General features: G+C 36.2%; 3 protein-coding genes across 4 annotated transcripts; 2 read left to right on the top strand and 1 right to left on the bottom strand.

Annotated features, from left to right (window-relative positions):
- Positions 1-27,271: 27,271 nt before the first annotated feature.
- On the bottom strand, positions 27,272-28,078 carry LOC140157800 (probable G-protein coupled receptor No18). Its single transcript, XM_072181046.1, has one exon. The coding sequence runs from the start codon at positions 28,076-28,078 to the stop codon at positions 27,272-27,274; it is 807 nt and encodes a 268-aa protein (XP_072037147.1).
- Positions 28,079-38,336: 10,258 nt separating this feature from the next.
- LOC140156343 (galactose-specific lectin nattectin-like) lies at positions 38,337-59,874 on the top strand. Of its 2 annotated transcripts, none has more exons than XM_072179314.1 (7): positions 38,337-38,460; positions 40,436-40,605; positions 43,524-43,723; positions 44,454-44,592; positions 45,417-45,626; positions 57,783-57,872; positions 59,623-59,874. In XM_072179314.1, the coding sequence occupies exons 1-4, from the start codon at positions 38,388-38,390 to the stop codon at positions 44,572-44,574; spliced, it is 564 nt and encodes a 187-aa protein (XP_072035415.1). In that variant the 5' UTR covers positions 38,337-38,387; the 3' UTR covers positions 44,575-44,592; positions 45,417-45,626; positions 57,783-57,872; positions 59,623-59,874. The 2 variants fall into 2 exon arrangements, with proteins under 2 accessions (XP_072035415.1, XP_072035414.1); XM_072179313.1 differs by having other exon boundaries at positions 40,436-40,611.
- A 554-nt stretch (positions 59,875-60,428) lies between these two features.
- On the top strand, positions 60,429-67,783 carry LOC140156341 (uncharacterized). The gene is made up of 5 exons (XM_072179312.1): positions 60,429-60,707; positions 64,737-64,934; positions 65,539-65,631; positions 66,805-66,886; positions 67,271-67,783. The coding sequence occupies exons 1-5, from the start codon at positions 60,503-60,505 to the stop codon at positions 67,467-67,469; spliced, it is 777 nt and encodes a 258-aa protein (XP_072035413.1). The 5' UTR covers positions 60,429-60,502; the 3' UTR covers positions 67,470-67,783.
- The last annotated feature ends 483 nt before the right edge of the window (positions 67,784-68,266 follow it).

The following is a 68,266-nucleotide window of genomic DNA, read 5'->3' as shown; positions in this document are numbered from 1 at the left end:
AATTAGAAGTAGCTTTTTCAAAATTTACACTTACATGTTTTCAACACTTTATTGCATATTACATTTGTAATTTCAAAATTCAAGATTCTTCAAATTCGACACTTTTCCATGTTTTCAACACTTTTACTATTCCATACAGTTAGAATATATTCCATCGCATATCATATATGCATATCGCATATTACATTTGCAACTTCACAATCGACACTTTTCCCAATTTCCAACACTTTTACTATATCCACACATTAGAATAAGATTCTTCAAATTCGACACTTTTTCATGTTTTCAACACTTTTACTATTCCATACAGTTAGAATATATTCCATCGCATATCATATGCACATATGCATATCGCATATTACATTTGCAACTTCACAATCGACACTTTTCCCGATTTTCAACATTTTTACTATATCCACACATTAGAATAAGAATCTTCAAATTCGACACTTGTCCATGTTTTCAACACTTTTACTATTCCATACAGTTAGAATATATTCCATCGCATATCATATGCACATATGCATATTACATTTGCAACTTCACAATCGACACTTTTCCCGAGTTCCACCAGTTTTACCATATCCACACATTAGAATAAGAATCTTCAAATTCGACACTTTTCCATGTTTTCAACACTTTTACTATTCCATACAGTTAGAATATATTCCATCGCATATCATATGCACATATGCATATCGCATATTACATTTGCAACTTCACAATCGACACTTTTCCCGATTTTCAACATTTTTACTATATCCACACATTAGAATAAGAATCTTCAAATTCGACACTTGTCCATGTTTTCAACACTTTTACTATTCCATACAGTTAGAATATATTCCATCGCATATCATATGCACATATGCATATTACATTTGCAACTTCACAATCGACACTTTTCCCGATTTTCAACATTTTTACTATATCCACACATTAGAATAAGAATCTTCAAATTCGACACTTTTCCATGTTTTCAACACTTTTACTATTCCATACAGTTAGAATATATTCCATCGCATATCATATGCACATATGCATATTACATTTGCAACTTCACAATCGACACTTTTCCCGATTTCCAACACTTTTACCATATCCACACATTAGAATAAGATTCTTCAAATTCGACACTTTTCCATGTTTTCAACACTTTTACTATTCCATACAGTTAGAATATATTACATCGCATATCATATGCACATATGCATATTACATTTGCAACTTCACAATCGACACTTTTCCCGATTTTCAACACTTTTACTATATCCACACATTAGAATAAGATTCTTCAAATTCGACACTTTTCCATGTTTTCAACACTTTTACTATTCCATACAGTTAGAATATATTACATCGCATATCATATGCACATATGCATATTACATTTGCAACTTCACAATCGACACTTTTCCCGATTTTCAACATTTTTACTATATCCACACATTAGAATAAGAATCTTCAAATTCGACACTTTTCCATGTTTTCAACACTTTTACTATTCCATACAGTTAGAATATATTACATCGCATATCATATGCACATATGCATATTACATTTGCAACTTCACAATCGACACTTTTCCCGATTTTCAACATTTTTACTATATCCACACATTAGAATAAGAATCTTCAAATTCGCCACTTTTCCATGTTTTCAACACTTTTACTATTCCATACAGTTAGAATATATTACATCGCATATCATATGCACATATGCATATTACATTTGCAACTTCACAATCGACACTTTTCCCGATTTTCAACACTTTTACCATATCCACACATTAGAATAAGATTCTTCAAATTCGACACTTTTCCATGTTTTCAACACTTTTACTATTCCATACAGTTAGAATATATTACATCGCATATCATATATGCACATATGCATATCACATTTGCAACTTCACAATCGACACTTTTCCCGATTTTCAACACTTTAACTATATCCACACATTAGAATAAGATTCTTCAAATTCGACACTTTTCCATGTTTTCAACACTTTTACTATTCCATACAGTTAGAATATATTACATCGCATATCATATGCACATATGCATATTACATTTGCAACTTCACAATCGACACTTTTCCCGATTTTCAACACTTTTACCATATCCACACATTAGAATAAGATTCTTCAAATTCGACACTTTTCCATGTTTTCAACACTTTTACTATTCCATACAGTTAGATTATATTACATCGCATATCATATGCACACATGCATATCGCATATTACATTTGTAACTTCAAAATCGACACTTTTCCTGATTTTCAACACTTTTACTATATCCACACATTAGAATAGGATTCTTCAAATTCGACACTTTTTCATGTTTTCAACACTTTTACTATTCCATACAGTTAGAATATATTCCATCGCATATCATATGCACATATGCATATCACATTTGCAACTTCACAATCGACACTTTTCCCGATTTTCAACACTTTTACTATATCCACACATTAGAATAAGATTCTTCAAATTCGACACTTTTCCATGTTTTCAACACTTTTACTATTCCATACAGTTAGAATATATTACATCGCATATCATATGCACATATGCATACCACATTTGTAACTTCAAAATCGACACTTTTCCCGATTTTCAACACTTTTACTATATCCACACATTGGAATAAGATTCTTAAAATTCGACACTCTTCCATGTTTTCAACACTTTTGCTATTCCATACAGTTAGAATATATTACATCGCATATCATATGCACATATGCATATCACATTTGCAACTTCACAATCGACACTTTTCCCGATTTTTCAACACTTTTACTATATCCACACATTAGAACAAGGTTCTTCAAATTCGACACTTTTCCATGTTTTCAACACTTTTACTATTCCATACAGTTAGAATATATTACATCGCATATCACATATGCACATATGCATACCACATTTGCAACTTCACAATCGACACTTTTCCCGATTTTCAACACTTTTACTATATCCACACATTAGAATAAGATTCTTCAAAATCGACACTTTTCCCGATTTTCAACACTTTTACTATATCCACACATTAGAATAAGATTCTTCAAATTCGACACTTTTCCATGTTTTCAACACTTTTACTATTCCATACAGTTAGAATATATTACATCGCATATCATATGCACATATGCATATCACATTTGTAACTTCACAATCGACACTTTTCCCGATTTTCAACACTTTTACTATATCCACACATTAGAATAAGATTCTTCAAATTCGACACTTTTCCATGTTTTCAACACTTTTACTATTCCATACAGTTAGAATATATTACATCGCATATCATATATGCATATCGCATATTACATTTGCAACTTCAAAATCGACACTTTTCCCAATTTCCAACACTTTTACTATATCCACACATTAGAATAGGATTCTTCAAATTCGACACTTTTCCATGTTTTCAACACTTTTCTGTATTCCATACAGTTAGAATATATTACATCGCATATCATATATGCATATCGCATATTACATTTGCAACTTTAAAAATCGACACTTTTCCCAATTTCCAACACTTTTACTATATCCACACATTAGAATAGGATTCTTCAAATTCGACACTTTTCCATGTTTTCAACACTTTTACTATTCCATACAGTTAGAATATATTACATCGCATGTCATATGCACATATGCATATCACATTTGTAACTTCAAAATCGACACTTTTACCGATTTTCAACACTTTTACTATATCCACACATTAGAATAAGATTCTTAAAATTCGACACTTTTCCATGTTTTCAACACTTTTACTATTCCATACAGTTAGAATATATTACATCGCATATCATATGCACATATGCATATCACATTTGCAACTTCACAATCGACACTTTTCCCGATTTTCAACACTTTTACTATATCCACACATTAGAATAAGATTCTTAAAATTCGACACTTTTCCATGTTTTCAACACTTTTACTATTCCATACAGTTAGAATATTACATCGCATATCATATGCACATATGCATATCACATTTGTAACTTCAAAATCGACACTTTTCCCGATTCAAATTCGACACTTTTCCATGTTTTCAACACTTTTACTATTCCATACAGTTAGAATATATTCCATCGCATATCATATGCACACATGCATATCGCATATTACATTTGCAACTTCACAATCGACACTTTTCCTGATTTTCAACACTTTTACTATATCCACACATTAGAATAGGATTCTTCAAATTCGACACTTTTCCATGTTTTCAACACTTTTACTATTCCATACAGTTAGAATATATTACATCTCATATCATATGCACATAATGCATATCGCATATTACATTTGATTAGGCTTTTTTTTTTCGAAAAATAAATCATAGGGCCTAGAGGCCATGATATAGGCCTCTAGGTCTAACCTAAATCCAAATCCGGTATGCGGAAACCTTCACAGTCCGGGCGACGCTTGCACCCGCATCGCATTAAACAGACAAAGTTCGCGTAACTGACGCCTGCTTCAATTCAATTGCCAACCTTTATCGAGGGGCGAGATTGAGGGTTCATAGTCATCTAGGCCTATTACCTATACAATTTTTCACCCCGATGTGGCAGTGATGTCAACGCATTGTGAACAGCTGTTTCGCTCGCGCATCTATGTGGTGTCTTTAAGCGCGTGCGTATGTACATCATGCAGCGCCATCGACCTCCAGCGATTATTATATAATTTGAAATTAAATAATGCAAACTCATACATAAAAATGTGACGTGTGTCTGATAATAATTATACACTTCGACCAAAAATTAAAAAAAAACTTAACCCGCGACATAAATAAACAGCCATCTATCAAGAATGACAAGAGGAACATGAAAAAAAACCCCACCTAATATACAGGGTGTCCCAGAAAAAATTAACGTGCGAATGAATTTGGGCGTAAGTCGAGAAATAAACATCAGAATCCACAAATCTAAACATCAGCGTGTAGCCCATCTTATTCTGCATCTTATACGCTAATTTTCCTGGAATCGGTTGACTGATCAAGAAGAAATGAGCGATTACATAACGCATGCGTCAATTGACTGCATTCCAAGTTTGAAAGAAAGATCGTTCAACACAATGCACACGATACTAGTGGTTAACTGTCAACGGGCTTAATATTTTGTTCTGTGAAATCCTTTTCGTTCTTACTTCAAACAATCTTTTTCTTGCAAAACATTTAATTAGGTTTTGTTCAAATTTGAAAACCTGCACGATATTGAAAATGAAAGCTTGCATGTAAGATGATGCTCGGTATTGTCTTGTAAATATATTTTTTCGTTAATGTTGATACAAATACCGTATGCATAAAGAATTCCAGCTGGCTTTAAAAATTTCTCACACACATTAATGTTTTTGGAATATTTTCAAGAAATTGTAATGCAAAGTTTAAATCTTTTAAAACTTTAATGTTACATGGTATCAAAACTCACACGTAAAGCTGTAAGAACTTGATCATTGTTATTCTTGACTCAAATGTTCTTTGGAAAGTTAAAATATAACATACTTGCACAACAAAGAATTGAGGTTGGGAAGCTTCCAATTGCAGAAAATTTCTCGGACAAACTGTTATTCATCTTCAGTGAAATCATGAATTACATAACACCGTCCGATTATAAAATAGTTAATGTGGACTAAATTTAATGAGATACACAAAGCGGTGAGCGAGTATGAACAAATCGCCTAATGATCAAACTTGGAATGAACTGAATTGATGCACGCATTATGTAATCGTTCATTTCTTCACAACCAGTCAACCGAGTCAAATAAAATGTTCGTATGTGATGCACAACAAAATAAGCTTTGCGCTACATTTTAAAATTTATATTTCTAATGTGTATTTCTCGATTTACGTTCAATTTTATTCGCTCGGTAATTTTTTCTGGGACACCCTGTATGAGAGCATGCACCCCAATAAAGAATTGCTTTAAAATAAAGCAATGAAAAATCATGACATGTGAATTGTATGTTGATACACCTATAAATAATACTCAAGGGTGAAATAAAAAACACATTATCTACCGATATTTCCACAGTTAAACATACTCAGTGATCACTTGTACTAAAACAAAAATTAAGAAATACTTCACAAATGATAAGAGGAACACATAAAAAATAAAAAAGCGAGCATGTCCCAAAAAAGAATTAGTAAAAGATAAAATAATGATAAAACGTACAAGAAGAGGCAAAATATTTGTTGCAAAAACTTAATAATGCTCATTTGCTTTAAGATATTTAATGTTTGCAATGTACTACGATGTAATATATTCTAACTGTATGGAATAGTAAAAGTGTTGAAAACATGGAAAAGTGTCGAATTTGAAGAATCCTATTCTAATGTGTGGATATAGTAAAAGTGTTGAAAATCGGGAAAAGTGTCGATTTTGAAGTTACAAATGTAATATGCGATATGCATGTGTACATATGATATGCGATGTAATATATTCTAACTGTATGGAATAGTAAAAGTGTTGAAAACATGGAAAAGTGTCGAATTTGAAGAATCTTAATCTAATGTGTGGATATAGTAAAAGTGTTGGAAATCGGGAAAAGTGTCGATTTTGAAGTTACAAATGCGATATGCATATGTGCATATGAAATGCGATGGAATATATTCTAACTGTATGGAATAGTAAAAGTGTTGAAAACATGGAAAAGTGTCGAATTTGAAGAATTATAATCTATGAATTATATCCTGCTTCCGTGGAGTCAAGACGTGTCTACACTGCGCTCCCGTATATCAATCGATCAACCGACTGTGTTATAGTTTATGCTGTGTTAATTTATATTATAATATTTATATTATAATTATATTCTACATCTATATTTATATATTCATCTGCATGATCTTTGCTGTTGCTGATTATTAATTCGCTGCCATCATGGTCATCATGCAATATTGTGAGGACTGTAAAATAGCAAAAAAGGACGTCGGACTGAGACAAGGGGACTTAACACTATGCTACAATTGCGCGTGTAAGCGGTTTCCACATTTGATAGCTGCTAAACCAAAAACTTCAACCAAAACCAAGAAACCAAACTGTCCTTCTAAGGACAATCGCAAGGACTATCCATACCTTTCTGTGTCACAGGCAGCAGAAGCTGTATACTCTGCACAACTTAAGAAACTGAAAAGACTGAAAATTGATGATCTCAAATTTCTCAACGGAAATGTAATGCTAAGTGAAATCCGTGAAAGTATGTCGGCCGTCCTTCCCAGCACCGCGGACTCGGTAAAAATTGCCAACCATGCTCTCATACTGTACAACAAGATAACGGCAAAAACAGCGACAATGATACAAGAACTCTCTGAACCCGCCTTCAGTCTTCTATTAACGCCGCCGAGATCAGCCGCCACTACCGGGACGCCAAGTCTAACCACGCCCGCCGTTACGGCCCTGCGTCTTCCAGAACAGCCGGCAAATGCTGAGCTTTACGCCCCGGAACTGACGGCCCGCTTCATCGCCTGTACCAGCACATGTAAGAGCGGTCAAGCAACCAAAGGAAAGCCCGTGGAATGTACTTTATGTCAAACAGTTTTTCACAGAGAATGTGTCGGGATCAGACCCACTGCTAGGTCAACATTTTGGATTTGTGCTTTTTGTAAGGATATACCCAATACTGTGAAAACGCTGGTCTCCGCTTCTGAATCCCAGAGCAAAGAAATTACAGATCTACAGAATGCAAACGCGACCTTGTCAAAACTTGTACAGGAACAACAACTTGAAATCCAAGCGCTTCAAAGCCGTGTGGAAAGTGAAAATAAGGAACATATGCCCAACCATATCGAAGAAGATCAAAGTGATAATGAACTTGATAATGGACTTGTTTCTAGCGCTGATGAATCTAGTGATCGCGTGTCTGACGACTCAGGATTTAATAGGACTACCAACTCCGTGCTCTTGATAGGAGACTCTATCATCAGGGACATCAATGAACGCGGTTTGCAGGATACAAAAGTGAATTGTTTACGGGGCGCTCGAGTTGCTGACATCAAAAAAGAACTAGAGGACACAGACATCGCCCAATATGACTGCATCATCGTACATGCAGGTACAAATGATTGCACCACGGAGCAGAAGTTACGCGAAGGGAGTAAAGAACTTAATGAACTCGTTACTGGACTTAGGGTAAAAGCGCCGGACGCCAAGGTGGTTCTCTCCACCGTTTGCCCACGCTCTGACAACGCCCAACATGACAATCGAGTAAGCAGAATTAACGAACATATACGGAATATCGCAGAAGAGAGCCATTGTACTATCGCGGAAAATAATCATTCGCGCTCCGATTTGGATTCGTCTCTTCGCGACAGACGAGGACTTCATCTCTCCAAATCAGGAACACGTCGTCTGCTTATGAATATCAACAAGGCACACAAATTAGTTAGGTCACGAAAACCAATGGACTCTAATGATCAGGCACCAGAAACTAGAAGACAACGACCGCGAACTACTCCACGGCGTCAAGATGGACCGCGAAATACGCCAGACCACAGACGCGAACGAGATAGTAGGCGTACACGATGCAATTTCTGCGGTCTTAGTAATCATGAAACAAATGACTGTAATCATAGAAGGCCCGTTCTGTGTCACTCATGTCACAAATATGGACATAAATCATACTACTGTCGCGAGAACTACAACCAACGACAATGTCATGAATATGGATCGCACTGGGACTAGGATATAGCAAGCACCGTAGAATGCAAGAACGCTTTCTCTATATTAACTGATGAACTTGAATGTGAAAATGACAAAAATGATGATTTATGTATACATGTATGTATTGATAATATGTTTGGAAGTAATAAGGAGGTAAAACAAGTGAAAAAACGTCGTCATCGAAGGGGAGGTAAGAAAGGTACATGTAGTACTAAAGTTAATAATAACATTGTTAAAATTGGTTTTAATAACGTTAATAGACTTCATCCAAAAATTCACGAGGTCGAAAAATTAGTTAAAGATGAACAAATTGATGTTTTTGGCATTGCGGAATCTTTCATTAGGGAATCTGAGGTTGTAAATGTACAGGGCTTCAGATGGGTGGGTAAGAACAGACACAATAAAGGTGGAGGAGGTATAGGCCTTTTAATTTCTGATTCAGTATGTATTAATGATGATGATGTTTTTAATTCATCTTCTGATGTGTATGAAAGATTATGGGTAAAAGTATGTTTCGATAAAGATAAACCAATGTACATAGCTGTAGCTTATTTTCCTGTTGAGGGTGTTGACGCTGACACGACCGATGAATTATATGGTCAACTACTTTCAGAGGTAATGCGAATTGAAGATCAAGAAGACGATCCATGTATATTAATTATGGGCGACTTGAATGCCAGAATTGGTCCGGAAATTCCTTTTGGTGACCCAGTATTAAATAGTAATGGTAAAAGACTTCTTAATTTTCGTGATGACTCGAATCTAGAAATTTTAAATTGCTCCAAGAAATGCCAAGGTAAAATAACTTGGTTTAGAGGTAATCTTAAGAGTACTATTGATTATATGCTATGTTCTGATAATTTCGAGGAAAGGGTTTGTAAAATGATTGTTGATGAAGACCGTAATTATGGTTTAGGTAGTGATCATAATGTTCTTTTGCTGACATTAAACATTAAAAAGGGTAACAATAAAAGGTCTAACACTCCCTCATTTCAAATATATAGTTTTGGTTTCTCTATTGTTCAGAAACCAAAAATCAAGGGATTAAAATGTGGAGATGAACTGGTATGCAATCATAACACTATTGTGCTGGGAGGACACAAGAGGGTATATATAATCAAAAGTATAATGGCCTATAACCATACGTATATAATAGCCTATTGTGCTAACATTTTCATTATCGATATCTATCAACGCGGGCGACTTTTGCCGTAGGTGGCATACTTCCATGACACCATAAAATTACACCAGAGTATCGAGATAAGTTATGCATAGACATCGTTGAGACACAAATGATGGATATATACGAGACCTATAGGCCTACATATAGAAATCATGTGCATATTGAGGGGTGGGGGGGTGTTTTGTTTATTTGTCTGAAATATAAACGATGCATGATGATTATGAATTAGATTATTCCCCGGAAAGCACAACCCATACCTCTTACCTATGTTCCTCCGCCACCTATATATAACCTCCTCCTCCCCCTCCCCACACTCGATATCGACTCTTCCCTATTATTCCACTCCACTCTTGAGCCCCCCTCTCCCCCTCCATCCCTTCCCACTTCCAATGCTCTCTCCCTCTGTTTCTCTTTCTCCCTTACCCTTACCCTCTCCCCCCTCACACACACACACACACACACACACACATACCCTCTTTCCCTCGCGATCTCTTCTATCTCTCTCTCTCTATTCTCCAATAAATAAATTGAATAAAAGTTAGTTTAAACCAGCTTTCTATGATATTGATCTTCCGTCATGCGACATGCACATAAATAGAGTTATGTATAATAGTGTTGATATCAATGAAGTCATAATCTGTCAAGTGGCTATTGTAATGTCTGTGGAAATATTTCGATGGTCTATATATTTTCACAGTGAAATCAGCTTAGGCTAATTCGTATAGTCTCAAGTCAATCCCTCATTTCAAATATATAGTTTTGGTTTCTCTATTGTTCAGAAACCAAAAATCAAGGGATTAAAATGTGGAGATGAACTGGTATGCAATCATAACACTATTGTGCTGGGAGGACACAAGAGGGTATATATAATCAAAAGTATAATGGCCTATAACCATACGTATATAATAGCCTATTGTGCTAACATTTTCATTATCGATATCTATCAACGCGGACGACTTTTGATGCTCTCTGCCGTATGTGGCACACTTCCATGACACCATAAAATTACACCCTACACCCGAGTTCCGAGATTCGTTTGATAAGTTATGCATAGACATCATGTGCATATATTGAGGGGTGGGGGTGGGGGTGTTTTGTTTATTTGTCTGAAATATAAACGATGCATGATGATGTAGATGATTTGATTATGAATTAGATTATTCCCCGGAAAGCACAACCCATACCTCTTACCTATGTTCCCTCCGCCACCTATATATAACCTCCTCCTCCCCCTCCCCACACTCGATATCGACTCTTCCCTATTATTCCACTCCACTCTTGAGCCCCCTCTCCCCTCCTTCCCTTCCCACTTCCAATGCTCTCTCCCCTCTGTTTCTCTTTCTCCCTTTCCCTTACCCCCGCCCCCTCACACACACATACCCTCTTTCCCTGGCGATCTCTTCTATCTCTCTCTCTCTCTCTATTCTCCAATAAATAAGTTGAATAAAAGTTAGTTTAAACCAGCTTTCTATGATATTGATCTTCCGTCATGCGACATGCACATAAATAGGGGTGTGTATAATAGTGTTTATAACACTGAAGTCATAATCTGTCAAGTGCCTATTGTAATGTCTGTGGAAATATTTCGATGGTCTATATATTTTCACAGTGAAATCAGCTTAGGCTAATTCGTAGTCTCAAGTCAATGCTTTCAAACTAAATCAATGCTTTCAAATGTAGACTGCTTTGTTTGACTTCTCTGCTCGTGAATATTGAACTGCGAAATTTAAACATTTCTTTTGTATACTTAGAGTAGGTAACTTCAAATCAAATAATTTTACGATCCACACCACTTATAAGAAACTGAAACCAAAACCGAAACTGACTGACACAAATGTTCGGTTTTAAACAAAAGGTAGAAACAATGAGTTCGATATCTTATGATTCAAGTGGTTAGGCAGGACAATAGGAAACCACGTGACCAAAACCAAAACCAAAACTAAAACTATATATTTGAAATGAGGCAATGCTTTCAAACTAAATCAATGCTTTCAAATGTAGACTGCTTTGTTCGACTTCTCTGCTCGTGAATATTGCACTGCGAAATTTAAACATTTCTTTTGTATACTTAGAGTAGGTAACTTCAAATCAAATAATTTTACGATCCACACCACTTATAAGAAACTGAAACCAAAACCGAAACTGACTGACACAAATGTTCGGTTTTAAACAAAAGGTAGAAACAATGAGTTCGATATCTTATGATTCAAGTGGTTAGGCAGGACAATAGGAAACCACGTGACCAAAACCAAAACCAAAACTAAAACTATATATTTGAAATGAGGCAATGACAACAAGATTATTTGGAATATCCAAAAAGACACAGACTATACAGCTTATCAAAACAATTTGCGGTTTAATTTCTGTGAATGGGATATTGATTCCTTAGACGATCCTGATGTCATATGGGATTCATGGAAAACCAAAGTTTTGGCGGCTGCGTCTGAGGGATTAGGGACTAAAGAGATTAAAGGGAAATGCAATTCATGGTTTGATAATGACATTGATTCGGCGATAAAAGATCGTAGAAACGCAGCAAGGGAGCACAGGAAGTGGGTAAAAAGTGATCAACATGATCAATGTAACAATAGGGAAGAAGGTAATAATTTATGGAAATCCTATCAAGACAAACGTCTCCATGTTAAAAATCTTGTAAAGAGTAAAATCACTCAAATGCGTGTCAATAGGTCTGTCGATATTGCAAAGAAAGGTGGACCTGCTTGTAAAGACTTTTGGAAGATTCTTAAGGGCTGGGGTATGAACGTTTGGACAGTATTTATTGTGGGACATTAGAGCACATCAGACATATCGAATTGCATTCTGAATACGAAGAATGTCATTCTGATATCAAATAATTTTGATTTTTGATATTCGCAATTTAATACACATTTTATGGCAAATCATTAAAAATTGATATTTTTGATATTTAACAGTACTTGAAGTAAACTTTATATATCTGATGATTTATACTTAAAGTGTATGTAGGTGGGATGAAAAAGCCGACGATCAATTGAAAATTTTGACCTTTCGTATTGAAGATATGGATTTTTTCCCAAAACACCAAAAAAATTAGGTCTTTTGGGAAAAAATCCATATCTTCAATATGAAAGGTCAAAATTTTCAATTGACCGTCGGCTTTTCCTCCCTGCTACATACACTTTAAGAATATGTCATTAGATTTATATAATTTACTTCGAGGACTGTTATATATCAAAATTTGAAAAATATCAAATTTTTATAATTTGTCATAAAATTTGTATTATATTGTGATTTTCAAAAATGAAAATTATTTGATATCAGAAAGACATGCTTCGTATTCAGAATGCAATTGATAGATCTGAGGTGCTCTCATGTCCCACAAAAAATACTGTCGAAACGCAATAAATGCTCATTTTAGATCCCTTAAGAGTAATGATAATAGTAAAAGTAAGTCTGCTGTTCATGTATAAAAGCGCCTCAATCGGGTGAAATAATTTATGATAAATTAAAATGAATCAAACTATTCTCCAATATTGGCGCACTTTAGGCAAGATGTACATGAATATTAATGAAGATGGAAACAACGAGAGTACAAATAGAGTAAATATGGTAAATACAATGGTTAATTCCATTAGATGTAATTCAAATGTTAATGTAAATGATGATACTTGCTTGCACGATGTTGATATTAATATGAATATTGTTTTAGAGGCATTGAGCATTGCAAAGAATAACAAATCTCCAGGTTTAGATGGAATTACAAATGAACTTCTTAAAAATGGTGCAGATTATATGCATAGAAGTATATTAGTAATGTTTAAGAAGTTTATCGATCTTGAAAAAACTCCTAAAGAATGGAATCGCGGGATAATCGTTCCTATTTTCAAGAAGGGTGATCGTAAAGATTTGAATAATTATAGGGGTATTTCACTAACTTCGTGCGTTTCAAAAGTTTTCAATAGAATTATTGCGATGAGCATTTCAAAACTTTTAGAGAATTCAAATACGCTTTCGGAAGTTCAAGGAGGATTCCGCCCTGACCATAGATGTGATGATCACATATTCGCACTTAAAAGCATTGCCGCATTGTCGTTCGGCGGAGGGGAAGAAAACATTCATGGCATTCTTAGATTTCCGTAAAGCATTTGATACGGTGTGGAGGGAGGGTCTTCTTTTGGCAGCCTGGAAGTCGGGGTTAAGGGGACGAATGTGGAGATTAATTGATGCGCTTTATGACAATGTTCAAGCTCAAGTTAAATTTGGTAATATTAAAACTGATTTTTTCGAAGTCTCTGAAGGTGTTAAACAAGGCTGTGTATTGTCACCTGTATTATTCTGTATTTTCATACATGAATTTACTAAATTGCTTAAAAAACATGAAATTGGTGTAAGGATTTATAACGTATGTGTCGGTAGCCTTTTTTGGGCCGACGATGTAGTGTTATTAGCCGACAATGAACACGAGTTGAACAGAATGTTAAGTTTAGCAGCAGCATTTGCTGATGAATGGAAACTAAGCTTTAATTATGACAAATCTAATGTATTAATAATAGGCCAACGTACTAATGCAAATAAGTTGTGGAAATTAGGCGATAAATTCATATCAGAAGTAGACTCTTATAAGTATCTAGGTGTTACCATATCTCGTAATCTCTCAGATCATGGTCACGTTCAAGAGGTAACAAAAAAGGTAATAGAATTATTGCATATATCAAGTCTGTAATAGGTAATTTCGACAATTTTAATCGTGTTTATTATGGTGATATATTATGGAGAACAATAGCGCTCCCATCAATTAATTATGCTAGTGCAGTGTGGATTCCCAGTAGTCAATCCGATATTGATAAGCTTGAAAATCTTCAGCTTCAGATGGCGCGTCACATTCTCAAAGCCCCCGCAATACACCACGTGCAGCGCTCTATGGCGATTTGGGATGGGTCCCTATTTCCACGATTCAGAATTCTTTCAGAGTAAAATATTTTGCTCGTGTTATTGACTTGGAATCCCATCGCTGGCCAAAATTGCTTTTGAACACGATGATGAGCTTAAACATCGAGCCTAACAAGCTGCGTTACAAATTCTTAAATAGTGTCCAAAATATCTTAAACGAATGTGATTTAGATGACGTCATCGCCTGCGCAAAGGTCGGAAAACCTCCTCGTAATCCACATTGGGTGAATTCGATTAAAGATAGTATTTATAACATCTCTAATAACAAATGGGAAGAGGACGCTCAAACTAAATCTTCACTCGTTGATTACTTAGCAATTAAAGACGCTCCATATATGGAGACATATCTTTTAGATGCAACTGACTTTCATGGCGCCTCGTTGAAATTCAAAATTCGCTCTAACACTCTCCCGTTAGACAGTAAAATTTGTAAATGGACACCAGACAATGATGGTATTTGTAAATTATGTAATATTGATCGCGAGGATGTAAAACACTTCCTTTTCACATGTCACTCACTTAACACAATCAGGGCTGATGAATACAGTAAACTCGAGAAAGAGCTAATTAATTTAAATGGTATAGATATTTGGGAATTATTCATCTCTGGTAACTTAGACGTAAAGTATAATATGACCCTTGGAAGTGTAAAATTGTTTGATAATTTAAGTAAGGCAGAAGATTTCTATCACACATTTGATAAATTCTGCAAATCCTTCGTGAAAAGAGCATGGAAGGCAAGATCCGAATTGAGTTTGAACGCTACTGATATTTAATGTATTTATTTTGTGATGAATTCTGCGTTGCTAGCTAAACTGTATAATTGAATATTTTTATATTTTGTTTTATTTTCATGCTTACAACCCATTTCAAGTCAACTTGGGTTGAGACAGGCAATTTCTTTCTTTTGTTATTATATATCTTATAATTTTGCATGTATATTCAGTTGTGTTTAAAATTCGTTTTTATATGTATATTGTTTCTGAACGCACCGCTGGTTAGGCGTGTGCCACTGATATAAAAGTGTATGTTCCAATAAATAAATAAATAAATATTCTAATGTGTGGATATGGTAAAAGTGTTGGAAATTGGGAAAAGTGTCGATTTTGAAGTTGCAAATGTAATATGCGAATTGCATATATGATATGCGATGTAATATATTCTAACTGTATGGAATAGTAAAAGTGTTGAAAACATGAAAAAGTGTCGAATTTGAAGAATCTTATTCTAATGTGTGGATATGGTAAAAGTGTTGGAAATTGGGAAAAGTGTCGATTTTGAAGTTGCAAATGTAATATGCGATATGCATATATGATATGCGATGGACTAACTGTATGGAATAGTAAAAGTGTTGAAAACATGGAAAAGTGTCGAATTTTAAGAATCTTATTCTAATGTGTGGATATAGTAAAAGTGTTGGAAATCGATAAAAGTGTCGATTTTGAAGTTACAAATGTGATATGCGATATGTGCATATGATATGCGATGTAATATATTCTAACTGTATGGAATAGTAAAAGTGTTGAAAACATGGAAAAGTGTCGAATTTGAAGAATCTTATTCTAATGTGTGGATATAGTAAAAGTGTTGGAAATCGGGAAAAGTGTCGATTTTGAAGTTACAAATGTGATATGCGATATGTGCATATGAAATGCGATGGAATATAGTCTAACTGTATGGAATAGTAAAAGTGTTGAAAACATGGAAAAGTGTCGAATTTGAAGAATCTTATTCTAATATGTGGATATAGTAAAAGTGTTGGAAATCGGGAAAAGTGTCGATTTTGAAGTTACAAATGTAATATGCGATATGTGCATATGATATGCGATGGAATGTATTCTAACTGTAGGAAATAGGAAAAGTGTTGAAAACATGGAAAAGTGTCGAATTTGAAGAATCTTATTCTAATGTGTGGATATAGTAAAAGTGTTGAAAATCGGGAAAAGTGTCGATTTTGGAGTTACAAATGTGATATGCATATGTGCATATGATATGCGATGTAATATATTCTAACTGTAGGAAATAGGAAAAGTGTTGAAAACATGGAAAAGTGTCGAATTTGAAGAATCTTATTCTAATGTGTGGATATAGTAAAGTGTTGGAAATCGGGAAAAGTGTCGATTTTGAAGTTGCAAATGTGATATGCATATGTGCATATGATATGCGATGTAATATATTCTAACTGTATGGAATAGTAAAAGTGTTGAAAACATGGAAAAGTGTCGAATTTGAAGAATCTTATTCTAATGTGTGGATATAGTAAAAGTGTTGGAAATCTGGAAAAGTATCGATTTTGAAGTTGCAAATGTGATATGCATATGTGCATATGATATGCGATGTAATATATTCTAACTGTATGGAATAGTAAAAGTGTTAAAAACATGGAAAAGTGTCGAATTTGAAGAATCCTATTCTAATGTGTGGATATAGTAAAAGTGTTGAAAATCGGGAAAAGTGTCGATTTTGAAGTTACAAATGTAATATGCGATATGCATGTGTGCATATGATATGCGATGTAATATATTCTAACTGTATGGAATAGTAAAAGTGTTGAAAACATGGAAAAGTGTCGAATTTGAAGAATCTTAATCTAAAGTGTGGATATAGTAAAAGTGTTGGAAATCGGGAAAAGTGTCGATTTTGAAGTTACAAATGCGATATGCATATATGCATATATGATATGCGATGGAATATATTCTAACTGTAGGGAATAGTAAAAGTGTTGAAAACATGGAAAAGTGTCGAATTTGAAGAATCTCATTCTAATGTGTGGATATGGTAAAAGTGTTGGAAATCGGGAAAAGTGTCGATTTTGAAGTTGCAAATGTAATATGCGATATGCACATATGATATGCGATGGAATATATTCTAACTGTAGGGAATAGTGAAAGTGTTGAAAACATGGGAAAGTGTCGAATTTGAAGAATCTTAGTCTAAGGTGTGGATATGGTAAAAGTGTTGGAAATCTGGAAAAGTGGCGATTTTGAAGTTGCAAATGGGATATGCGATATGCACATATGATATGCGATGGAATATATTCTAACTGTATGGAATAGTGAAAGTGTTGAAAACATGGGAAAGTGTCGAATTTGAATAATCTTAGTCTAAGGTGTGGATATAGTAAAAGTGTTGGAAATCTGGAAAAGTGGCGATTTTGAAGTTGCAAATGGGATAGGCATATGGGCATATGATATGCGATGGAATATATTCTAACTGTATGGAATACTGAAAGTGTTGAAAACATGGGAAAGTGTCGAATTTGAAGAATCTTAGTCTAAGGTGTGGATATAGTAAAAGTGTTGGAAATCGGGAAAAGTGTCGATTTTGGAGTTACAAATGTGATATGCATATGTGCATATGATATGCGATGTAATATATTCTAACTGTAGGAAATAGGAAAAGTGTTGAAAACATGGGAAAGTGTCGAATTTGAAGAATCTTAGTCTAAGGTGTGGATATAGTAAAAGTGTTGGAAATCTGGAAAAGTGGCGATTTTGAAGTTGCAAATGGGATAGGCATATGGGCATATGATATGCGATGGAATATATTCTAACTGTATGGAATAGTGAAAGTGTTGAAAACATGGGAAAGTGTCGAATTTGAAGAATCTTAGTCTAAGGTGTGGATATAGTAAAAGTGTTGGAAATCTGGAAAAGTGTCGATTTTGAAGTTACAAATGTAATGTGAGATTTGCATATGCGCAAGGGATATGCGATGGAATATATTGGAACTGTATGGGATAGTGAAAGGGGTGAAAGCATGGGAAAGGGTCGACTTTGAGGGAGCTTATTCGAATGTGTGGATGTAGGAAAAGAATTTTGTGAGGGCAAATGTGAAGGTTTGGTTGCGAATATTTGTGAGCGAGGGGTGTTTGGAATGGAAGCGCGTGATTTTTGTATATTTCGAATTGTGAAATTTTTTCGTTGTAATTTTGAAATGTTGGTTTTTGTACTAAGTAACTCTAAATTTAAGCGCGTGAGTTTTGTATATTTCGAATTGTGAAATTTATTCGTTGTAATTTTAAAATGTCGGTTTTTGTACTAAGTAAGTCTAAATTTTTGTGTCCTAAATCGTGACATATATGGATAATGGAGCCCTTAATCACATTTATATTCTCATATGTATTGTAGTTCCTGAGTGAAGGCCAAAACATATCAAAACGAGTTTCGGGCGTTTTGCCCCTGCAAGAAATAGCATGCAAATGAGGCGGAAATGATACCTCTTTTTATCAAGCCTTGTGATCTCCTTTATCATGTTTATAGATTTCATACTAGTCCTCTTGTGTGTCAGCTTTTATTTCCCTCCAAATTTGAGTGAAAACACCCTGCTCCCCTTCGACCCGCCTTATTAAGCAGATAAAATACAAGCTAAGATTTATTTAAAACCAATATCCACTGAAACTCTCAGTGAAATGTTATGATCATCCATTAAATATACTTTAATGAGACAATATTTATATGCTACTGGACAACCACAAACTTTAACTAGAGATAATTTGCGCTCACAGAGCGCAGACAATCGCAAGGCATGTAACCCTTTAATGGCCGTTTGACCTGACCTTTGACCTTAATGTTTCCCGGGTCACGAGGTTTGTTGTCATCGAAATTAAGCCCCCATACCCTTACAGACAATGAAATTACGGTATAAGATTTGACCCCAGATAACCTTTGACCTGACCCCTGCAAAGTGTTCCAACATATTCCCCCTGGTCATTAAGTTTGTTGTCACAGAGTTTGAGCCTCGTACCCCTTACAGATGTCCAAAAAATGCATTTTTAAAATTTGACCTTTGACTTGACCCCTGCAAAGTGTTCCAAAATATTCCCCTGGTCATTAAGTTTGTTGTCACAGAGTTTGAGTCCCGTACCCATTACAGATGTAGGCGTATAGAAAATGCATTTCTTAAATTTGACCTCTGCATGACCTTTGACCTGACCCCTATAAAATGTTCCCCTGGTCATGAGATTTGTTGTCACTGAGATTGAGTCCCATACCCCTTACGGATGTTGAGAATTTGTAAAATTCTAAGATTTTACCCCCTTAATGACCTTTGACCCCAATTCTTTGTACAACTTTTAGACACTGGCTAAAGGTGATGCAGGTATGCAAGTGACGACATTGTGTTATTGTGGAAGAAGAAGCATTTTTAGTGAAAATCACATTTGGGCCATAATGACCTTTGGATGACCTTTGACCCCGAGTTGGTCATGTAACATTTGTGCCCCCACCCAATGGTCCTTGTGACCAAAATTATGGTCACATTGGCTTAAAGCATATGGCTACGATGGCTCGTTAAAAGTTTGACAGAAGAAAGAAAGAAAGAAAGAAAGAAAGAAAGAAGAAGAACTGACCAAAAACAGAACACTCGCAAATTGGAAATTTGCGATTGTAAAAACTTCCTGGTGGTATAAAAATCTACTTTCAGCATTTGAAAGTTTAATATAGACCCTGTTTTGTCAATACACATTTGTAATACAGTATACTTTGTCGGTTCATTCCTTTGTCGCGCCATTGCACAATTTACTATGCAAACACAATTTAAAAAGCATAAAAGCACATTTTATTTGAGAAGCTAAATTTATCTCTGGATACCTCTCTGTACATTATTTTGAATCGTAAATCTTTTGTATTTTCTTTATTTTTTGCATTTTAACAATTGCTGCAGAGAACGCCGTCAAGGCCTTCTCTATACCTACGTTTTGCTGATTTTGCCACCCATCAGTATACCAATTTTCTACAAAAAACACCCAAAAAGCACCAAAATTTGCCCTAATTGGGTGCTTTTAGGGGTACTTTTGTCCAAATCAATTGGGCGCATTGGTCTCCACTGAAAACCCATCCATTGATATACCAAAATTGCTGGAAAGATACCCCCAAACCGTAGCACATCCAGTTATATCTTCAATCAGGGAGAACCCCCTCCGGGGACATATCATTTGCAGCTCTACGTCTATGGAATGAACTGCTAAAAATAAAGCTGTGTTTAAAAAGATGTTTAAAAAAAACTCATCTTATGTCAGACACATTCATTCTTTCTGTGTTAACTATCTCTCATAGTCTACGATAAAAGTCTATTTAAGGGTCGCTATAGGTCTCTAAGAATTGAAACATGTTGACTTTAATGTGTTCAACAGCACGAGTGACTGATTCTAGGCCCCCGTGTAGTCAAGACGAAATGCAAATGATTTTGTTACTTCTCATTAAAAACTTAGCTGGTTAGTGGCTTTATGCAATAAAATAAAACATGCTGATTTATTCGTTGAAATAAGGGTACTTTGTATAATACCCCTAACCTTTAACGTTTATAATGATTTCGTCACTCTTTTTTTCCATGTTTGAAAGTGAAATTATTAATACTAAAAACAAATTCTGCCCCTTCTAATAACTCCAAAATCCACCCTTTAAAATACAAAAAAACATACTTGGGGGGGGTCTGGCATTATGCAGAGGTGCTACAGATGTTTTTGTTTTTAACTGAACCATAAAATTTTACAGGTAGTTAACACATTTTGAGCATTTAAAGAACCTTAAATAGCATGGAAATGTTAGCATTGGTCCGTGAAAAAGGGAAATATTTTGTTTAACAGCACGGGGGTCATTAACCCCCTCTGAAATTGAAACTAAATGTAAATATCAAAATATTTTGCTGTTGCTCAATAATGGCTAGCTGGTTATTAACCCTATGTAATAAGAAGATCGTAGCTGATTTAGTTGTTGCGATATTGCTCTTTAAAAGGGTACTTTGTAAAGTGGCCTGCTATCGACCAAATTTAGCTCAACATGCTCAAGGTAACGAAATTTGCTGCAAAAAGAGGGCTTTTTAATGACTTCACTTAGGGGGCACGAAAGGTAAATGGCCAATGGTAGAACAATATCCAAGATGTCAGGTGTACACTCATTTTTTATAAAATAAGCACGGAATGACCCGTTTGCGAATTTGGGCGCCATCTTGGACTCAAGTACACTTTTGGTTCAATGACCATGTAAGGAGCTTTGAATACTATGACCATAACGATACATGGACTCATTGTGTCATTGCATCATATGTGACGTGTCATGTCAAAAGGAGACACTTTTGGGCAGGTTACCAATTTTGAGGTTTTTACATATCTTAAATAAAGAGATATTTTGTTCCACAACGCCGTTTTCCCCAATTAAATCGAACATTCCTAAGCAAAGATATTGAGTTAGTAAGTTATGGTATTATAAAATTGGAAATTGAGATCTCGGCCTTTAAAAATGTTATTGACAATGTTGAGAATAGGAATTACCTTAAAAAATGTCTCCATAAGTACAAGATGCCAGTTATATTCCGGTCTGAAACTCTCAGACAATATTTTTAACATTAATAACATCACAAATTCGCAACAAAACCAAGTTGTGAAAAAATCACCCCTGAGCAGAGTTTTGGCTATTTCTCCATTTACGATCCTGCCCAAAAGTGTCTCCTTTTGTCATGACACGTCACATATTTTTAACATCTAGTCATATTGAGTTGGGTCATATTGGGTCATGGTGAGTCCATTTAGTGAATAACCTATTTGCTGTGTGCGTATTCATGTAGATCGATATCTGTATATAAGTTGAAGGTAAAATGAAATAGTACCATAACATTCTAAGACTTTGGGATTTGGCCGCCATCTTGGATTTAAGAAAAATATTGAGATAGCCCCTGGGCTTATTTTACTTCCTTCAATATGTTACTTTTCAAGGAAATTCAACAAGCACCAGAGAAATTACTCCAGAATTGAGAAGGAGTGTCTGGCATTGCTATTAGCATTGCTATATTTCGATGTGTATTTGGATACCACACTATACTATACCAAGTGCTTGTATTTACATATCACAATCCCCTTATCGTCATCATCAGGATGAATAACAAAAACTAAAGACTGCTGAGGTGGAGTTTGACAAATTGTTACAATGATTAAACATGTTAAAGATTATTCTTGGAATTGATATAAGTCCAAAACATTTTTAAGCAACTTTATTTTTGTTGGGGGATTATTCTGGATTTGTTTTATCATGTTTATTGCATGTAATTCTGTTCTGTCGTTCTCTCTTTCTTTAAAGGTCTATAAAGCAATTGCATGGTAACTCGTGCTACACTTTTGGGTATCCTTTTAGTGCATACTTTATGCACCAGCTTTAAATATCATTTAAGTGGAATCTTATTTTTTTTTAAATTTTAATACCCAACATTCAAGGCTAAATCCTCATTGTATTGCTAATTGAATATATCAACTTTAAGATGGTGAAAAACGGTATAGTGCTACGAGTAGAGGACATGCTAGAATCACTCATTTTTATTTTGATGGCGTGCTAAATCAAAGAACACTACAGCCTAATTGATTATACGCTCGTATGATAAGTAAATATACTATTGGTTTATTTTGATATATCTTAAAAAGATTTGCCCTTCATAGTTTTACATTGCTCGCAAAACCATGGTAACTCGTGCTACAGTTTGTCCGCCCAAAAAGATGGAAAATTCGAAATACTCTAGGAAAACCTAACTATTAAAACCATTCTCGAAGATGAATATTCTCATTAAGGGATGAACTGACAGGTATTAAAAAGGATTATAGCTAAGCAATAGCTTTTAAAATGAGATAATGGTCAGTGATGAACTGACCAGTATTAAAAGGATTATAGCCAAAAGGACTGCCTCTCTGACACAATATTGTTTCCCGTTATCTTTAATTAATATCAATCTGAAAACAGTTTTCATTCTTACAATATCTTGTTAAACATTCTTTGTTATTTTCAGGGATAGGCCTATCCTGAAATTTTCAGGGACCTAAAGGGAACTAAATAGCCGGTTAGAATTTTTTTTTGCAAACAATTTTAATTTTTATCCTTAAAAGCATAAGCAGAGTGTCGCGCAAATCGCGCAAATCGCGCAAATAGTAGAAACAAAACCTCCTAGATGGTATAAATTATTCTGAAATTAAATTGATTTTGTGATAATAATAAACATTGTTCAGATCTTGACACGTAGGGCCTACATTTGAGGCCCTTTAGCTAGAGAACTGTACGTCACAGATAAGACAAACTATACTTATGAATCCTTATGACTAGAAGAATAAGTTTGTGCGGTTTTAAACTAGATTTTGTAAAACCTTCAAATGTGGGCAAAATTACAAAATCTTCCAGCTGACCAAAATGATTTTACCGGTACTTACCATAATGCGCGTCAAGTTTCAAATGCAAAAAATGCCGAATTTGGCAACATTATTTTTCATCTTATTGTGGCTTAAAACAGGACAAATGGAAGATGAACATCACAAATTTGGCCAATTTTGGAAAAATGTGCAAAATGAAGGCCCAATTGAAGCCATTTGGTGGACGGTTTTGACATTTTTATTGTGTAAAAAAGTTGAATAGGTAGAAAATGGATTTACTATAAAGGTAAATCGCGTATGACATCATTATATTGGCATTTAAACACACAATAATACAGTCATGGACAAAAGTTTGGAATATTTTTATTTTTTTGCATAACCCTGTTTTTAAGTGCAGATTTCTTACCATCAATGGCCCTTAAGACATGCAAAATGGATCACGTGTGTCTGCCAAGGTCTTAGGTACCATTCCATATCACACAATACCTAGTATAGGACAAAGGCTTCTTATGCCTGACCAATGAACCATCGGGCATCGTTTTTGCAGTTATTTTAGCGCTATGATTCATAAGGTTACATTGGCTTTTGCATTACGGTGTGAAGAAACCAGCTTTATTTTGTTGCATCTGTCTGTTGTATACGATATTTCTGATCATAGGGTACGAGTTGAACGCAGATTTATGCGCCAAAGTCATCGACTTACGTAATCGCGGCTACAAACAGAAGGATATAGGTGTCGCTTTAGGAATTACATAAGATGCAGTCTCTAAAATTTTGAGGAGACGTCGAGAGACCGGAACTACTACACCTAGACCAAGGTCAGGTCGGCCCCGAAAGATAACAGCCAGGGAAGACCGATCTCTCCTGAGACTTTGCCACAATGGCCGCACGGAGTCTGCAACTCGGCTACGAACAGAATGGCTGAGGTCCATAAAAGCTCCTATTACCAGGAAACTTGTGAACAATAGACTGGTTAGTGCAGGTTTTCGCGCAAAACGACCAATAAGCAAGCCGATACTTCTGCAAAGACATCGGCATGCGCGCTTGTTGTGGTCACAGAGACATAGGGATTTGACAGTAGGCCACTGACGTAATGTGATCTATAGTGAAGAGGCCCGGTTCCTCCTTTACAGACAAGATGACCGATTCAAGGTCCGAAGACAGGTTGGTCAAGACCTGCTTGCGGATTGTATCCTTCCTAGAGTCCATGGAGATGGTGGTGGAATCACAGTATGGGGAACATTTCACAGTATGTCGAAATCACAACTCTACATGCTAGAAGGACACGTGAACCAGAAACAATACCTGTATGTTCTTGATACAGTTATGCTTCCGTTTGCAAGAAGAGACAATTTCGTGATCCAAGATGACAACACCACGGCGCACATAACCCTACGCGTGAGGGAAATTCCTTGAAAATGAGAATGTAGAACATCTGGACTGCTCGGCTTTGAGCCCGGATGTGAGTCCAATAGAGAACTTATGGGTAGAAGTATCCCGCAGGATAGGTAACATGGACAACCAACCAATCACCCTGCAGGAACATAGACCCGCCCTCATTGCTTGCTGGCGAGATATTCCACAAGGGACCTTGGCAAACATGGACGAGGGAATGTCACGTTGCCTAAATGACCTTGAGCTGATAAGGGGTGGACACACCAAATATTGAGATGTGTTTTCTCAAGCAGAAGACTTACCTGAACAAATCACAGTGAGAGTTTAAGTTTTGTTTAAACAATAAAGTTTTCTAGTGTCTTTAATTTCATTTTGTGATATAAAGAGACCGCCAAAAAGTGTTGCGATTGAGTGATCCTTCCATTGTAATGCGCTTCCTCAGGTAATTCTTTGTTTAACTGACAAACTGTGTGATATAAACATCAAATGACATTCATAACTTTCAATTAAATTCAACTGAGCACTACTCCAGAACAATAAATCTGTTCCTAATATGATTGAAAACTGCATTTGATACAAAAATAAAAACTTCCAAACTTTTGTCCATAACTGTATTATGTGCGTGTGTTGTATTCGTATTTCGCGGGCTTTGGATGTCGAGATTTACCCATGATGCACTGCGTATTTCGGTCTCTCCCCAGCAATCGCTGGCAGTACATTATTATAAATCTACCGAATTATGAGAATAGTTGTTATTGTTATGTAGCACCTCATACAGCACATAACAAAGGCGTCTCAAGTGTTGCATTACAAGATATGTGCATGTCGTATTTGCAGAGCGTTTATGATAAATGTCATGTGCTATGTGCTGGACTGCAGGGTCATAACCAGGGACAGGCGATTTGGGCGAAAAAAAATAGCGAATTGCGCGGAATTGCGCGGACCTTTTTTTTCCAGTGCAAATCATGTATCCCTAAATTGCGCGGAATTGCGCGGAAAGAAAGTTCCGCGCAAATCGCTTGTCCCTGGTCATAACTTGTTTTTTTGACGTGTAATTTTCTTAACTTCACGTAAATTAAAAGATCTGTAACAAGTTCGTTTCATGTTAAATTAAAAAAAAAAAAAAAAAGATTACAGAGCTTCACCTACCAATTCATTCAGAAAAGTCTTTATGATTAATTAACTTCAAGTTATACAGCTTATTAACGACTATAAGTAATATGTTGCGTCCAATTCGATGTCGATTTTGATCAGAATAGATCATCTTTTTCATAAAAAGAAAGCAAATACAACCTTATATAAATGCAAATGGTATATAACAGAGTTGACTGAACTCTTAGCAAAAATATGCAACTTAGAACCTGTTTTTTGTCCTGCAGGGAGCACCCTCAGGAAATAAGTTTTTTTTTATTATGTGTAACAACTCCAAAAGGTTCCTTATGATAGAACCAAAAGGGGTTCCAAAGACCGTTTAGAGAACCTTTTAGAACCCTTTTTCTAAGAGTGTGCTCACATGGTTTCCGAAATTAATTGCCTCACTCACAAAAAAGTAAAAGAATACACGAAAAAATTTTTTGGACTTTTTCAGATTTCGACTTTTTAATATTTTGCTTGTACTATTGTCAATTAACAATATACACACTTTCTTGAAAAAAGCTCAAATTATGTAACTGTTAGTGTATTTTAGTCAGCCAAACTTTAACACAACATTCTTATTTTACTAGAATTCAAATCATTAAATTATGTGAAATTTTTTTTCAGTCTCCAAATAACAATACATGCCTAATTTTTTGTTTTTGATTGCAACATTTACATATACATTGCGTTTTCTTTCATCCACTGCAATTTTCCGTTCTCCCCTGCGAGTTGTCCGCTCAAAAGATAAGTTTTATTGGAGCTTTGTTCTTCTTTTAAATATTTGTTTTACTGTTTTATCCTGAAAACTGTTTGCAATAAAGTCATCGCGAGCTGCACAGGGCACGTTTGTAAAAATTACGTATCTTTGTCATTGTAGCTGCATACAGAAATGGATTAATGCAGGAGTTGAGGTACAGCAAATTTCTCAGTTGGTCGCAAAGGTGCACATTGTTACACTTAGGACAAAATGTGGTGATGAGAGCATACAATACATATGGTAGCGTGCAGATGTTGACAGCAGATACGATAGCACCAAGTAGCATGGCTGCCTTCTTGTAGCACTTGTTGGGATCAGCTTCAGATCTACGTGGAACTGCTCTCTGAGCCATTGGTAAAGAAGAACTACTACTTGGCCCAACAGCAGACCTGCTTGGACTTGAATTCATATTTTGAGATGACATACTTGTGTTGATGCTAGGATGAACCATTGGTTGGCGCAATTTTCGTATCAGTCGAACAAAAAATGCAATGCTGAATGACTCAACAGCAAGGAGTGGCCCAAATATACCAAGCATGAACAACACAAGTGCGAAAACCAAGTTATGCTTTGGCGGTGAGCGACAATCTTTGCTAAAGTCAAAGTAATTATGTAAAGCAGGTGGTATCAGCATATCCCAGAAGAGCACCTCGCTTGTTCCCAGTAGAATACCACAGAGCCAAATACCACCGATAATACATATTGTACGCTTTCTGGATTGCATCCTGAGATACTTGGGATACTCTTGGGAAAGAAGCAGAAATCTATCTATGCTTATTGCTACAGTTGTCACCATACCAGCACTGAAAAACAGATTAGCCAGACACGCTAATAGCTGACATCCATATTTGCCATATGGCCAAGGTTTCATGGCAATTAAAGGGAACTCATAAATTTGAATCAGTCCTATCCCAAGGTCAGCACATGAGAGGCTCAATATCAATAAATTACCGGGTTACTTCGAAGAACACTTACTTTAAGGAAAGCGACTATTGTTGCCACGTTGCATATGAGAGTCAAGATGGCTATAATGATGACAACAACAACGTACAGAATGTGTAGATTACTAGCCAGATCCATTTTGCAATGATATCTGAAAATTAAAACTGTATTCTCTAAGCTGGTAATCTGAGTACAGTAAAAGCTGTCCACAGGCAGCTCTTTTCAAATGGTTTGTTGTGAATGATGCTCAAACAGCCGAACAGTGTCTTGATCGAAACAACTGATGTGCTCCACAGGTCGTGTTAATGTTTATTTCCTTTTTTGTGCATTGATTTAGACAGGATTTGAACCCTTCTCATAGCCCATCTCTTTTAAAATGATACCTGTCATCATCCGTGTCGCTATTATTACCATTTGCAAGGCTGATAATGTCCTCACATTTGGTGCTTTTAGAAAATACCACTTTTATCTCTGTTTACATAATGATAAACAAGCAGTATCAACGACGAGTGTCATTGCTAAGCAATTAGCTAGCCAAAAGACTCTCTGTCACAATATTGTTTTACTTATTTGCTGTTAGAATATTACTATCAATTTATTAACCTCTCTTTGTTACATATGTCTTCTTAGTGTCAATGTTTTCTTATTTTTTTATGGATGTCCATGTCATGTAGCTGAAGAAATAAAACAAATATCTGGTTAAAGTTTTTTACGAGCAGTTGAGCATGAGCAGATGTCCGGTGAGTTTGATTAAAACACTTTCATTTTTCGAAGGAACAGATGGAAAAATAAAATCTAGTGGCCATGGGTGTTTTTAGGAGCAATTGACCAAAGGAAAAACTCCATGAATTGAAACTTTGGGTAATTGAAACTCTAAACTAACATATTATTGATTAACTTAAGGCTTGGGGTATGGGCGAACTTGAAGTACAGGTACCTGGAGAGGGAAAGCAACGAGTTACCCCAAATTTTGGAAGGTCCGTGTTTGTTTTACATTTTGGGGCGTTTTTCCAAAATTTGATATTTTTGGTGATATTTGAAAAAAGCAACGTGCCAAAGACAAATCTTTGGGCACATACTTTGTTATTGTTAATGCAGTTCGTTTCCACATACCTACGTTGCCATTTGCTTTGATGATTTACTAATATTACATATTTTGTGACTGCAATTTGGCGTTTTCAATGCGTTTTAAGCTTACCAAGAAATTAAGAAAAATATCTGGTCATGGTCCTTTCAGAATTTCATTCTGATCGTCGGCTTTTGCGGGCAACAGAATGCAGATTGCATGGCTCACGATCGATGTCGTATTCCTCCATGTGGGTCCCTTGTTGATAAAATTACTTTGAATTCCTTGTAACAACATACACATTTTCTGGAAATAGGGTTTCAGTTTTATTATGGAACAGCTGTAGTCTTCGACGCCGTATTAAATCTCATAAAAGGCCACGACTGACGAGTATGTTTTTATGTTTCCGCAAAAAAGCTTGCGTCTACATCTATACTATATTTCTTTGGAAACGTTGACCTTTGACCATTCGTTGTATAATGCCCTACTATGACCTTGATATGTACGCTCGATTGGATACTGTTATAGCATCTACTTGTTTAGCACCTAGTCAGTAGACAATCCTACAGGGAGTGAACATGGTGAAAGACAGATTATTGATTAGGCGCGGATATTAAAAAGCACAAGTCCTTTACAGAAATGTTTTGTAACTAAAATACTAACTACATTCTGCATTATGTATTGATTTCTTTCTTTCTTTCTTTCTTTCTTTATTTAGGCCTATGCCTATTTATTTATTTGTTTATTTAGTGACTTATTTATTTATTTGGTAGATTAGTAAGTAATTAGTAATATTCCATGATTCATCATTTTATTATTGATTGTTGATAACTTGAAAACTTGATTGATTGATCGATTGATAGCCATTTCACATAGTTTATAGGCCCTATGGAACGTCTATTATTTTTGAATAGCATCGTACATTAGTACGTATAAGCCTATCAGTATCGATTTAATCTATTCAGCAATATCAAGGATTACTATCAAACTTCTTACAGCTAATAGTTAATGGCTCAGTGGTAATGTACTGAGTTTTACAACAGGGAGGTCCCGGGTTCGATTCCCAGCTCTTCCTATTTTTTTTCAAGGCTGAGGAAAAAATGCAATTTCTGACTTATTTGGCGCGCGATCTGAGCTGGTCCTTTTCTGATGGCTGTGTCTCTTACAGGCATACTCCCTCTGGAATCCAAACCAGGTTCCAGCCCATTATACATCCCTGAAAGGGGCATTTCGTGATCCACAGCTTCATGTCCAAAAATTGAGATTTTTGTACCACATGAAAGCTCTGGCTACATAATATAATATAATATCAAAAGATAGTCTAATAATATTTATGTACAAAGAAGTTCTTGCAGATTAATTCGTTTAGCAAAAATATCGCTAAATTTGAATTACGAAATTACACCCAGTGGCCTATGGAGCAGTGTAATATACATATTCATGCATAACTCTCAAACGCATCATAAGAATCAACTGAAATTTTGGAAATTAGCTTTTTTCGTGGATATCTACTGAAATCACAAAATACTCCTTTAACTTATCTTAACATGAGTGTATGGAATTGGATACCAAAGTTACCCAGCAGGAACCAGTTAAAACCACTAATTCACTGTTGTTCTATTACCAACGCAAGTCTACGACAGATCTCGCTGGTTTGGGCGCTAAAGATGTGGCAAGCTATTATTCAATTAATTATCCCTTAATGAGAAAATATTTTTTCACTACTTGACATCACTGCATACTTTAAAAAGTTTCCTGGTGGTATAAAAACTTACGTTCAGCATTATCCCCTGTACAGAGAATAATACATTCTCCTGTGTCAATTCTCTCCTTTGTTGCACCAATACACCAAAACAATTTACTATACAAACATAATTTGAAAAGCATGAAAGCAGATTTTATTTGAGAAGCAACTACATTTCATATCTACTCACAACAAAAATCACAACAAAATAATATCTTGTGTCTGTGTATTTATTTAGAAAAATTTATCCAAAGGTTAGGATTCTTTGTCCTTAGGGTTCAAAACACATTGAATCTAATGCTTCTTTAATCATTCCTATTTTACCAATTAACGCTAAGGCCATGTTAACTAAATAGTTCGTCTCAAAGCCCCCGCGCACATTATTAAAATCGCCCGCTTTTGGCGCTCTATTCCCTTTGAATTGAGTATATTTCATTTTTCCGCTGTAAAACATTCAAAAATTCCACCGGTACTCCGGTTGACTGATTTTTGTACTCAAGTTCAATAAATTACATTCTAATGTTGTCTTTTTGATGGACGATCGACATTCTCAATGTCTGTCAAGTATAACATTCACCATGTGTATAAAGAATTTGAACCTAAACGGTTCCAAAAAAAGTAAGTCCCCCTCTAAGACATTTTGGTATAATCCAAAAAAAAAATGATAAAAACTAAAAACAAATGTAGAAACATTCCTTTCTGATTAATTTGCTTTAAGTGAAAGAGGTCTGAAACCAAAGGTGATGCATGAAAAGCCTATGAAACGGCCGAAAGTTTTATAAATGGCTGTATTTCTCAGTGAAAATGATAAAAGATAACAACAAAACCCCGTTCACTTGATGCATAACTAATCAGTCTATGTTCCAAACTTTAAAAAAAGAGAATTAAGCCGTTTTTGGATTATACCTTGGTTATGTCTTGGGGAGGGGCTTACTTTTTTTGGAACCGTTTACTTCTTGAAGGGCGGTTCATTTCTTGGTAGGAAAATTGGCTACTATTTATATCAAGACCCTTCCCAACACAACCTCATTCTTTATTCTTTTGATTAATGAGACCAATATATTATTTCTTGATAATGTTACATGGCAAATATTTGACGGGCAAAATGTGGGAAACATATCCGTTAAAAGTAACATTAGCACCAGTAAAACCTTATGTGGAATAATATTTGGAGGGGGCTGAGGTGACAAACCTTATTATAAGCTTTCAACCGATTTCAAACTAAATTTATACGAAATAAAGAACTGTAGTTTTATAATATTACTACCGATAATTACAGTATTTACCATTTCTACAAATTTTGCCTCAAATAAACGTCTTCTGGGAAATATCACATCCCTGGGTATTAAACAAAAATTAAATACCATACATGAAAATATATTAAGCGGAATTTTATTGAAACCAATACCCACGGCAGACTCGGGAGATAAAAGACGTGATTAACCATTAAATTATCAAGGGGAGGGTAAAGAACCATGGATCGCACACTAGAACATTTTTAACATTAAATTACTATATATCAACATAACATGCATATATAGTTCATAGATTATAAGATTAATAATCCTTTAATTTATAATCACGTCTTTTATCTCCCGAGTTACGTGGGTATTGGTTTAAAATAAAATCCAGCTTAATATATTTTCATGTATGGTACATTTCCCAAATATAAAGCAGTCAATATTTGTTTTATATACCGAATGGATACGTGAATGTTTCGATTGCGCAGTTTGATCGTGACACATGTGACCGGTCCATAGTTCATTTCCATGGACCGGTCCATAGTTCTTTTTTCGGGCATAGTTAATTCAATGACTGCACCTTCAACCAATCAGATGACAGGAATCTATATATGAGGTATATAAATTGATATATGAATAATATTGATGCTTGTCTGCAAGGTGGTAAAAACCAAAAAAGAGTTGGGAAATCCTTTGTTTTCTATTGTTTTTTTCAGAGGTTCAATAAACCATACCTCCAAACAAGTTTTTGGCGATATTACAGCACATTCGTGGTGGATGGTCACATTGTTATTAACAGTTTCTTCACAGGATAACCACACCCCGGGGGGACACTCAACTTTAGAAGTGACGGGTATGTGCCTACCGGCGTCGCAAAGTAGGGGCCTATCGGGTACAAAGCGTTATTTTAAGATAGGGTGTCATTGGGTACAAACAAAATAAAAAAGGGGATCATTGGGTATAATATTTTGAAAAAGGGGGTCATTGAGTATAAGAATTCAAAAAAAGGGTCATCGGGTAGAAAATTTTGAAAAAATGAAGCAAAATTTTGAAAGTTTCGGCATAATTTTGAAAAAATTGAGCAAAATTTGAACGTTTCGGCATTATTTTTTGGCATTTTGATGATGCTATTCTAGAAAATCTAGAAAAAAGGGTGTCATTGGGTAGCCGCAACTAAAAAAAGGAGGTTATCGGTAGGCCTATGGCTTTTAAAAAAGGGGGTCATCGGGTATAGTCGACTTCAAAAGAGGGGGCCTATTGACAGGCACATACCGTCACTTCCAAAGTTGAGTGCCCCCCGGGAACCACACACTTAACGAAAAATTTCCTGGTGGTATTATTACAGTTTATAAGTTCAGTATATACCTTTATTGACAACACACAGACACAAGGAAAACAAACATTTTCCTTTTGCTTCATTTCAAGTTTACTACATTTACTACACAAACAGATTTGATCAGCAGACTTTATTTAAGAGCTCAATTTATCCTTAGAATGGACTTAATCACATCTTTGCCGCCTTTCTGTTTGATTCATCTCCACTCAAAATAAAATATCAAAACAAAACCAAATCCCTGTGTCTAAGTGTATATTTATCATCTTTATTAGGAAAATACCGGGAAAGGTCAAGATTAAAACATCGTTTCTAATACTAATTCTAATTCTAATTCTAATACTTTGAACGTGTTGGTGAAAAGGCCCCGCAATAAATGGAAAAATACGCCCACATTTGGTGTTTAATCAATTCTACCTTACAAATTAGTTAGCCAGCAGCAAAAAGCTATGAAGTTCTTAACTGTCCTTCCGTATCTTCCTAAGTTCACCGAACTTCAAAACAATCTATTTGATCTAAAGAAGATACAAATAGGTAGAACTTATTTAATTCTTGCAAGCATCATAAACAGACAAGAATCATCATGAACAGTATCAATTGCATGGTGCTGCTTCACACATCCAAATTATAATGTAAGTAGCGGTGACCACAGAGTATTCCACAAGTATTGCCTACTTCGCGATTACTTTGGGGATGCAAGTTCATCAACAAAAAAAAGCGCAGTCAACCAGCAAAGGAAAATTTCTCTTAATTACAGTCATTTGCCTTTTGTACAAACACGACTTGCCCTAAAGGTTGTGTTTCATTTACTTATCCTGATATCGACTGCTCAGTACCAGAAGTGGGTAAGTGCAATAGCTGCAATGTGTGGCTATCATGTGTAGATGAATACAATATACTGTGTGTAAATTCCCAAATATTCACAAGGCAGCAATTGCGCTTACCCACTTCGGGCTTTGGGCAGTCGATATCCGCTTAACATATTAAATGACAGTGATTTCATAATAGTTAAATATTATACAGCATCTGGAAAAATATTATACACGTATCGGTTAAACAATATCGGATTATAACCCAATTCTGTCTTTAAACAACCATTAGCGTTAAATATACAAAACCAATCTACACTATAAAAAAAGATAGTAAAAATTACTCAATGTTGAGAAAAAAAGGAACAGAAGGAGTCAAATGGAAATTTTAAATTTTTACTTAATATGAGTTTAATTTGATCAAGATTGGGTTCAAATCACTTATTCTGTTGCTCTGTTCCCTTTTTTTACTCAACAGTTGAGTAATAATTATTTTGCAGTGTAGTTATGGTATAGGACACAGGTCGTATTAAAAATGAGTGATCAAATTGTATGTGTAAATGTAGTTATACGTTATATCGTCGGAACTACAATAGCTGCTATGTGTTAAATATGTACAATACAATATATTATATTGTACATATTTAACACCCAGAAGCTATTGGAGGTTTTATATATTGTATTGTAAATTTTTAATACATAGCAGCTATTGGAGTTACGAGGATTTGACAGAACAGCGACGACATGCGCGTAACAGTATTATAGAAATATACTCTTTAGCAATTTTATTTGAAAAAATAATTTTTCACTTAACTTAGAAATTCTTTCATACCGGTCTTATTAACAGCAACCAAATGTATCGTCTCATAACATCGCATTTCTATTACAAAAATATAAAGAAACATACGAAAATAAACAATGTAACAAACACAACCAAGTAAAAAAGTCATTGTGAGATGTACACAATAAGTGTTTCTATATAATGTAAAGAGTAATTTAAGCCCACAGGAAAAATCCTAAATCTGCGTTTTCAATTAGCTGCATGCAAATCAATTGCCCGCCAAATCTGAGCAGAGGTAAAACCAATTGCGCGAGCAGATTTGGTCATACAGGGTATCCCTGAAAGAAATGTATCATCGGAAACGAATATGGATAGTTTGGATATTTTAGCACCCAAACCAAACATACCTAAACCGATGTGGTTGAGGAATATATCAGCTATCACATACTTTTTGAATTTTGACAATTGACCTTTTTGAAAATGAAGAATTTTACGAAACTACCCCATTTGCAATCCTTTCCACAGAGTCCAATAAATAAATAAATGACAATAGACGTGTCATGCGCTGATGATGCGCAGTGATATAGCACATATCATCAATTGATATTTCAGTCCGTGGAAAGGTTTGAAAATGAAGGAGTTTCATAAAATTCTTATATTTCAACGGGGTGGTCAATTGTCAAAATTCATAAAGTATGTACGTGATAGCTGATTTATTCCACAACCACGTTAGTTATTTAGTTATGTTTAGTTGTGGTGTTAAAATACCCAAACAATTAAGTTTCCGACGATACAGTTCTTTCAGGGACACCCTGTATCATATTGATGGTACCATTCATATTATGCTCATCATATTCGTACATGGTGTGGTTATTGTTTCTTCATAACATACATGTAACATATTAAACGTTACCTGGGTTAACTGTACTGCGACAAACTATGGATCCTTCCCACACGGATAATCAACTTATATTTGAGTTCGTTGTGGTTTACATACTAATTCTAATATGTTTTTCGTGCTTGATGATGTGCTTGTACAAGATACTGCGACGTATATATCGCATTTATATACACTTTTATCTCGCATTATTCCCGAGGAAAAGTAAGACGCGTGGCTCTACAATAAACTTGGACGCTTCACGTCGGGAAAGAGATTTGAATTTCAGCTTTTTGGAAAGAGATTCAAGACACGATGATGGTCGTGAGTGGGGTGACAATGATAATATACATATAGAATGAATAGAAAAGATATAGTGTATGTATTTATTCGCAGCATTGTGTTTGATAAGGTGTGAGAGGAACCCTGATTGGTTATATTGAACATGGTGTACTTTGTACTTGGTGACGAATCTTTCTCTAATAAGAACTGCAGAACTAAAGAACAATATAAATGTGTCACAAAGAATAAGTACAGAGCAGAAGGACAACAACAACAGTTATACTCACGGTGGTGCATCCATGGAACATTAGATGTGGGCTGGTCATAAAGATGTGTCACAAAGCATATGCGAATTAGATCAGCAACACCACATTGTTCTTCATCTTCAATTATGTTTCATTTTTTTCTTTCCATATAGGCCACCATGCTTATAGACGAATCCAATTTCACGCATTCCTGCTCCTCAATGGCAGCCATTAACTATCCCACCTAAAATGTGAGATGATGCGGCCTTGAAGGGTGTTATAAACTGCATTCTATCACCCGTGTAACACGTAGACAAAAGAATGATGACAGTTTACAACACAAAAGAATCTAACATCGAATTTTAAGCGGGTTTAATCCACCCAATTGGGTACTCACAACACCTGTTTGGTGCATGCGGGTACCCAAATATGGCCGACCAAATCCTAACCATGACTTGGCTCATTGGATTCGTCTATACTATGCTTCTTTGACTGGCTTGAGCGTTTCCTTGAGCTTGGTTCGAACAAGATGTGTCTCCGCACGGACCGACCGACCAAACAAACAAACCAATGATGCACATGGTGTTTAATAATACACCCATAGAGCGTTAGTTGTGGTTTGGCCTTAGCTTCTAGCCCATATATTAGATTCTGGAAGTCAGCTTGTGTTTTGCCATTGACGGCTTCAAAACATTGTATAGCAACACAAATCATAAGTCGTTAAAAATAGGAGGAAACTCACGGACAGTGTATTTTTGAAATAACTAACTAATTAAGGATATAGCTGAACTGCAATGACATAAAAATATTCAAGGGGGGGGGGGGCAATTCCACCGGCTCCCCCTTGGCTTAGCCCCTGATTGGCTTTCTACTTTTGTGTTAGAACTACGCGGTATAGGTTTATTTATTTAACGGGAGCTGTTTATGACCAAATTTGAAATGACAATGGTTATGTTCATACATGAAGCAAGATGATGTATGTTGACAAAGCAGGAACGGATATTTGATACTGACAGTGTTCATACTTAAGGGATCTGGAATGAGCGTTCTGAGCGTTTCGACAGTATTTTTTGTGGGACATGAGAGCGCATCAGACATATCAAATTGCATTTTGAATACGAAGAATGTCTTTCTGATATCAAATAATTTTTCATTTTTTGAAATTCACGATATAATACACATTTTATGACAAATTATGTCTCATATAATTTAGTTTTCATATTTGCAATTTTAACCAATTTTAACACACAATGCAAGTGCGCAACATTATAATTATTATTAGTAGTATTATTGTAGTATGAATATATTTCCCATTTATTAGAATCAAACACAAATGAATTTTTGTCAGTAAAATAAAAATGCTTTATAGATTTGACGGTTACCAAACGATCGTATTGACTAACTTTCAACCTTCGACGTCTGGAAAAAAGTTTGAATGGTACTACATTGCGCTATTCCAGTATTTTTCAAATGAAGTCACCGGCACCCATTTAGATGTATATTAAAAAGGTCATGTCTTCCATAGTGGGTGTATTAATTTCATCTGGAATAGCCCATAATTTGTGGCTTTGAAATTGAACAAAAAAGACAGTGATTTCGATAATACTATTGAATTGATAAATGACTCAGTCAAACAAAAGACTCTTTATAGTTACGGTCTCACTTTTTTGCGAAATGAACTGGTGCGTACATTCTCATTCAATTTTTTGCTTTGAAATATATAGAACAAAAGAACAAAATCTCGGAACAAGTGTATCCAACCTGAAATCATAACTTTCGTTTCTGCACTACCTGCGCAAATAAGTCTAGGCTGTAGGCTTATAGTTACAGCAGTTTCTGCTTCAAGTTCAGCTTGCCAAAATGGGTGCAAATTTACATAGTTATTCCATCATCTTGATGCTTGTCGTTCTACAACTACATCAGTCCAATGGAGGTGAGTAAGCTGTGAGGTTATTGATGATATTAATAATTTTGTATTTGTATTTTTAGCGATATACAATCGTTTCATATTTGTTGATGATATTAACTGCAGCAAATTTAGTCAAGTGTAAGCTTACACATGACAATATGTGACCAACCACAACTGAGCCCGGATGTCTCCAGTGCCACTATTGAGATATGCGCTATTGAACTTAACAATAAACAATAGGAAACAAAGGATTTATTGACTGTTTTATTGATTTTTCACTACTTAAATGTCAAGTACTATAGACATGATATACATCATTTTAAACCTAATTTCAAGCAGAATATTTTGGTTGAATATATCAAAAATGATGATTGGCGACTTCAGGGCTCAGTTGTGCTGGATGGTCACATATTGGTAATCTGATCATAAAAAAATGTATGCAGTGAAATCGTTTTAAAATGATATTTAACTTGTCTATAATCTAGTTGGGTTGTTCTCGATATTAAAAGTAGAAAATCATGAAGTATTCTCATATCAAACTATTGACGAGTTTTACCCCTCTGTTTTTCCAAACTAAATTTACATGGATTATATCGACACACAAGGAATCATTTTAAGGTTTGAAGCACCAAACAATAATTATGGCTTTCGTGGTATTGTGCTAGACTGGCTCAGAAACTATTCAAGCACAGAAAACAATTTTGTATGTTGTGTATTCAGAAGTATTCAGAAGTATTTCCGGAAATGTTGGTATCAAGAAATAAAGAAATCAAGAATAAAGTTTTGCTCCAAATCGTATAATTATTATATTTAATTCACTCTAGAAAATCTTGCCCAACCTGAATTATGGAATAACTGTATGAGGAAATACATAACGGGCGATTTGCATGAAGAATAGATTCCTATTTAAATGCAAGTTTTCATTGATTGCATTTCCCCTTTCAGTTTTTATTTCGAGCCAAAGAAATGAGGTAAAACGAGTGAATTGTGATTTCATCCAGCGCTTATAATTCGTGTATTAGCTCGCCGATCGTATTTCATTATTATTGAACGGGCATGGCGGAGCGTTGCGCAGCTGGTATGTACATATATTATGCAGGGGTGCGTGCGCGTGTGTACACATGAGCTGACATCCACGAGACGTGTTAACAAGCACTTGATCGGCGAACTCTGAATAAAACCGGAGATCCCCGGTTTTAATATAAAAATTTCAGTAAACCACGGGGTATCACAATCATGCAAAATGTATAAATTGGAGAAAAAATGAGGGCGTTGATGTGAAGCAAATCACACATTATGGCTTTAAGCAAAATTATAAAAAGCAAAACTCCTCCCAAATGAGATCAAAGTACTATAGAACGCACAGAGCCATCATTGCTGGCCAATTATAACGTTTTGATTGGAATTGGATACGTTAATGTACAGGTACTCCATAAATGAGCTGCGCTCTACATTGAATCATTTTACTAAACGTTATAACATCCATGAGTACATGACATGTTCACGAATTAAAGCCTTCACCAAACGTGCAATTAGCAAAAGTGGTCCTATTCTTTTGAATCTTTAGCATGGAACAACTTAGCGTCCCGCCTTGTTGTTTCACTAAAAAATAATGCTATATCTCGTGTTATATCAGGCGATAGAGACACGGTTGGGTCTCAAAACAATATTTTTATTTCCCTATGTAATCTTTGTAAAACTGGTCATTTTGTCTTTTAGGTATTGTAGTGTAAATTATTTTGGTTGAGTTTCACTTATATTGTTGTTTTCGGTATTACTTTTAAGAGAAAGGCAAACTGTTTGACTTTCCAACCTTTTCCAGAATTAACTATTTTGACGTATTTTGCTTTTCTTTTTAATGATTTTTTATGGAAATAAAAAATGAATATGGTGTTGGTGCTCGTAAAACAGAGGGTATAATTATATCAATATGGGCGATGATCTTTTTCTTTCGAGGGAAAACATGTACCATCAAGTGTCTTGTCTTCTTTATTAACAGCCAATTGCCCACCTGATTGGACAACATTCAATAGCCACTGCTATCTTTATGTCGAAAAGTATACAGATTGGCTAAGCGCTAAAGGAGACTGTGAGGGCCGTGGAGCTGGTCTCGCCAGCATTCACTCATCTGAGGAAAACGAGTTTATTACTACCCTAACAGGCGGTAACGTAAGGGTATGTTTATAGACACACATGTGACCGTCTACCACGAAACGGCCGTAAAGTCGGCCTCCGGTCAATTTTGTTTTATATCCTGTTCAGAAAATATATATAATAAGCTTCAAACTAATATATCATTTGACTTCAAATGATATCCAGAAGCGGAGTTATGGTTTTGTTGAGCTTTTCTTCTTCAGCAAAAGGTACCTTATTTCAGTGCTACATATGTCTATTTTTCCACATGGCTGGTAATAAATATCAAACAGTCATAAGATTTCACACCACCAAATTGTTGTATATGGTCTAAAGTAAGCATTAAAATGAGCAGATATTTGCATAACTTTGGCTAAATTTGGATTTCTCATGATTAGTGATATCAAATCCTGCACGTGTACCACAGATGGGAGAGATCTAGTATTTTTTAATAATTTTAAGCAGTCTTTTCTGTACAGAAACACTGGTATGATTTTGCAGGTAAATTAGGTAATTCCCAGACATCATAGACTTCGAGGGCCAGTCGTAAAATATAATGACGGTCAACCTATATTTTTCCCATTCACAGGGATCAGGCTAGGGCTAATTTCAACCATCATAGTTGTCGCTAAGAACTGAGTCGCTCTTGTGAAGAAAAAAATGACGTTTTCTTGAGGCGAATTTAGTACATATCTATGGGGATTTTTGGTGGTGTGATATCATAGTTGGCGGTCATTTCAAATCATCCACAAGTAGACGAGGTTCAGGAATGTCCTCTCGTTGTTCATTGTAAAATCCCACCACTTGAACAGGATTTAGCCAAAGCAAACAAAGACTAGAGATATTTAAGAATTCTATACATAGGTAGAAGCTTATTATCCTCTTCAACAATATGATTAATGGTTTATTAATTGGTTTATTTGTGTTTGACTGGCACTAACTAAATGAGTAACATGTCGAACCAACTTGAGGTACATATGAATACAACCTTTATGCACATTTTGCGTTGAAGCTCAGAACACAATTTGCCCACTTTACGAGTGGTTTGTGGTGGACGGTCACAAATAATCATTAATTTACATTTATTAAGGGATCTAAAATGAGCGTTTATTGCGTTTCGACAGTATTTTTTATGGGACATGAGAGCACCTGAGACCTATCGAATTGCATTCTGAATACGAAGCATGTCTTTCTGATATCAAATAATTTTCATTTTTTGAAAATCACAATATAATACAAATCTTATGACAAATTATAAAAATTTGATATTTTTCAAATTTTTGATATATGTGACCGTAGCACGAATGAGCCGTAAATGTCCTCAATTGTATTCTGAGTTACAGTAAAATGGGCATGAAGGTCATATTCATAGGTATTTCAATTTGGTGCTACGTGTATCTCATTAAATGAGGTACACGTAGCACCAAATTGAGGTACCTATGAATACGACCTTCATGCCCATTTTACACTGTAACTCAGAATACAATTGAGGACATTTACGGCTCATTCGTGCTGTATTGGTCACATATAACAGTCCTCGAAGTAAATTATATAAATCTAATGATATATTCTAAAAGTGTATGTAGCAGGGAGGAAAAGCCGACGGCCAATTGAAAATTTTGACCTTTCATATTGAAGATATGGATTTTTTCCCAAAAAGACCTTATTTTTTTTGGTGTTTTGGGAAAAAAATCCATATCTTCAATACGAAAGGTCAAAATTTTCAATTGATCGTCGGCTTTTCATCCCACCTACATACACTTTAAGTATAAATCATCAGATTTATAAAGTTTACTTCAACTACTGTTAAATATCAAAAATATCAATTTTTAATGATTTGCCATAAAATGTGTATTAAATTGCGAATTTCAAAAATCAAAATTATTTGATATCAGAATGACATTCTTCGTATTCAGAATGCAATTCGATATGTCTGATGTGCTCTAATGTCCCAAAATAAATACTGTCCAAACGTTCATACCCCACCCCTTAAGACAAATTAAATTAAATTAATTAATTAATACAAGATTGTGTGTATTATCAAAACGTAAAATTTAAAAGAAGGATAAAAGACAAAACCATGATTTAACGTTTATACCAATATATGACAGGAATGGATTATAATATGTTCTTTAATATGCAAATAAGCAAGTTCACACTCAAATGGATTTGTGCATCTATCAGGAACTTTTGTTATGCTAGAATAGCCTTCCGAAATTTACGTGTTGACGGTCGCCGTCTACATACATCAGTGATCATCAATTGAGAAGCTAGGTTGATCTCCGTGTCACAACATGGCTGGTTGCCATTTTTCATTTCAAATTTCATAACGCTATTTTGTCTAACTTTCACGAGCTCTTAATTGTCGAACACAATGAGTGCACGATATCCGCAGTAACTCATAAATGCCATCCAAAACCTAAGAGTCCTAATGAAATTGCTGATGTATAGCTCTCCTTCCATTATATGTTCAATGGGAACTTGGTTGTGGTGCTGTGGTGATAGTCTTCTTTGCCATTATGTTGAAAACGTATTAAATAAAGCGAACATGACATGATTTTTACTTACCTGATTTGAAAAAAAAATGCGCAAAAAGCAGCGCAAAGATGACCAAATTTTCACTTGCATGCACGCATTTTTGAAACGATTTCCTCACTTTTTAAATTCCCAAACGGTCAAAAGTCGCATAATATGACGTCATGTTTAGATTCCTTATCTATATATCTCAATGCGTTCTGAGCAGATTGATGGTCAAAAAACGTCTCTAAGTGCAAAAATAAACAAAAAACCCCGCTACACCTCGCACAGTATGACGGGTAATAGTCATCGATGACGCATGCGCGCCCGTCAATTTCCGGCGCGAACGTATTCTTGTCGCAGACCAGACTACTAACAGGAACCATTCAACTTGCATTGTAGTTTATGTGCATGTTATGTCATATAATTAATTACAGGTTTGGATAGGACTGGACGATGTTGCTGCAGAAGGAGATTTCACATGGACAGACGGTAGCTTGTTGAATTTCACTAACTGGGGAAGTAATCAACCTGACAACGCGGATAACGATGAGCATTGTGTGGATTTTAATTGGAGAGATCCTGGAATATGGAACGACTATACGTGTCGCTCTGCACATCCATTTGTTTGCAAAATGTAATTTATTTTCATTTTTAATTGTTAGGCAATATCAAAAAATGAGTCATTTCAGGTATAGGCAGATAAGCTTGGTAAAAACTTCCGAACGTACCTACTTGTGCGGGGACTGGAACCCAAGACCCTCGTAAGACGGGTCTGATGCACTACCAACTGAGATACACAGGTTGTCCTTGAAATAGGCTAACAAAGCTCAGGTGTGATGCTCATGGTTGACCTGTCCAAGTTAGACAACAATAACTCTAGTTTGTCACCGGATGTACTACTTTCCTAACCATCTCGTCCGACGGACGTCCTGAAATCTTGCCACAATAAATAACTAAGTAGCAGTGGCGTAACACAACACACGGGGGGAGGCTGGAGATATGGGGACAAAATTGATACAATTTTATCCCGGTATCTTCTTCCATTTGGCCCGTTTTAGTCGTCCACAATTATCCTTATTAATTGGCCCATTTAAGCATTAAATTTTGTATATTATGGTAAAGTCACGTTGGCGCTCGAGCTCAAGTTAACCAAAGCTCACACTGAAATCGAAGTTAACCAAAGCTACACATACTCAAAACATGGACAGGTTACTCTCAGGAAGGACAGGTTGCTTTAATAAGAGCAGCATGCCCTGCGGATTAGTTGGTTGTTAACTGAATTGTACACCCTTTAACACACACCGATGCATCCCTTCATATTATCGAAAAACATTAATCGTAGCTCTGTGACATTTAACTTTTAGCTCATCGACAGATTGGACAATGGAATGTATCAGCGGTCCGTGTCAGAATGGTGGTCAGTGCACGAGCAGCGGTACAGGTTTCACTTGCACCTGTGCCTTTGGATGGGAAGGAACGAACTGAACTGTGAAACTAATGCAGGTAATACTTACTTTGAAATATGATTGTGTGACAAGGAAATAATTCGAAAGAAAATCGTTACTTCACTCACAGTGTTGCTTTGAAGAAGTCACATATTCAGACTGTTACCTGATAAGACCAGAATTTACCGGGGGGTGTCATATTGTATGCTTGTTAATGTGATATCCCATTAGACAGGTCCATCTCAGGGAAAAAATACTGCATTTTCCTGCCAAAAGCTTGGGTCGGGTGTACAGTCATTCTGCTTTAAATTAGCATTGAGTGACCCGTTCGCAAATTTGGGCGCCATATTGGACTCAAGTACACTTTTGTTGTGGCCTCTCGATTTATTTTGATCATCATGGTTCAATAAACATACAAGCACCTTTGAAGTTTCAGTACTTGCATATTATGACAATAACGACACATGGACTCATTTGGGTCATTTCATCATATCTTTCAAAGGTAGCCATATTGCATTGGGTAATATTGGATCAACGGTGAGTCCATTTAGTGAATTACCTTTTTTTGTGCGCATATGGCAACCGATATCTGTATATAAGTTGAAGGTAAAATGAAATAGTTCCATAACATTCTAAGTCTTCAAACACGAGTTATTACGGATTTTAGTGGATTTTGGGGATTTTGGCCGCCATCTTGGATTAAGTGGCCCCTGGGCTTATTTTACTTCTTACATACAAAGTAACATACATGCCAAGTATGGTTTTGGTAGGAAAAAGCAGTACTTTTTTTCCTGTGATGGACCTGTCTATATTGGCAGCGCAGTGCTCTGAATTGATTAAACTCTGTTCTAAAGGTGATAATGTTTACATTTATTATTTTAGCTATAAACGTAGAATTTGTCAGTGGTACCACCGGCAATTCTGGCAGGATAATGGTAGGACACGATAGCACGTGGTACGATGTATGTCAAAACGGATTCGACTACACCAGAGAAGCCCTAGTCATTTGCAGACAACTTGGATATTTGGGAGGATGGTTTCAATATCTTACGGCCGAGAATCCATATGGAATTGTAATTCATTGTAGAGGACGTATGTATACTACATCCTTACTTAATACCACGCCCACTAGCTATATATAATAATTATAGAGGGCGTTGAAACCGAGGGAAAATTTGCTTAAAATGGTCAAAAGTTGGCTAACAAGTACAAAAAGTCCTACAAATCTTGAATATCAGGGTGGTGAGCATCTCAGGGCATACTCAGGGCAAGGGTTGATCACGAAGTTAGAGATGGACTATACACATTGTTTTTGGCTTTCAACCGGTACCATGCAGTATCAGAGCAAATACTTTGATCAGAGTAAAATAAGAAGCCTAGATAACAACATTTTGATGCGAATTCCCACCGATTAAATAGCATCAACATTACTTTGGGTAAATTGATTTTTTAAAGTAACGATTTATTAAGGTTCAATAGCGCCTGACATGCGACGCACTTGTGTGTAACTCGAATATTACGAATACTCTCACGATTCAATCATGACTATGCTAGAATTAAAATCCCCGTATACCATACGAATCTCTCCGTCATACCATACACTCGGCATGTGCTGTGTTAAACTCGTCATGTACTGATGAGTTTACACTTGACATGTACACTCGAAATATATGGCGTTAAACTCGAATATTAGTGTGGTAAATCTAGTAAGACGCAAGACCAGCCATAAATCGCCCAGTTATCACACACACGGCGAGTTTATGTTACCACAGTAATTTCAATATGTCGAGCGTACCACTATAATACCGAGCGAGGTTTGGGCACTATAGGGCGAGAGTATCATTATACAGGACACGTTTTGAACACAGTTCAAGAGTCCACAATATCGGCCGATTTTTGAGCAGTATAGGTCGAGAGTACACCGGCCCGGGTACACCGGTCGCATTTTTAGCACTATAGGTCGAGAGTAGACACGTTTTGAACACTATAGGTCGAGAGTATACCACTACACTCCTAGTATAGGGGGCACAACTTATAAGTTCCCCCTAATGCTTTTTGAAAGAAATCGAAAACTATTTAACGAAATGTAAAATTGTAAAAAGTTATAAGTAACCATATTTGTTTTACAAATCTGGACCAATTTGTAGTGTCACACATCATTGCGTTCGGTCACAATGATTCATTATGTAAACAAAGAAGCAGCTTGAAAAGTTGCACCTTGGTCCATAGGAGTCAATTTTCAAACAATACAGTATGTCAGGTCTGTTCATGTGTTTGTAATGGAAATAAAACTTAAAGTCTAGATGTTCAGTAGGTAATGTGTCCTCCTACATTGTTAACAAGTGCATTACAACGTTGGCGCATGCTGTTTATTTAAAGTCTGGATCCGTTGCTGGTTTCAGCCAAATTCACTATACGCTGGCGAAGTTACGTAATAATCAGATTAACTACCATAGCAATAGGTGAAAACAATAATATTTTTGAATATACCGCGCTGCACTGATACGTTCACGCGGTACCTCTGCATTGAGCCATATCATGCTGATCACTTGCACCTGTAAGATTAGTATCTTTGAAAAGGCCAGTATTGTATTCAATCTATGATTGCAGACATACACAGCTGATGAGTGTAACCTGCTTGTAGTGCAGCGCGATATGTTCAAAATTGTTTTCACCTATTGCTATGGTAATTAATCCGATTAATTACGTAACTTTGCCAGCGTATTGACATGTCCTGACGAACAGACGTGACACGTCCACGAGGTGCTCTCGGCTGATTTTTCACTTCTCCTTTGACCTGCAATTTTGTTCTCAATTTTCGAATCACATTGGACACAACTTCCACACGACGAGCAATTTCTTTCACTGGTACATTTTCATCCAGCAAACCTATTGGTCGACCGCGAAGGAAATCGGGCAAACGTGGCATTTTAAAAATCACTTTTCACATGTGATGAACTACTGGCGATGTATGGTCTATTCTCACCGCAGTACATATCCCGCCCAACTCAGCCATGTATCGATTAAAGAGAAGAGAATTAAACACCTGCTTTGCTTTTGAAAAAGAAGAAAACAAAGGTTAGGGCCTAAGTTTTCTTTAACAAACACATGAATATTCCTGGCCTACTATACTGTATTGTTTTAGAGTTAATTGCCTCCTATGGACTCAGATGTAACTTTTAAAAACGGTCTCTTTTGTTGACATAATGAACCATTGTGACCAAACGCAATGACGTGTGACGCTATAATTTTGATCATATGTGCAAAACAAATCAGACTATATTTTTCGATTTATTAAAAAAAGTATTTAGGGGGGGGGGGGGAACTTATAAGTTGTGGACCCTATATGATAGTTTAAGGGGGTACTACACCCCTGGCAAATTTTGTGCATATTTTTGCATTTTTCTAAAAAATTATAACACATTGGTGACAAGTTGAATATGTATATTATAGGGCAAGGACTACAACTACTGTACTGAAAATTCAGCAACTCAAAGCAAGTAGTTATTGATTTATTGATCAAATATTGGTTTTCCTCATTTTTGACTGTAACTCCACAACTGTTGTCTGTGCTGAAATAAAATTTCCAGTGCAGTACTTGTAGTCCTTGCCCCTATAATATACATATCTTACTTGTCCCCAATGCACTATAATTTTGGAGAAAACTTCAAAAATAGGCACAAAATTGGGCAGGGTGTAGTACCCCCTTAAAACGGTACTGGTTAGAAGAAAAATAATACGATTTATATTAAAAGTTGTTTAAAAAGACGTTTTTCGTCCTTAAACTACGTTGTTTAAAGCATATAAACTGCAAGGATTAAAAAGATTGCGCAGTTTACGACAAATAGTTTACGAGTTTAAGCAATATCTGTTTAAATCGTTTCAGATCCGTTAATTTTTCGCAAGTTAAAGGAAAGCATCGCGTGTCGCGTAATTTAACCAATTATTGTTTAAAATGACATAAAGCAATGGCGAACACACATGTGTGTGGATCGTGTTGCTAACGCTTCCTGAAACTCCATTCAAAAGATAGGTTTTGAGTCATTCAAGTTTGAACCAAAGTCGAGATTCGTTTGATAGGTTATGCATGGGATTCTCTGGGACATTAGATTGCAACATTCTTATTTATTTTGCACTTTTTGCAGTAGAAAATACTGAAAAAGCTGGGCCAGGTAATTTATTGCAGGGCCAGTTGGAGGGCCAGTAGAAAATTGAAGCCTAAGTCTGTCTCTGATTGAACCAGTCGAGTTTTGAGCAGTATAGGTCAACAGTCACATCTTTCACACCTAATTGTTCATATGTCTGGTTAATGAGAAATAAGCCCGGGAAATAAGGACGATTCCATGTGAAGTGTAGGGCCTACTGATGTATTTGATATAATGCTATTTATTTCATATTTGTAGATACTTCAAGTCACATTTTTTAAAAATTAAGCTCTGGTGTGAAATTATATTTGTGACATATATGTTTGGACAACTGGATGTAACTGGTAGCTACTGTTGATTGTATTGCTTATACTATAAAGGAGCTGAGCGTGATAGGTCATGGACATAGGCTGTAAAGTTGTGCATACTGTGTCTTTTATAAACCATAAATAAATGAATACTTATGATTAGCTGTAGGCCTATTTCACCAAGCGATTGGATTCTATGCAGTATTAAAGGGAATAAGGGACCGTTCATTATTAATGCGGGAGGGGGGCCGGGAGAATGTTGAGCTTTATGGGTGAAAAATACCTAACCCCCCTATTGCGATGAATCAATTTTACGTAACCCCCTATTGAATCAAACAAAATCACATAACCCCCCCCCCCCCCGCAGCACAGAGATTGGGATTTTGACACGGGGTGGAGGGGTGAGGTTGGAAACAATTTCTTGAAGTATAGTGAATCTAGCTCTTTTTTGCAACGAAACAAGTTCGCGCGCAAAAATTTTAGCCATTTTGAAGCTAAACTGATGAAATATGGTGCAATAGTGGAATAAATTCGCGCGAAGCGCACACAAATTTTGGGACTAAAATGGCCAAATATAAGGTTAATTTGGTAAGAAACCCACATACAGGAGTCGACATTGGGGGTATTTATCCCCCCGTCCCCAGGATCTACACCTTATGGTGGCGTACCGGTACCAAGTTTCTTTTTCGACATTAGGGGGATGGTGGAGGAATAAGAACAAATTTCTTGAAGTATAGTGAATCCAGCACATTTTGGCGGTTGACTATATGATCATGGTACAAATGCGCGCGAAGCGCGCAATCTTTTTTACCATTAGACAATTATGTATGGTATGATTGATATTGTTACTATATCATATGCAAGACCTTACTTGGTATTAGAAATAATAGTGAATGACTATTAAATTTCACATGACCCCCCTATCAGGAGAAATAAAATCACATAACCCCCCTGTTTGTCAAAGTGAAAATCACATAACCCCCCTACATTTTTCCCGTCCCCCTCCCCCATTAATCATGAGCGGTCCCTAAACAGCATGTGAATTTAAAAACAGACAATTTATAAAACATTATGTAGGACAGACAGTTATAGTTGATCTGCCTTACATGAAATGCTGCCCTGAGTCAGTGATGATTGTTTACACAGTAAAAAATATTTTAAACAACTGTTTAAAATTTTTAAACAACACTGTTTACGCCGGTCACTCTAACAACTTCTGTTCAAAGTTTAAACAACCTTGGGTTGTTTAAACTTTAAACATCCAATAATTGTTTAAAATTTTAAACAATTTTTTAAACAACCATTTTTAAACATCTGGGTTGTTAAACTTTATTTGTTAAAATGCACACAGTTGTTTAAAGTATTTTAAACAACAAATGTTTAAAACAAACAGTTGTTTAAAGCTGTTTATGTCTGTTGTTTAAAACAATTGTTTAAAAGTGTTAAACATTTTTGTTTGTTGAAATCAATTTACTTGGGAGAATGGGCAAGAAGAACTGACTGTAAAACATGAACATCAGCCCCATGCATCTGTGCATGAGCAGTGTGAATGTGATACATTCAGAGGTAAGTGTTTGGTTCAAATGATATTGTTTGATGTGGTTAAAAGCTTATACTCACACTGTACTTGTCACGGCTGCATGCCTGCATACTACTACACATTGCATCATTTAGCATGAACAACACACAACTGTGTGTTCATCATGTTCATATAATACTCTGTCACATCAACAAATATTTAAACCAAACACTTACCTCTGAATGTATCAATTAGGTCTGCCATTTCCCACTTTTGGAGCAAGTCAATCACATAGTCATGATGATGAATCTGACCTCATTTCAAGGAAGGAAACCCCTCTTTTGTTAAATTCGATCTTTTTTAAACAACGTTGTTGAAAAGTTCCTTTTTTGGTATTATTCATGAATTAAACACACACTGTTTAAAATCCAAGGACTGTCTTTTAAACAATGTTGTTCAAAGTTTGAACAACATCGTTTTAAACAGCGACATGTTAAACAGTGTTTTTGCTGTAACATTGAATTCTTTCATTTCGGATGTAATTTTATCCACTTTTTTTTTAAACTTCAAAGAAATTCACTTTGTTTGGCAATTATGATTTTGAATTTCCAAATCATACATATACGCACAAACATCTCCAATACATTTTACTACTAATGTTTAAACGCCCAAAACGCATTGCGCATTATACGTATACTATTCAAAATGCGATACGTGTGCGAACACAGTACGCGTATATGACAAACAAGTGTGGTTACGCACAAACATGCGTAGTACATAATTAGCCTCTCGTTATAAAAGGTCAGCAGACCTTGCTCGTCCTTCAACATGTTTGAGGGGAGTATGCCGATTTAATTTGGTTACGTAAGGTATCCTTTCAAAGCAAACACTATGGACCACAAGAGCCTCGTCCAATGGCACAGTCCAATAACCTCAATTACATAATCATAGTGCAAAATTTGACCTCAAGTTGCAGAGTATGAGTTTTTGTATCCAAATCTTCAAAGGTCATTCAATGAATGTACACATGTATTGGGGTATAAAGGAAGACACCTTATCCCAGTGTCGAGGAGCTGAAAATTACCTTTTACCAGCATTTTGGCACTTTTTGCCAATTCTTTCCATCTATGCTGGTTTTTCTCCAAATGGGTACTATATTTTGTCCCTTTTGGATGCTCCTACCTACACTACTCTATATTTCATCCTTTTCTACTTTTCATCCTTCTATCTGTCTACCTTCTCTACCTTGAAACTTCCTTTCACAACACAGCTGGTTAGGAAAGGTGAGCCAAATTAGTTGGCTTGGTAGCTTGTTTTATTGTCTGGTGTTGTTTTTGGATTGGAGCTTCCGTCCTAAGTTTCGTAGAGGATGGGAGTTCTTATTCCACATACTAGGGTAAAGGCGCTGAATTCCAGTACTGATGGGTACATAAATCATTTCACACTGGCGGTACAGGACACAGATCCCCAGTGTGAAGGTGACAGCGTAACCCCACACGGGCATCAGGAAATGGGCGATGCCGTCAATTAAATCCGGACTGTGGACTAAAAGGTTGTCCACAGACGGACATCATCGTCCATTTCCTTTTGTCGGGTAAAAGCTAGTGTGGGTGCCAGCTTGTGTTGTGTCTATTCTTACCTCTTCCTCTTCATCTTTTCTTTCTTCCTGTCCCAATCATAGAGTTTTGTGTAGAAATGTGGATGAACCTCACTGCCTTGTGAGCGCCTCGGGAGAGGCAAAGGCTAGGGAGTAAACCTTACACAAATCCGGAGTGGAGCCCCTAAGGCGGTCTGGTGAATGAACGTCAACACCTTCCGGCAGCTCCTGCATCCAAGTTGATGCCAAACGTATTGCTTCGCTCTCCTTTGGACTACATCAACGAGGCCAAGAGGGGGACTCTGATTACTGGGCAGCTCAGAGTCTCCAAAAAAAATTTTGCCCATATTGGAGTAGCCTATCCCAATGGCTCTAAATCTTCATCATGGGCCAAAGAGCGGAAGAGGAAGATTTACTTCTCAACGGTCATTAGGCTGGTGTTGAACATGTCATCATTGGTCAACCTTCCAACACTGGCCAACATGTTCCAGATCAGGGGCGAACTACTACATATTGGTAGATCTCGGCTGCTGTGTGTCCAGAAATAAGCTGAAACAGGGCTGATCACCCGTAAAGCTGCTGGGACTGGACCAAAATAATTCCCAGCAAAATTCATGATTACGAAAACTACAAGCAAATCTTCGAAAATACTGAGGGTAGATGAGCGGCAGTCTACTGTTGACTTCATGACGGACCAGCGGGAACTCGGCACACCATCACGAACTGTTGGCCCTGATTATTGTCGCCTGTCTACCTTCAAACCTCTTGTAATATCTACTTATAATGTCCGTACTGTAAATCAACAAGGGAAAATGCATTAGCTATTCATGGGCTGTGCTGATGCAGGTATTGACATTGCCAGAATTCAAGAACATCGTCTCATTACACCAAGCCCAACCGATGAACTTTGGTCAGATGATAGGAACTGGGTTTTATCATTCAGTTCTGCTACCAAGCAAAGGCACGGAGGAGTTGGTCTGGTCATGTCCAAGCACATTCACAGATGTCTTAAGAGTGTTGAAGCTGTTTCCGAGAGGATACTATTTGTAACATTCCATGGCAACCCTCAGCTCAGCATCACTGTTGTATATGCACCCACTGAGTGCGCAACATCTTCTGACAAGGAGGAATTCTATTCATCTCTATCTGACCACCTGGATGGTATGAAAAGACACAACATCCATCTCATCCTCGGCGATTTTAATGCCAGAATAGGAACAGACAGTCATCTTTCCCATCCTTGGGTCATTGGTCCACATTGCTACCATGATTCAACAAATGACAATGGTGAGCGTCTGGTCAACACCTGCCAGGAGTACAATCTCAGACCGGCCCAGATGAGATTCCCGCAACCCAGGAACCGTCTCTGGACTTGGACCCATCCAGCTGGATCAACCCATGCACAGCTAGATCACATACTAATAAACAGCAAGTGGGTAAATTCTCTCCGCAACTGTCCAGCATACAACTCAGTAGAAGTGGACTCCGATCATCGTATTGTGAGCATCCGTCTAGCTGCCAGTCTGCGAACTAGCAAAGGAAAACCTTGCAAGAGACCAAAATTCAACTGGAAGAAGTTGCAAGATCCTGATACAAAGGAGGAATTTCAGCTGGAGCTATCAAACAGATTCCAGGTCTTGAGCATGGATGACAGCACACCCATCTCTGACAGGTATGAGACCTTCGAAACAGCGGTCCGTGAAGTTGCCGAGAAAGTTATTGGAAAGCAAGAGCCATGCGGACTACCAAGTTGGGTATCAGATGCAACCATCAGACTTAAACTTGAAAGGGGTGAGGCCAAAAAGCGGTACTCCATTTCAAAGTCTCGTCAATCTAGAGAAAGATGGAGGAACTTGAACATATATGGTCAACCGTCTAGCAGCATGGTTCACCACCAGAGAAATTTATAATGTTTTGAGATGTAAACATGGCACAGCGAAAAACTAAATAGGCTTGCTGGAGAATGTTCATTCTGTATTAATTAGTTTTGATTACAACCTACGTCATTATCATCATCATCGTGGTCATCATCGTTATCATCATCATCATCATCATCATCATCATCATCATCATCATCATCGTCGTCGTCGTCGTCATCATTAATATTATCACCATCATCATCATCATTATCATAATGACCATCATCACCATAATCATCATCATCACTACCATTGTCAAAGGAATACATTCCTTAAATCACGTTTTTAAACTTCGAGCCTAGTTTGCCACCAAAAATATCAACTACCAGATAAGACTCAAATAAAAATAACGTGAACTATTTACAGCCCATTTACAAACAAATTTGTTTTAGATAATGATTTGGAAATTCAAAATCATATTTCCAATACAAAGTGAATTTCTTTGAAGTTTTAAAAAAAAGTGGATTTAATTACATCCGAAATGAAAGAATTCGGTGTTCTGTGTAGATAAGTGTTTGATGTGCTTTGGATTCTGCCCAATTTAATGTTAGGAATATAATAATTTGATACACGGTAACAGTTCATTTGTTGCAGATATCATAAGAGTAGGCCTGTTCTTACAAGTCAGCGCTTGCATTGTTTATACTTTTAAAAATTGCATTGTGTGTATTGACTAGGCCTATATACTAGTACATTGTATGGTCTTGCAGTCATCCAGGAGCCATTTACTTAAAGGTTATTTCATTTGGGCTGGTTGTTCACATGGCAAATTAAGTTTAGTAGTTAACACAGAGGTATTTTTCTTAACCATATAATGTGATGCGATCAAGCAAAATCAGTCGGAACTCGGAAATATTAAATTTTCAGTTTTTATAGGATAGTACAAGGCATTTAAAACGCTGCATTTTGCAGAAAACCCCATTGAAATTGAACAACGAGTTCCAAAGATATGAGCAATTAAAGAATTTCCAAAACAAGAGGAAACAAAGGGAAATATTTCCGTTGTTTGGCTGTATCTCAAAATCAATATTTCCGAGTTCCGACTGATTTTGCTTGATCGCATCACATATATTAATCAAGCATGGCATGATAGTCAATTTTAGACAAATATAAACACGTTTATGTATTTATAATTATTGAATTGGCAGCACGACATGCACTGTGGATAATATACAATTATATTACGGTAATGATAATATCTCGAGGCGGGAACAGCCAATGAGTCAAAGATGCATAGGCCTATGCCTATGTAACATTCATTTCAGTAGGGCCGAAGCACACCACTATCACGACTATGGTGTTTTATGTATAAATGCCACATACTGACACAGCCAACCTATTTCGACATTGTTTCTAGTAATTAGCATCATGTCTCATTTCTATAGACGAATCCAACGAGCCAAGTCATGGTCATGATTTGGTCGGCCATCTTTGGTTTCCCGCTAGCACCAACCTGGGGTTTTGAGCGCCCGATTGTGCAAATCATAAAGCCGCCTAACACCTGGAGAAGATGCAAAGACGAGGAGGGTTAATAGTATACAAATACAACATGTTTTGAGGGGAAGTAGTCAAAACTACTGGTCCCTCGGTGTTGGATGATTTGACTACTTCCCGACGCGTCATATAAAACATGTTGTATTTGTTTTACTATACCTCATAAATATTTTCACTATCACGGTAAAATCGTAAACAAAAGTCAAAACACACACCAGTCAACGTGCCGGCCGGTATGGTAAATAAGCTTAATATTTTGCTTACCTGATTTAATTGCATGATTTCTGTTCAATCAATATTTACATTTTGACCTATATTATTCAGATTTTCTTTTTAACTTTCCAAAAATAACATTTTGTTTCATAAAACGTCAAATTCGCGTGTTATTATCCATCGGTAATCTCGGCAAAATAAACGCATCTGCAGAATCACCGTTGTGTAGCATACTGCTACGTCTGAAGGAACGATGACGCGCGGGGTCGAGACACCGTGTGGTAGTAGGGGTGCGGAAGTTTTTACTACTTCCCCGCGTTCGCGTAATTGCACAGGCGCGGGGAAGTAGTCAAAATACCGTACTCGGACGCTAGCGTTATTAACCAATAAGATGTCTGGATTACCTAATAAATATTTATGAGGTATAGTAAAATAATATATACAATAGAGGTAATCCTGTCGCATCTATTCATACATAGTCCTTTTGTTCATCCATTTGTACATCTATGAATAGATGCGACTGGATTACCTGCGGAATTATCTCTATTGTATTATTCTATTAACCCTCCTCGACCTTATCTAGGTGTAAGGCGGCTTTTATTTGCACAACTGTTGGAACTGTATAATTGTGTTGTAAACTTAAATCATTCCTTTGTCTACCTGTGTTTTCGCGGAAGGTGTAAAACGGGTGATGGAATGCAGTTTAAAATTTCCGCCAAGGCCGAATCATTTCACATTTTGGATGCATTGCAGCCGACGGGGACCCAACTAAAGGCTGCTAGGCAGGTGTAGGAATGCGTGTATTTGGATTCGTCTATATTTGCAACAATAGTTTCCATTATTTATCATAGAACTCTGAGTTATCCCATATCTGCAAGTCTTGAAATGTCAAGCTGTGTTTCGTCCATGGTGACCTTTTCCCATGGTGTAGTCTCTTATCTACACCAGGCACAAAAAGAAACTCGTCAGTTATATTCATCCTTGCTGTTCAAAAACTTGATAATTTTGGATTATTTTTAAAACTTGATAATTATGGAGGCGAATATCTTGGTCAATTCTTGCTCAATATTCACGAACAGGGTGTCAAATGAGAAAGAAAAGTCCAATTAACAAAATGTATATTTCAGAATAATCCAAAATTATCATGTTATTGAACAGCAAGGATGAATATAACTGACGAGTTTCTTTTTGTGCCTGGTGTAGATAGACCTACGCGAAACAACACATGAAATCGAATCTAAGATGACGTGCTTTATCCGTGAAATCGACTGACTTTCCTTGAAACAATTCCACCAACGTTGAATTAAAAAAAAAAAATCATTCCTAAAAAGAAGAAAAAAGCCGTACATTTTTCATCATCATATCAACACAAGAAACCCGTTTCTTCACACCTTATTGTTCACACGGTTGTTAGCAACAACACAATAGCTTTCTTTAGGTCAACATGTTTTCTTGACGAATTTCCGTTTTATTCATCTGTTCATATAGCCTAGAAACGACCAATAATCTGAACCAAGTAATACGTCCCGTGCGAGTTCTGGCTCGCCCTGTCCGACAAAAATGGTGTTCTACTGGCACCAAAACCTTTATTTTGATGGAGAGGAGGTAGGAATGAAGTTGTTGATTGAACCATCTGCCTGTACCTACCATTTTTAGTGAACCGAGCTCTTATCCCACATGAACACTTTCAATATTAGGATTTTTTATTTAACCTGACAAAGCCTGACAAAGCCACTATTAGAACTGTTGTTTTTCGCCATCGGAGATTGAACCTCAGACTTCTAGCTCCAAAGTAAAATATTTTGCATTAGGGACGCACCATTAGACTTCAAGGGGGGGGGGGTGGAGGAAGTTGGGGTAGGGGCAAGATTTTTTTTTTTGCCGCCAAAGGCGACAAGTTTTTTTAAAATAATTTTCATGCATTTATACAGTTTGGTGAGCAAAGTTTTGTTTTTTTTGCTCATGTAGGGGGGAAGTTTTTTTTTCTTCAAAAACTTCCTTCCCACCCCCTTGAAGTCTAATGGTGCGTTCCTTACTGTATCTTGTTGTTTAGGTTATGGCGAATCTCTGGACTTTTGTGAATCAGTAGGTCCGCAGGCGCAGGCATGTATCGACGATAGTATCGTTGGCGTAAAGTGCTATAGTAAGTACTATATAAATATATAAACATCTCAACAAAAAAAATGCCTAACCCCCCTTTAAATAATGGCCCTTATTCAAAAACCGGCTTTTGAATTACAAATCTGTAAAATGCGTTGGAAGCAGAATTTATTTCTGCGCATTTTGACACCTCATTTGATACGATAGCTCAGAAAATAAAACACCGGTCAATTGAATGTAGTGAGGTCCAGATTTGAAAGTTGCACTTACCATGCTTACAACACAATACAAAAACACTCAGATATCATTACACAGATTTTCTTCCATTAACTGAATACAAATCAATAGAATTTACTGTAACTTTCAAATCTTGGGTTACATTGATTTAAATTTACGCTGTGACGTCAGTATTTAGACAATAGCTACAAATGAGGTGTCAAAATGCGCAGAAATAAATCTGCTTCCAACGCATTTTACAGATTTGTAATAAAATCGCCCGTTTTTTGAATAATGGCCATTATTTAAGGGGGGTTAGTTACTTTTTTTGAGATGTTTAACTGCATACTACGAGTTCGGTGAGATAACCACGGTCCTATGTGCATAGATAATGCTTAGTAGTAGATCATTACTCTATACAAGTGTAACTGGGTGTGATATTGGTGGTTCTCTCCAGATGGATGACGATGGAGAAATTAATCGAACCGACAATCAGTCGTGGGGGCCAAATAAGACGGAAGACTTGATGTAATCCGTCATAAATCTAAACCTGTGCATATTGTGACAATTTGATTGATACGGTCGTGTGCAGAAGCCTATTAGCACCAATTTGATACCAAATTTGCTAGCAAAAGCACAAAAATCCGACCGTCATTTGAACGTCATTTGACGATGATTCAACCTTGATATATTATTATGTTGCGCACACTGTGCATTTAATTAAATAGCAATTTAGTCACAATATAGAGTAGCTTTGAATCTATTTAACTAGCGTACGTGTTGATACTGCCCAGACCATTACTCAGATAATGTGGCGTAAGAAACAACTTCAGCCTTGATCTTTAAAAGTTTACATGAATACATGTCGTCGTCCATATTCCATAGTGGCGTATAGTGGGGCGCCGCGAATAAACAACTTTTCGAGAAAATCGGGTTTGAAGAAAATCGAGTTGTGTTAATCAGACATTCATTATATTTTGTAAATGATGAGAAATTTCTGTAGTAAACTAAATAGATTTTATTGTTATATATTTTTCAAAAGAAATAAATACATACTATTGCTGGCAAACTGAAAATAAAACTATACGTCACTATGGAAAACAAACAAAACGCAATACCCTAACCTAACGTTAACCGTACGCCACCTCGGTCGCCGTGTAATCCCTATGGCGTTACTTTTCGTCGTTCGTAGTCCATAGTGGCGTATAGGTCCGATACGTGTACGCCACTATGACATACGATGTTTTTCATTTTTGCCACTATTTCATAATTATAAAATGTGTATAAAAAGTGGCGTATGGTCGATACGCCACTATGGAATACAAAAATGTCACTTTGTAACTATACGCCACATTTAATTAATTAATTACTAATTAATTAGCTAGTTATGACTGATGAGACTTAGAAAAAATGAAAGAGAACATCATTAAAAACATATGTGCCAATTTTCAAAAAAATGACCAAAAATCACTATACGCCACTATGGAATACAGCCGACGATGTGGTTAATATTGTTCACCAAGATTTACCTGCTTTTGATCAGATATCATTATTTTTTCACCCGTTTAAACGTTTAGATGACAGTTCTGTCCAACTGGTAGATGGACCTACTGAGCAACCCAACATTGGAAGAGTTCAAGTACAATATGACGACACTTTAACAGACGTATGTTTCCAAGGAGGTGATACAGATGATCCATGGGACTTTGACAATCTTGAAGTTCTTTGCAGACAGCTAGGGTATCCAGGGGTATTGAATACCTTCAACATTACATTGAAAAACGGCGCATCTACCGCTTTTGTATTTACCGACGACTATAAATGCCATGATGGTGAATAATGTTATCCTAAGGTAGTTTTTGGTTTAAATGCAGCGTTTCCCAACAAAATAAATAAATAAATGATAATGCCTTTTACTAGTCTCAAACAAATTGTAAGTTTATTTGAAAAATTTCAAAGAATTGACAACATTTCGACGGCTTGGGTGAGAAAACATGGCAATAGGTGGTGGTAAAAAATGTTCAAAGTCAATTATCTAAAACTTTATGCAAGAGGCGCTGTTTGTTCCCATCTTAGTGGAATTATTAGCCCCTTATGTACCCGGAATATGTTCTCTGAATAAACATTATATTGCGCTTTTGATAGTGTTGATGTCTCATTCACATCAAATTTGTTGAATTTTAGACATTGGTTATTTCATTCAACCGATATAGCAATTTTATTATAACTACGATTTCTCAGCTTTTCTCGTTATCGCACGTAGCGTAAATTGCTGTGAAATGCTGAGTGTCACCTAATCACTTTGGACGTGTCAATTATTGTCTGTCTAAACAACAACACTTGTATCTAATTAAAACGGTCTTAAAACATATTTCAGCTCCTGGATATGTGGGATGTTTTACCAATAATGCAATATCACCTGAATACATAAAAGGACCGGCTGAGATACGTGGTGACATGACGACTGATATATGCATAATGCATTGCAGGCAAGCCGGATATAACACACCCTTTGCAGGATTGCAAGGTGGGACGAGATGTATCTGTCTGGATGGAAACTTCCAACAGGTTGATTCAGTAGACGACTCGGAGTGTAATCAACTTTGTGGTGGTGATAAAAACGATATTTGTGGAGGAGAGAATACGCTATCTATTTATAACGGTTCGTTTTGTTGTTTAGCTTCAGCAACAAAGAAATTATGACCATCCACCACAAAACGCTCGTAAAGTCGGCTCTGTCAATTTGGTTTTATTTCGTGTTTAGAAAATATATATTGTAAGCTTTAAAATGATATATTGTTTACTTCAAATGATATCCAGAAGTAGAGTTATGATTTGTTGAACTTTGCTCCTTCAGCAAGAGGCTAAAGGGTACATTATTTCGGTGCAACATAATAATGTCGCTTTTTCCACATTGCTGGTAATGAATATCAAACAATCATAATTAGCGGTCATTTCAAATTATCTCCAAGTCAACGAGGTTCAGGAATGTCCTCTCATTGTTAATTGTTGGTTAATACATTCCTAGACAAAATATGCTTTGTAACCCACCGCTTGAACAGGATTTAGTCAAAGCAAACAAAGACTAGAGCTTTTAAGGCACCACATCCAATTTGGTCCTATAGAACTATCGGTACCCGGTTAGGTACCGATGACTCTTAACATCACTCCCTGGATATGTAATAAATTGCTTCAAGCATAATAACTAACAGTTGCATAGTGTTATTGTTTTTCATTTAAATAAAAAGCAAATACACTGTTCAGTGTTCGATAAAAAGTGCCATCGGTACCTTTCGGGCACCGATAGCGCTATAGAACCAAAAAGATGTTGTGCCTAAGAATTATAGACACAGAAGCTTATTATCCCATTCAACAGTATGATTAATGATTGGTTTTAAAGGTGTTTGAATGGCACTAGCAAAATGAGATACATGTAGCACCAACTTGAGCTACCTATGAATACGACCTTTATGCACATTTGCACTGTAACTCAGAATACAGTTTGCCGACTTTACGAGCGGTTTGTAGTGGATGGTCAGATATATATATAAATAAGGTTCATAATGCCAGAATACATATCTACATTTTGTAATTCGGAATGTCTGTAATTTTGTCTGTCACTGAAAGGTTCATTATAATAAAATATGGCACTGAATGCCCGTGACACTTTAATGTCATTGCAACTGGCCTGGTATGTCATCCTAGACCCTACCTCGGGTCCGTGGGTAACGACTGGTATTAAGACTATACAATACTGAATCAACCCAAATCCCTGTGCTCGTAGCGGTTGAGTCTAATTCGTGTGACATGGGACTTCTTGTAAAGCATAGTTATATAGGGTCCACAACTTATAAGTTCCCCTAAATACTTTTTAGAATAAATCAAAAAATATTTGACGAAATGCAAACGTGTAAAAAGATATGGGTAGCCTTATTTGTTTTACACATATGGACCAAATTATAGCGTCGCACGTCATTGCGTTCAGTCACAATGGTTCATTATGTAAACAAGAAGAGTCTTTCAAAAAGACACAGTTCACGGATCAGGTGTATAGTAATTTGTTCTATAACTTTCCATTTTCATATCTAACCTACTCTGCACTGATCTTACAATGATTTGAGGCATAATGATTCCTACATCCTGACTCTGGCTATATAACTCTCCATCCAGCAAGAAACTCATTATCACTATCATAGGCTTATTGAAATTCAATTAATATATCATGCAGATAATAACCTTGGCCCAATAATTATTTGGGATCCAATTATGATAAGCAAACATTACTGGGTAGATAACAGGAATTAAGTTTTGTCAGTTGGAAGGAATTGAGTAAATTGGCTGTATCAAAATAGCAGTGTATTTTTCATATATGCAGTAATATGCTTGGCCTTATCACAAAATAAACAATAGCATTGACCTTACCCACCAATCAGTAAAGCCTATTATAATCATGTGATGGCTCAATCCAATAGTAAACATGCTTAGAAAAAAAGGCAAAAAAATAGTCCTGACTGCCATTGTCTCAATACAAGATAAGATGTGCTAAAAAGTCCTTGTCATGTGGGGCCGGATTAGATAGAGGGATACAAACCTGGGTATGAGGCATTAGAAATAATTTCCTAGCCTCATAACCACAGGGATGATGGGCTACATTAGTTATTCAAGACACAGTGTATGTAAGAGATAAACTGTGCATATGAGATATGGGTTCAAGTGGGGGAAATGTTCACTGCCGTGAACAAAAAAGAGGCCGGTTTAGTTAAACAGTCTTAAAAGTTGCATCATAAGCTGTGTTCAGACATGCACTTATTACCGGTAATATTTTATCTAGGCGTATTTCCCATCGAATTAAATATTTTCCTCTAATCCCTTAGCGCGTCCCCATCAGTCGGCAATAGCGCTATGTCCGACGTGTTTATGTCCGATTTTAAAGTTTTTTTCACTGAAAATTCACTTCCAATAAACACCCCTCTTTAGGAAAAAGGTAGGTAGGTATGTCATGTAACAAAAATGCAAATTCAAAAATTCCATTTTATTATTATTATTATTTAAGTTTGACAAAGTAGTCCCATGTTACAGTAGGTAAGTCATGTAAGAAAAATGAAAATTAAAAAGTTCCACATTTTAGATCAATTTTTTATTTATGTAAGTTCTATTATTAATATTATTATTATCAATATTATCTTAGCTCTATATCGCATTTTATACATGTAGGCCCTACCTGGTGGACATCTTTGAAAAAAATGACAAAAATAATAAAAAATAATAATGACTGCCCTGATCATGCTATCATTTTCTTCGGAGGGGGTCCCAAATTTACAAAAAGTCGGCTTCATTAAAATTACGACCTCCCCTATTTCGGCAGCAAAGATTGTGTGACCTATCCCCCCCCCCACCCCACCGTTTACACCTCCCCCAAACAGGCATCAGTCTTTTTGAATAAAATAAACACACTATCTGTAGTCATCTTGTGACTCCCTACATTTTGGTCATTAAAATTTTGTATGACACACACTAGTTTTCTTTCCGTATATTCGCCCCCCCCTCCCCTGAATCATCTTATAAAATCCAATTGCATTCCTTTCTGTTATCATGTTTATCGCTTAATAAATTTCATCTTCATATAATCCAGGGCCATACTGCCCCCACTGAACCCTCTGGAGGGTTTACATTTGCTCTCTCCCTCACCCTAGAAACTCGTGTAGGTCATCCAAATAAGGATGGTCAATTGCTCCTACGCCTGAACTTTTCATTTTCATCTGATCATGAAGGATGCGATGGAGAGTTTTCAGTGCCTTTATCTTTGCATGTATCTGCTCCCTCGACCGTACGGGGGGGGGGGATCCTTGTCATGTAATAGCGTGGCTATCTCCACCCAAAGCGCGTCTCTCCAGATTTTGATGAGAGCCAATGTTTCCTTGTCATTTCAATTGACCCCTTTGTTGCGTTTATTTATATTAACATTTGCAGCTGCAGCCATGATGATATCACGCAGTAAATTACTCTGCTTAAAATGTTGCGCGAGTGATATACTCACAGTTATATCCGACAGTACAATAGTGCTGTCCACACGTAATTACTATTACCGGACGTAACGTTTCGATTGGTCTTAATAGCTATTAACCCTGGTCATCTTCGGCTTTAAATTGTCGGATTTAAAGCACATTACGTCAGATATAGTTATATCCGACGCTCATTCACATTGCCACATATCCGATACTATTGCCGACGTAATTTAAGTTCGGTAGTAAGTGATTTAAGTCCAACCGTGTGAACACAACTTGAGTCCATAGGAGTCCACTCGCAAACAATACAGTTGGCCAGGTATTTTCATGTGATTGTTAAAGAAAACCTGACTGCTATGGACTCAGGTGCAACTTTTAAAACGGCAACTTTTCTTACACAATTAACCATTGTGTCTGAACGCAATGACGTGTGACGCTATAAATTGGTCCACATGTGTAAAACAAATAGGATTATACATACTTTTTACATTTTTACATTTCGTGAAATATTTTTCGACTGATTCTAAAAAGTATTAGGGGGAACTTATAAGATGTGGACTCTATATTTAATAATAATAATAATAATAATAATAATAATAATAATAATAATAATAATAATAATAATAATAATAATAATAATAATAATAATGTTACCCAATGTATTGCTAATATTTTTCTGTCTACAGTAACACTTGGATACTGCAGTGATCCACAGGTTTTTTCGAACGGTTTGATCACCCAGGACACAAGTTATGAATTCGGCAGTGTTGTAAGATTCGCGTGTGAACCAGGGTTTTCTCTTATTGGCTCTCCGTCTATACAATGTGTTTTAGGTAATATGCCAAATCAGTTGGTGTGGAACACTACAACGCCTGTGTGTGAAGGTAAGCAAAACAAAAAGCCTAACAAAATACAAGCCTTAATACAGAACTAAACACCATACAATCAAACAAAAGAATGTTCCCACTTGTAATCGGGTTAACTACCATAGCAATAGGTCAAAACAATTTTTGAATATACCGCGCTGCACTGATACGTTCACGCGGAACCTTTGCATTGAACCATATCATGCTGATCACTTGCACCTGTAAGATTAGTATCTTTGAAAAGACCAGTATTTTATTCAATCTATGATTGCAGAAATACACCGGTGATGAGTGTAACCTGCTTGTAGTGCAGCGCGATATGTTCAAAATTGTTTTCACCTATTGTTATGGTAATTAATCCGATTAATTACGTAACTTCGAAAGACTTAATTAATGGTACAACTTAATCTGGACTAATGATAAAAAGGTGCAAATAAATGTCTCACAAAAAGCAAGCCTGTACTTGGTCATAATAATTATTTAAACACAGTTAATTGAAAAGCAGTGAAAATTTATTATGAACATGTGTATAATCATATATCCTGAAAGTAATAATTTAGCACACCACACGTCCAATATAACAATCGGGTGTTTATTGACACAACTGTATTTTTTTATTCAGAAATACCTCCATCTTCAAATACCGAAACATCTTCACTTCCTATGACTACTATGATAACCGAAGGCGTTCCAACAACTGGCACTCTTTCTTTAGGTTTGTAAAATCATATGAATACCATTCAACTCAATAAACTTACTAGACCACATTGGGAGTCGAGTGGGGTGGTCGGTCGGAGGCGTACTCTGGTGCATATCAATTATTTGGCGGGCCAGGTTGTTCAGTTCCCCCGAATGGAGTCTGATTAAGAGTGTAAGGTTGGTGGGCTCCAGGAGGCACCCCCCGGAATATACAAACCCGTCACACCTACATATTACTCGATTTCAGTTACTGAAAAATATATAAATAAGCAACCAGTTAGAAAAGCAATTTATTAACTGGAATTCAAACCCATAACCTAGTGATCCATAGCCCGGTATAGCTGTTTCCCCCGTGGAATGCTGGCCGTCGTAATATTAATGGCCTTTCTTGTGCGTTTTAGCTCATTTTTGACCTTTTTTTATTGCATTCCCTCCTTGCTTGCTTGAAATATTGAAACAGTTACGTAATAAAGCTCATACACACGACTGACTGTTATTCATGAGAACGTTATAAAGAACATCCGCCGTTTTATTATTACGATGGAAATATTAGTCGAACACGTACACGATCTTCATAACACAGTACGTACATGGCGCGCGGGACGGATATACACATCAAACATGTCAAAGGATAGTACCGTAACACAACGGACGGAGTTATACACATTGGAGACATCGGTGCTGGTAGTAAATTCCAACTTTCTTTCCTTTACCTCAGTTGTTCGGCTCAAAATTAAAAGAGGACATATCTAATAATAAAAGCTAACACTTTATGGCAAATAAATACTAATATATTTTGTATGGAAATGTTATAATATGGCTTTAAAGGACAAGTGAACTATTTTTTTAACCTTATTAAAATTAAATTTTATCGTATATTTGGGAATATGATAATATTAAATGTCACGATCTGCTCGGCTGATATTCGTCATTGCTTCATTATGATAAAGTATAATAATGAAGCAATTTGCTAAATTATTTATCAATGTGAGTTGCCCCTTAATACAAGCATGGATTTCTCTAAACAAGGCCTGGTTCAATCCACGCCCAGCCCACGATTACCCACCCAACTCGACCCCCATCCGTCACTCCGGATGCATGACACACGTTACGCCTCTGTCAAATTATTCTGACTAAAGATGGATTGAGTTATTATAATGAAATCATGACTGTTGTTTGTTTTAAACAGAAATAATCATTGGAGCAGCTATTGGCGGTCTTATTGTCATCTTGTTGGTAATATTGATTCTGGTTGTCTTGTGCTATAAACGGTAAGATGTAATTAATATCATGATCATCATGATCATCATCATCGTCTTGAAAGAAGACTTACATGGACTATAAAGGGAATGTGAGCTATTAAGTCGGAAATAGCAGCATCTTCGGTTACGTGATACTAACCAATCACGGGTTGGCGTTTGATTGACAGAACGCGAAGTCGCGAACTATTTTTTTTAAATGCATGACTATTATTTTAGGACAACCCAAATTTAATGCAAAGCATTATGGGTAGAACTTCCAGATTATGAAATACTCTAAATAGCATGCGTCAGATTCCATAAAAACGCCATGTCAGTATTATGCAGATAAACAATAATAATTTAACTGCTTACTATTAACTGTTTGTTATTGTTTGTTTTTTTTTCATTTTGCAGTAAAAACACAAAGGAATCTGACGTAAATGAGGGAAATGAACAAGGTGGCATTTCCCACAATAACAAAGCGTTTGACAATGTGACTGAAGAAGAGTCACACTATTCTAGTATAGATGAACCCGGTAAAGACAAGATCTCATCCTACTACACATATCTTTCCCCGAAATATGGGAACTCTGGTGTCTTAGAGATACGTTGAAAATAGTCAAAAGTTAAAGGACATTTTTTTTATTTTATTTTAGAACTTATGGTTTTTGTATATAATAGGAAATTTGTATTTGTTTTACGGCCATTTCACAGGTTTGAGACTACGATAGCTAGGTAACATGAGTAAACCAACACTTTTCCTCTCTCTCTCTCGTAAATCAAGTAACCCAGCAAACACAAAATATGATTTTAAAACGTTTTAAACATGTCATTTTTTGGGTTTTGGCTGAGATAAAAACGTGTTAATAACTTAAATGTCGGGTTATATAAAGGTCATGGAAACGTTTCAAAACGTTTTGTATGAAAACACACTACAACAATATTATTAAAAATGTTTTCAAAATGTTATTGTAAAATATTTTTGCCAACATTTTTTGCCAAACATTTTGTCAGCAATTAAATAACATTATGTTAGAGTACTTTATACGTCCTTTATATAACCCGATATATAAACGTTTTCTGGCAACCTTTTCTAGCCTTTTGCGAATGATGTCGAAAACGTTGATGTCAATACAAGGACAAGATCCAAAGTGTTGACCTTGGTATGAAATTCGCTAATGTTAATGCAATGAATTGATATTTGAATTGCATCGAAATGAATTTTGGGTGATTTTCATTTCAATGCTTTGGAATTGAATTGAAATAAAAATTACTGGCTTGGGAATAAATTAAGTATGGATCTGAAATAATTACATGTATAAGCAATGAAGAACTATAATGGATTGGAATTGAAAACATTTTGAGTAATGTTAATTCAATGCATTGATGCTTTTCATTCCAATGGCATCA

The sequence above is a fragment of the Amphiura filiformis genome, chromosome 7 (genome assembly GCF_039555335.1).
Source record: "Amphiura filiformis chromosome 7, Afil_fr2py, whole genome shotgun sequence".
Lineage (NCBI taxonomy): Eukaryota > Metazoa > Echinodermata > Ophiuroidea > Amphilepidida > Amphiuridae > Amphiura > Amphiura filiformis.
Note: the sequence above shows the minus strand (reverse complement) of the source record. Positions and strands in the feature narration are given on the sequence as shown.

Coding starts and splice junctions, on each gene's coding strand:
- LOC140156341 (XM_072179312.1), top strand. CDS start 60,503: ATGACGACTGATATATGCATAATGCATTGCAGGCAAGCCGGATATAAC. Junction 64,935..65,538: donor TACAACGCCTGTGTGTGAAG/GTAAGCAAAACA, acceptor TTTTTTATTCAG/AAATACCTCCATCTTCAAAT. Junction 66,887..67,270: donor GTTGTCTTGTGCTATAAACG/GTAAGATGTAAT, acceptor TTCATTTTGCAG/TAAAAACACAAAGGAATCTG.
- LOC140156343 (XM_072179313.1), top strand. CDS start 38,388: ATGGGTGCAAATTTACATAGTTATTCCATCATCTTGATGCTTGTCGTT. Junction 40,612..43,523: donor TAACAGGCGGTAACGTAAGG/GTATGTTTATAG, acceptor AATTAATTACAG/GTTTGGATAGGACTGGACGA. Junction 43,724..44,453: donor CATCCATTTGTTTGCAAAAT/GTAATTTATTTT, acceptor TTTAACTTTTAG/CTCATCGACAGATTGGACAA.
- LOC140157800 (XM_072181046.1), bottom strand. CDS start 28,078: ATGAAACCTTGGCCATATGGCAAATATGGATGTCAGCTATTAGCGTGT.